Source organism: Oncorhynchus nerka, linkage group LG13, assembly GCF_034236695.1.
Source record: "Oncorhynchus nerka isolate Pitt River linkage group LG13, Oner_Uvic_2.0, whole genome shotgun sequence".
Lineage (NCBI taxonomy): Eukaryota > Metazoa > Chordata > Actinopteri > Salmoniformes > Salmonidae > Oncorhynchus > Oncorhynchus nerka.
In genome coordinates this window covers 94,931,369-95,003,457 of record NC_088408.1, presented here as the reverse complement: position 1 = coordinate 95,003,457, position 72,089 = coordinate 94,931,369, and positions in this window count along the sequence as shown.

The window sequence follows — 72,089 nt, the reverse complement described above, 5'->3', positions numbered from 1 at the left end:
CTACAGGTGACCAGTTGTGTCGTCTCCATCTCGCTACAGGTGACCAGTTGTGTCGTCTCCATGTCGCTACAGGTGACCAGTTGTGTCGTCTCCATCTCGCTACAGGTGACCAGTTGTGTCGTCTCCATCTCGCTACAGGTGACCAGTTGTGTCGTCTCCATCCCAATTCAGGTGACCAGTTGTGTCGTCTCCATCCCACTACAGGTGACCAGTTGTGTCATCTCCATCTCGCTACAGGTGACCAGTTGTGTCGTCTCCATGTCGCTACAGGTGACCAGTTGTGTCGTCTCCATCCCACTACAGGTGACCAGTTGTGTCGTCTCCATGTCGCTACAGGTGACCAGTTGTGTCGCTCTCCATGTCGCTACAGGTGACCAGTTGTGTCTCGTCTCCATGTCGCTACAGGTGACCAGTTGTGTCGTCTCCATGTCGCTACAGGTGACCAGTTGTGTCGTCTCCATGTCGCTACAGGTGACCAGTTGTGTCGTCTCCATGTCGCTACAGGTGACCAGTTGTGTCGTCTCCATCCCGCTACAGGTGACCAGTTGTGTCGTCTCCATGTCGCTACAGGTGACCAGTTGTGTCGTCTCCATGTCGCTACAGGTGACCAGTTGTGTCGTCTCCATGTCGCTACAGGTGACCAGTTGTGTCGTCTCCATGTCGCTACAGGTGACCAGTTGTGTCGTCTCCATGTCGCTACAGGTGACCAGTTGTGTCGTCTCCATCCCGCTACAGGTGACCAGTTGTGTCGTCTCCATCCCACTACAGGTGACCAGTTGTGTCGTCTCCATCCCGCTACAGGTGACCAGTTGTGTCGTCTCCATGTCGCTACAGGTGACCAGTTGTGTCGTCTCCATGTCGCTACAGGTGACCAGTTGTGTCGTCTCCATCCCACTACAGGTGACCAGTTGTGTCGTCTCCATGTCGCTACAGGTGACCAGTTGTGTCGTCTCCATCCCACTACAGGTGACCAGTTGTGTCGTCTCCATCTCGCTACAGGTGACCAGTTGTGTCGTCTCCATGTCGCTACAGGTGACCAGTTGTGTCGTCTCCATCCCTCTACAGGTGACCAGTTGTGTCGTCTCCATCCCGCTACAGGTGACCAGTTGTGTCGTCTCCATCCCACTACAGGTGACCCGTTGTGTCGTCTCCATCCCACTACAGGTGACCCGTTGTGTCGTCTCCATCCCACTACAGGTGACCCGTTGTGTCGTCTCCATGTCGCTACAGGTGACCAGTTGTGTCGTCTCCATGTCGCTACAGGTGACCAGTTGTGTCGTCTCCATCTCGCTACAGGTGACCAGTTGTGTCGTCTCCATCTCGCTACAGGTGACCAGTTGTGTCGTCTCCATCCCAATTCAGGTGACCAGTTGTGTCGTCTCCATCCCACTACAGGTGACCAGTTGTGTCATCTCCATCTCGCTACAGGTGACCAGTTGTGTCGTCTCCATGTCGCTACAGGTGACCAGTTGTGTCGTCTCCATCCCACTACAGGTGACCAGTTGTGTCGTCTCCATGTCGCTACAGGTGACCAGTTGTGTCGTCTCCATGTCACTACAGGTGACCAGTTGTGTCGTCTCCATGTCGCTACAGGTGACCAGTTGTGTCGTCTCCATGTCGCTACAGGTGACCAGTTGTGTCGTCTCCATCTAGCTACAGGTGACCAGTTGTGTCGTCTCCATGTCACTACAGGTGACCAGTTGTGTCGTCTCCATCCGACTACAGGTGACCAGTTGTGTCGCCTCCATCCCACTACAGGTGACCAGTTGTGTCGTCTCCATCCCCCTACAGGTGACCAGTTGTGTCGTCTCCATCCCACTACAGGTGACCAGTTGTGTCGTCTCCATCAGGTGACCCACTACAGGTGACCAGTTGTGTCGTCTCCATCCCCCTACAGGTGAACAGTTGTGTCGTCTCCATCCCACTACAGGTGACCAGTTGTGTAGTCTCCATCCCACTACAGGTGACCAGTTGTGTCGTCTCCATCCCGCTACAGGTGACCAGTTGTGTCGTCTCTCCATCCCTCTACAGGTGACCAGTTGTGTCGTCTCCATCCCCTACAGGTGACCAGTTGTGTCGTCTCCATCCCACTACAGGTGACCAGTTGTGTCGTCTCCATGTCGCTACAGGTGACCAGTTGTGTCGTCTCCATCCCCCTACAGGTGACCAGTTGTGTCGTCTCCATCCCTCTACAGGTGACCAGTTGTGTCGTCTCCATGTCGCTACAGGTGACCAGTTGTGTCGTCTCCATCCCACTACAGGTGACCAGTTGTGTCGTCTCCATGTCGCTACAGGTGACCCGTTGTGTCGTCTCCATGTCGCTACAGGTGACCAGTTGTGTCGTCTCCATGTCGCTACAGGTGACCAGTTGTGTCGTCTCCATGTCGCTACAGGTGACCAGTTGTGTCGTCTCCATGTCGCTACAGGTGACCAGTTGTGTCGTCTCCATCTAGCTACAGGTGACCAGTTGTGTCGTCTCCATGTCACTACAGGTGACCAGTTGTGTCGTCTCCATCCGACTACAGGTGACCAGTTGTGTCGCCTCCATCCCACTACAGGTGACCAGTTGTGTCGTCTCCATCCCCCTACAGGTGACCAGTTGTGTCGTCTCCATCCCACTACAGGTGACCAGTTGTGTCGTCTCCATCCCACTACAGGTGACCAGTTGTGTCGTCTCCATCCCCCTACAGGTGAACAGTTGTGTCGTCTCCATCCCACTACAGGTGACCAGTTGTGTAGTCTCCATCCCACTACAGGTGACCAGTTGTGTCGTCTCCATCCCGCTACAGGTGACCAGTTGTGTCGTCTCCATCCCTCTACAGGTGACCAGTTGTGTCGTCTCCATCCCCCTACAAGTGACCAGTTGTGTCGTCTCCATCCCACTACAGGTGACCAGTTGTGTCGTCTCCATGTCGCTACAGGTGACCAGTTGTGTCGTCTCCATCCCCCTACAGGTGACCAGTTGTGTCGTCTCCATCCCTCTACAGGTGACCAGTTGTGTCGTCTCCATGTCGCTACAGGTGACCAGTTGTGTCGTCTCCATCCCACTACAGGTGACCAGTTGTGTCGTCTCCATGTCGCTACAGGTGACCAGTTGTGTCGTCTCCATCCCACTACAGGTGACCAGTTGTGTCGTCTCCATCCCGCTACAGGTGACCAGTTGTGTCGTCTCCATGTCGCTACAGGTTACCAGTTGTGTCGTCTTCATCCCGCTACAGGTGACCAGTTGTGTCGTCTCCATGTCGCTACAGGTGACCAGTTGTGTCGTCTCCATCTCGCTACAGGTGACCAGTTGTGTCGTCTCCATCCCCCTACAGGTGACCAGTTGTGTCGTCTTCATCCCACTACAGGTGACCAGTTGTGTCGTCTCCATGTCGCTACAGGTGACCAGTTGTGTCGTCTCCATCCCCCTACAGGTGACCAGTTGTGTCGTCTCCATCCCTCTACAGGTGACCAGTTGTGTCGTCTCCATCCCGCTACAGGTGACCAGTTGTGTCGTCTCCATGTCGCTACAGGTGACCAGTTGTGTCGTCTCCATGTCGCTACAGGTGACCAGTTGTGTCGTCTCCATCCCGCTACAGGTGACCAGTTGTGTCGTCTCCATGTCGCTACAGGTGACCAGTTGTGTCGTCTCCATCCCACTACAGGTGACCAGTTGTGTCGTCTCCATCCCAAAACAGGTGACCAGTTGTGTCGTCTCCATCCCGCTACAGGTGACCAGTTGTGTCGTCTCCATCCCGCTACAGGTGACCAGTTGTGTCGTCTCCATCTCGCTACAGGTGACCAGTTGTGTCGTCTCCATCTCGCTACAGGTGACCAGTTGTGTCGTCTCCATCCCGCTACAGGTGACCAGTTGTGTCGTCTCCATCTCGCTACAGGTGACCAGTTGTGTCGTCTCCATCTCGCTACAGGTGACCAGTTGTGTCGTCTCCATGTCGCTACAGGTGACCAGTTGTGTCGTCTCCATCTCGCTACAGGTGACCAGTTGTGTCGTCTCCATGTCGCTACAGGTGACCAGTTGTGTCGTCTCCATCTCGCTACAGGTGACCCGTTGTGTCGTCTCCATCCCCCTACAGGTGACCCGTTGTGTCGTCTCCATCCCCCTACAGGTGACCCGTTGTGTCGTCTCCATCCCACTACAGGTGACCAGTTGTGTCGTCTCCATCTCGCTACAGGTGACCAGTTGTGTCGTCTCCATGTCGCTACAGGTGACCAGTTGTGTCGTCTCCATCCCTCTACAGGTGACCAGTTGTGTCGTCTCCATCCCGCTACAGGTGACCAGTTGTGTCGTCTCCATCCCACTACAGGTGACCAGTTGTGTCGTCTCCATCCCACTACAGGTGACCAGTTGTGTCGTCTCCATCCCACTACAGGTGACCAGTTGTGTCGTCTCCATGTCGCTACAGGTGACCAGTTGTGTCGTCTCCATGTCGCTACAGGTGACCAGTTGTGTCGTCTCCATGTCGCTACAGGTGACCAGTTGTGTCGTCTCCATCTAGCTACAGGTGACCAGTTGTGTCGTCTCCATGTCACTACAGGTGACCAGTTGTGTCGTCTCCATCCGAACTACAGGTGACCAGTTGTGTCGCCTCCATCCCACTACAGGTGACCAGTTGTGTCGTCTCCATCCCCCTACAGGTGACCAGTTGTGTCGTCTCCATCCCACTACAGGTGACCAGTTGTGTCGTCTCCATCCCACTACAGGTGACCAGTTGTGTCGTCTCCATCCCACTACAGGTGACCAGTTGTGTCGTCTCCATCCCCCTACAGGTGAACAGTTGTGTCGTCTCCATCCCACTACAGGTGACCAGTTGTGTAGTCTCCATCCCACTACAGGTGACCAGTTGTGTCGTCTCCATCCCGCTACAGGTGACCAGTTGTGTCGTCTCCATCCCTCTACAGGTGACCAGTTGTGTCGTCTCCATCCCCCTACAAGTGACCAGTTGTGTCGTCTCCATCCCACTACAGGTGACCAGTTGTGTCGTCTCCATGTCGCTACAGGTGACCAGTTGTGTCGTCTCCATCCCCCTACAGGTGACCAGTTGTGTCGTCTCCATCCCTCTACAGGTGACCAGTTGTGTCGTCTCCATGTCGCTACAGGTGACCAGTTGTGTCGTCTCCATCCCACTACAGGTGACCAGTTGTGTCGTCTCCATCCCGCTACAGGTGACCAGTTGTGTCGTCTCCATGTCGCTACAGGTGACCAGTTGTGTCGTCTTCATCCCGCTACAGGTGACCAGTTGTGTCGTCTCCATGTCGCTACAGGTGACCAGTTGTGTCGTCTCCATCTCGCTACAGGTGACCAGTTGTGTCGTCTCCATCCCCCTACAGGTGACCAGTTGTGTCGTCTTCATCCCACTACAGGTGACCAGTTGTGTCGTCTCCATGTCGCTACAGGTGACCAGTTGTGTCGTCTCCATCCCCCTACAGGTGACCAGTTGTGTCGTCTCCATCCCTCTACAGGTGACCAGTTGTGTCGTCTCCATCCCGCTACAGGTGACCAGTTGTGTCGTCTCCATCCCACTACAGGTGACCAGTTGTGTCGTCTCCATGTCGCTACAGGTGACCAGTTGTGTCGTCTCCATCCCGCTACAGGTGACCAGTTGTGTCGTCTCCATGTCGCTACAGGTGACCAGTTGTGTCGTCTCCATATCGCTACAGGTGACCAGTTGTGTCGTCTCCATCCCACTACAGGTGACCAGTTGTGTCGTCTCCATCCCGCTACAGGTGACCAGTTGTGTCGTCTCCATGTCGCTACAGGTGACCAGTTGTGTCGTCTCCATGTCGCTACAGGTGACCAGTTGTGTCGTCTCCATGTCGCTACAGGTGACCAGTTGTGTCGTCTCCATGTCGCTACAGGTGACAGGTGACCAGTTGTGTCGTCTCCATGTCGCTACAGGTGACCAGTTGTGTCGTCTCCATGTCGCTACAGGTGACCAGTTGTGTCGTCTCCATGTCGCTACAGGTGACCAGTTGTGTCGTCTCCATGTCGCTACAGGTGACCAGTTGTGTCGTCTCCATCCCACTACAGGTGACCAGTTGTGTCGTCTCCATCCCGCTACAGGTGACCAGTTGTGTCGTCTCCATGTCGCTACAGGTGACCAGTTGTGTCGTCTCCATGTCGCTACAGGTGACCAGTTGTGTCGTCTCCATGTCGCTACAGGTGACCAGTTGTGTCGTCTCCATGTCGCTACAGGTGACCAGTTGTGTCGTCTCCATGTCGCTACAGGTGACCAGTTGTGTCGTCTCCATCCCCCTACAGGTGACCAGTTGTGTCGTCTCCATCCCACTACAGGTGACCAGTTGTGTCGTCTCCATCCCGCTACAGGTGACCAGTTGTGTCGTCTCCATCCCGCTACAGGTGACCAGTTGTGTCGTCTCCATCTCGCTACAGGTGACCAGTTGTGTCGTCTCCATCTCGCTACAGGTGACCAGTTGTGTCGTCTCCATCTCGCTACAGGTGACCAGTTGTGTCGTCTCCATCTCGCTACAGGTGACCAGTTGTGTCGTCTCCATCTCGCTACAGGTGACCAGTTGTGTCGTCTCCATCTCGCTACAGGTGACCAGTTGTGTCGTCTCCATCTCGCTACAGGTGACCCGTTGTGTCGTCTCCATCCCCCTACAGGTGACCCGTTGTGTCGTCTCCATCCCCCTACAGGTGACCCGTTGTGTCGTCTCCATCCCCCTACAGGTGACCAGTTGTGTCGTCTCCATCCCACTACAGGTGACCAGTTGTGTCGTCTCCATCCCACTACAGGTGACCAGTTGTGTCGTCTCCATCCCACTACAGGTGACCAGTTGTGTCGTCTCCATCCCCCTACAGGTGACCCGTTGTGTCATCTCCATCCCACTACAGGTGACCAGTTGTGTCGTCTCCATCCCACTACAGGTGACCAGTTGTGTCGTCTCCATCCCACTACAGGTGACCAGTTGTGTCGTCTCCATCCCACTACAGGTGACCAGTTGTGTCGTCTCCATCCCACTACAGGTGACCAGTTGTGTCGTCTCCATGTCGCTACAGGTGACCAGTTGTGTCGTCTCCATCTCGCTACAGGTGACCAGTTGTGTCGTCTCCATGTCGCTACAGGTGACCAGTTGTGTCGTCTCCATGTCGCTACAGGTGACCAGTTGTGTCGTCTCCATCCCACTACAGGTGACCAGTTGTGTCGTCTCCATGTCGCTACAGGTGACCCGTTGTGCTGATTTCACATTCTATTACTCAGGTCTCTCATCTATCTATCCCCAGATGAAATTATGACACGGACAGCTGTACCCGGTGTAGAGGAGAGGAAGAGAGGTAAGGAGCTCAAAGCCAGTTGAGGGTAAAGACTGGCGATGAGGTCATAAAACGTAGCCAGAGAGTGTAGTTAGAACCGACACGAGCCTGTCAAGAATATCCTCTAATCCAGCACCATGACGACAAGCAGGGAAAGCAGTTCTCAACTGATCACGTACAGCGCATTCAGAAAGTATTCATAACCCCTGACTTCTTCCACATGTTGTTGTTGTTACCGCCTCAATTCAAAATGGATTCAATAGATTTCTCACCCATCTACACACAATATTCCATAATGACAAAGTGAAAAGATATTTTTTTAGAAACATTTTGCAAAAGTATTGAAAATGAAATACAGAAATATGACATTTACATAACTATCCCCCCCTTTGTTGTGACGCTCCAAATTGAGCTCAGGTTATCCTTTGATCATCCTCACGACAACTTGATTGAAGTCCACCTGTGGCCAATTCAATTGTTTGGATAAACACGCCTGTCCACACGGAGTGTGTCAAGAACTGCAGCACAGCTGGGTTTTTCACGCTCAACAGTTTCCCATGTGTATCAAAAAATGGTCCACCACCCAAAGGACATCCAGCCAACTTGACACAACTATGGGAAAAAGTTGGATTTAACATGGGCCAGCATTCCTGTAGAACGCTTTCGAAACCTTGTAGAGGGCATGCGCCGACGAATTGAGGCACTTCCGAGGGCAGTAGGGGTGCTACTGCATATTTGGAAGGAGTTGCTAATGTTTTGTACACTCAGTGTATGCCTGGGGTAGGGTATAAAACCATTTCTAAAGTGTTGAAAGTTTCTAACAGCACAGTGGTCTCCATCTTTGAGAAATAAAACCAAATATATGGAACTACCCAGCCTAGAGAGGAAGGACCTTGGTCAGGGAGGTGACCAAAAAAAAAAAAAAAAAAAAAAGGGACCACTCTGACAGAACTACAAAGTTCCTTGGCTGAGATGGGAGAATCTGCCAGAAGGACAACAGTCTCTACAGCATTTCACCAATCTGGGCTTTATGGTAGAGTGGCCAGACGGAAGCCGCTCCTGAGAAAAAGGACCATGACAGCATGCTGGGAGTTTGCAAAAAGCCACATGAAAGACAGAGCATAAGGCAAACGCTTCTGTCGTCTGATGGGACAAAAATTGGACCTCTTTTGGCCTGTATTCAAAGCGCTATGTCTGGAGAAAGCCAAGCACAGCTCATCACCCATCTAAAACAATCCCTACAGTGAAGCATGGTGGTGGCAGCATCATGCTATGGGGATTATTTTCAGCAGCAGGGCCTGGGAGACTGGTAAGGATAGAGGGAACAATGAATGGAACCAAATACAGGCAAATCCTTGAGAACCTGCTTCAGAGTGCAAATGACTATAGACTTGGGTGAAGATTTACATTCCTACAGGACAATGACCCCAAGCATTCAGCCAAAGCAACACTGGAATAGCTTGAGAACAAGAATGTGAAAGTCCTTGAGTGGCCCAGCCAAAGCCCAGACTTGAATCCAATTGAACATCTTTGGAAAGACTTGAAGATTGCTGTTCAATGCCACTCCTCATCTAACTTATGTTAGGGAAGATTCAGAATTTGTTGGTAACATATGTAAGATGTTTTATATTCATCAAATGGGTGTAAGTTACTTCTCATCAGAATGGTATTTTTGTATAATACTGTGGCGAGGTTGCAGTTATCTGTTCTATGTCAAAACTAAGTTGCATGGGCCACAGAGAGGGGAGAGGTCAAAGTGTCATCATGTGTAAACATATCTTTTACTCCCTACCTTTTTCTAGTGGGGAAAGGAGGGTGGCAGTGTCTGGAATCATTCTATGCTCCCTCTAATGTTGTTTCTATCTTTAACCTATAGCCTCATTCTCCTCTCCGTGAGTTTGTCCAGGAGTTTGTATTTAGAGTGGGTTGTATCTAAATGACAATTTGATATATGCCTGTTGATATGGAGGATTGGTTTATGGTTCTGGGGTTTGGGAAAGGAGACAAAGCTGAACGATGAATTATGTCTATGCTGTCTGACTATGTGTGATCTTTGCTATAAAGGATCCCATTTTGCCATTGTGTGGGAACTCTCAACTTTTCATTAGAGATACTGAACTGTTGAAAGTCAAAATGCTATAGAGCTTATAGAATTAAAAATGGACGTTGATAACTAACTCTGACTTGTGTGTGTGGTTTGCTCCCATGATTTGGTAAATAGAGGAAATTTCCACGACATTTGGCGACGAGGAGGGGATGTGAATCTTCACTCGGTGACCGTTCCTACTATCTAGGTAAATAAATAGTGCACGAGGGATCCCCTAAACTTGGGATCTCAGGGAGAACCACACTTCGGGAACGAAGCAGATGGACTAACCTTTGATCTAAGAGAAAGCGAGCCGAGTGGATACCACATCTCGAACTGAGTTTTTTTTTAAAGAAAAAGGTGAGCGAACCACACACAGATTTGAAGTCGAGTTTTTTAATTATGCCTGTTATGTATACTCTGGGCGTGAATTCCTTTGTAAGGAAGGCACCTTGGCGGCGTAAGCAGGGCCGAGTCAGAGGAGAGTAATCTGAGGGTTTTGTGGACTCAAAAGATACTCTGCACTGTCCGGTTGCCAGTGACCAAGAGCCCTCCTGACACTGAATTGATCACAGTGGGGATTTGGTGAGGTCTGCCGGGGTGAGGAGCCAGGGTGACTGTGTGTTCTAGGTGAAACACGGTACTTGGTGAAGCCCTATTGGAAGAAGGACCTCATTCTGTGCGTCTGTGTGATTTGTCTAAGTGACCCTCAGATGTGGTGAATTCCAATTATTTTAAATGTGCTAGCCAGGTATGCCCTGGGATTACTCTGTGTGAGTATGTAATAGTTAGTCGGACCGTTCTGTGTGAGCGGGGTAGGGTTTACTCTGTGTGGGCAAACCTTTTGATGTTCTGTGTGGACGTCAGAACAGTTCTATGTGAAAATCTGAACAATCCTGTGTGGATGATCCTGAATGTTCTGTGTGAGTACCTAAGATTTTTAAAGTTTTATATGGATTCTGTGAATTATTTGAAATGATGATAAATGGTATATGTGTATAAAGTAATGCGAAGAATGATTAGATATAATTTAAACCACCCATTCGTAGACGTACGTAGGTTTTGAGTTGATATCTTAAATGGATAATTTGATAAAGATGAAGTTTTTAAGCACTATTAAAATAATCTACAAAATCTGGGAAATTGAGCTCTAGAAACTGATTTAGAGTGTGTCCACTTTTGGTTATCTTACCCTAACGATGTAACTATAGAACGCATGTTGGATTATCTCCGTCTGGGTGAAACATGTTCAATTAAACTGCCTTTAAGGTCTGAACATGTTATAATTTTTCTTCCCAGTATGAGAGAAGTTTCGGGATTTATTGGATAAACTGTTTTCCATAAAGTTAAAGAGAATTCGAGGGATTCTCGACGTAAGTTATAATGTCGTACAAAGCCTAAGGTTTTCCATCAAACTAATTATCATTGGTGATTAATGTGATGTAGTAAAGTAATTGAAATACGTTGCATAAGTAAACATAATCTACTTTTATTCAAATGCGCAATATCTGTTTCCTAGTCATTAACTGTCCATTTTATTCTTTGATTGCTAATATATTCATTTGGAATTTGAGAATCATAGCTGGAGTATGAGAATCATAGCTGGAGTAACGTTTGTACTATTAAAATTGGGCTATTATTCTTCTGGGAATTACCGATAGTGACGTGTTTTGATTTTACTTTGTAAATGGGGTTTATATCCGGAGAATTTTTGTTTTTCGCAATAGCATTGGTGGTTCAGTGGTAGAATTCTCGCCTGCCACGCGGGAGGCCCAAGTTCCATTCCTAGTCATGGCGCTGGCTGAATTCAGAGTTTTTGATTGTAAATAATCTATTTGTATGTTTTGCCTGGAAAGTTATGGTCGCTAGTGTTTGTATAAGAGATAAATTGAACGTTTTCAATAGATTGTTTAGATTAAATTGATAGACTATTTCAACTTAAAATAATAACGAAGCGAATTCTGATGCAAGACGATGTCTGTTCACTAAATTATCTGCTGGAATAATGTATTGAGAATTGGGTCGTATTTAAATTACTGTATCAATAGAGAACACAGTTACCTAAGTTAAAGACATTCTGAATAATAGCGGGGAGAGAATAGCGATAGAAAGTGGTTACCAAAATGAAAGCATTCTTATAGATTGACTGACGCATGTTATAATTTTAGCGCAGCGTGTGTTATGTTTAAAGAAATAGGATACATTTCATAAGTGTGGAGAGCAAAGAGAAGAGGAAGTTATAAAGTTGGGTTTTAATCTTACGATAGAGGTAAGGGAAAACGTTGAAATGAGAGGGGTTATATTTTTGCCCACTGGGGGAAAAAGAAATAGGAAAGTTTAGTTGAAAGTATGGAAGAGAGTTAGTTGTTATGTTGGCTACTAATTGTCTGGGAAAGTTGCTGGAGGCAGGTAGATTGTTGTAGAATAACGTACATTTGCGTTATTAGTTTGAATATACAAGAACCTTACTCTAATTGTTTTGACCGTTGTTCAGGTACATTTTTTTCTGTATTTCTAGCAGCTGATTCGCTAGGTGGGCATCATAGATTTGTGGCGTTTATATTTACTGTTTTAGGCTATGAGAATTGGGAGACTGGATGTCTGAATCATAAAACATCGTACGGATAGATTCTGATGGTTATTGATTCTTGGTTTGATTGTTTAAGTAACACCAGTTAATTTGAGCAGGAAAGTTCATGTAGTCTAACGTTATGGTATGTTTCCATTATGTGGAACAATGTCAGGTCATTAAAGATGGTTGCTGGATTGAATAGTACGCCAACCTGTTGACAGAAGACTGAATGGGTATGAATGTTGAAAAGCAAGATTGGGCCAAAGACTAAACTAGTATGTTAAGTGGGGGAGTATCATAGATTTTAATTATGGATGTGCTATAGTAGTGAGTTCTTGTGTAGTTTGTTATTTGCATGAATTTATCAATGTATCATCTGCATACATTGGAACTTCAGACCCTGTACAGAATAAAGGAAAATCATTAATGGATGTGCTGAACAGTATTGACCTTTGTGGATATCAGTGGGGGACGAAAAAAATAAGTTTATTTGTATTTTTACGATGATGAGACAGCACCGACTTTTGAAGGATTTTAGATTTGTTTTAAAAAGTCAGGATTGGTTTTTACTACATTTATATTGACAGATTGAAATTATTAGGTTGCTGATTAAGAGCTTTTTTTAGGAGTTGATTTAACTTAATTAAACATTGTATCATACATATACATTGATTTGATTAAAACTTATGATTAATGATTTGAGGTACAGTGGAATTATCATTAGGTTTGGTTTATAGTTTCACGTTTGAGTTTTTGAATCGATGTAGTGTAAATTAATACTAAGTGTTTTTGTGTTTTCTCTGGGAAAATGGATATTTCACTGTCTCTCTCTGGAATGTTTCCAGGGACTATACTCTTGGGGAGAGTGAGTGAAGTGAGGCCATAAACTACCACATTGGAGGGGGCCGGGACGTTTTTTGTTGTAGTGCAAAGGTATTAAAGGGGCACTTTTATTTTATTTTCTGACTTTTCATTACACACGCAAATTCTTTTGATAAAGGAATGTTCTGGGAACATGGAAATACGAAAATGTTTGGAACTAGTTGATTATTGTTTGCAAATTGTTTTATATAGTGAAAAACACTGCTTTGAAGGGTTTTGTATGACCTATGACCTTCTGATGACTTTCCGTTGTGGCTTGATCACCCGCATTGGAAAGCCATTTGGATAATGAATGTATGGTCATTTGTAATACTGCTTTCAAAATAATTTGTGTAATTGGTAAATATGTTTCTTATCCATATGTGTAATTTGGACCAGTGTGAAGAGGGAGTAGGGCATTGCTTTTAACTAAGGGTATGCTGCTTTAAGTCTATTTTCCTATGACCATAGGGGTTAAATAATTTTTCTTTGTGGAGTTTTTTTTTCAGTTTAGTGATTTTAATTTGATTAGGATTAGCTGAAATGTTGTTTTACATTTCTTTTCAGTTTTGTTTTACATTACCCTCATACGGAGAGATGTGTGTAAAACATGGGGGAGGATTCAGTATTTTGAGGGTTTGAATTGAAGTTATACAACTTAAGTGATATGTGAATGAGTGTATTCTATTGTTGAGTGTATTGTATTGTTGAGTGTATTGTATTGTTGTGTTTGTTTTGTTCTATTCCCGAGAGATATAGGTCTAATTTCTTGATCCTGAGTTGACAGTGAGATGGGGAGTATAAACCAATTTGAAAGAATAGTTTCAATAGAATGTTTTGATATTCTCTGTGAAATATGTTTAGATATGTGTATTAAGAATAATTGGTAAAAGTAATCATTTATCATGTAGTTAATGAACTGAACTAAACTGTTGTTCTGATCTGTTCTTTCGAGGTTATCATGAAAAGTGACATCAGACGGTATCTTAATGCATGGAAGAGATCATTTGGACCGAATGGTGTGTGTACCTCAAAACCCCCTCTACCTGGCTGAAGAAGAGAGACAAAGGCATTGAAGGAGGCTTTCCAAACCACTTCTACCGAGAGAAAATAACCAAGCCAGAAATTGGTGTACAGTATCAGATCTAAGCTATCAACTGCTTTTCTTTCATGATTCTGTCATACTGTGATGAGTCCACTTGGAGTGATCATGGAGAAAGATCTGTTCTAACATTTTCTTATGATGCTGGTATGTTGGTTGACGAATGGACAAGACATGAGTGGTAAAGATGAGACATTGAAATTGGGACATTATCATGGGCCGTCCACTTTGAACTGTAAAGCTATCTGAAGAAAAACGAAGATGCCAGAAGATGCCGTGCCTGTGTAAGGGGGGGTTTAATCAAACTGTGCCATTAAAATTGTTTATACTTTTGTGGTATCAGGTTGATTGAAGAGGTCTACACCATGTAAATCAGGTCTACACCATGTAAATCAGGTCTACACCGTGTAAATCAGGTCTACACCGTGTAAATCAGGTCTACACCATGTAAATCAGGTCTACACCATGTAAATCAGGTCTACACCATGTAAATCAGGTCTACACCATGTAAATTGTAGTAATTTAGATTAAGAATGCATTGAGATACTGATCTGTATTATAATCATGATTAAAAAAGTTAGTAGTAGAATTATGGGATGATTATACTGTATGTAAATCTGCTAATATTGATGTGTGTTAAATTGAGGTTTTTACTTTTAAGTGATAATGACCCATTTGACTCACTGAGGAATGTTGGATAAATAGTTGGGTTGGTACTTATGATTTGGAATATGAATGATTTCAATGACCTATTCTCTATTCCTGAGTATATTTCTGAGCATGGGTACTTAGAGGGATGTCTGTCCTATGTGTTGTGAGGAGGCCTGTGTTTAGACACTGGTTCTCATGTAATTTAAAGAGCATTTATATGTTGTGTTTTTATTTTTCCTCAAATTGATTATTCTGTGTTATTAAACATGTGCAAGTTTGTCTTGTATAATAAAGGTTGTAAACTTAGTTTCAGAAGGGAGAAAGCTTACATATAAGCTAAGGTATTTGACATTGAGGGGATTTGAATTTTAAAATATTGAGTATGTAATTAATATTCTGATTCTTCAGAAGGGACTGAGTCCCTTGAGAGGGGAATGTTAGGGAAGATTCAGAATTTGTTGGTAACATATGTAAGATGTTTTTATATTCATCAAATGGGTGTAAGCTACTTCTCATCAGAATGGTATTTTTGTATAATACTGTGGCGAGGTTGCAGTTATCTGTTCCATGTCAAGACTAAGTTGCATGGGCCACAGAGAGGGGAGAGGTCAAAGTGTCATCATGTGTAAACATATCTTTTACTCCCTACCTTTTTCTAGTGGGGAAAGGAGGGTGGCAGTGTCTGGAATCATTCTATGCTCCCTCTAATGTTGTTTCTATCTTAACCTATAGCCTCATTCTCCTCTCCGTGAGTTTGTCCAGGAGTTTGTATTTAGAGTGGGTTGTATCTAAATGACAATTTGATATATGCCTGTTGATATGGAGGATTGGTTTATGGTTCTGGGGTTTGGGAAAGGAGACAAAGCTGAACGATGAATTATGTCTATGCTGTCTGACTATGTGTGATCTTTGCTATAAAGGATCCCATTTTGCCATTGTGTGGGAACTCTCAACTTTTCATTAGAGATACTGAACTGTTGAAAGTCAAAATGCTATAGAGCTGATATAATTAAAGATGGACGTTGATAACTAACTCTGACTTGTGTGTGTGGTTTGCTCCCATGATTTGGTAAATAGAGGAAATTTCCACGACACTTAACAGAGTTTAAGAAAATCTGCATGGATGAATGGGGGAAAAAATGACTAACTCCAAAACTGCTACAGACATACCCAAGACAACTCAAAGCTGTAATCGTCGTCAAAGGTGCCGGACTCGGGTGTGAATATTTTTGTATTTCAATAAATTTGTAACAATTTTCAAAAATCTATATGTTTTCACTGTCATTATGGGGTATTTGTGTGTAGATGGATGAAGAAAAAAAAATATATTGAATCCATTTTGAATACTTTCTGAAGGCACTGTCGGTAAATGTGCACAGAGAACCACATCTTGTTTGTGCGTTGGTCTTTTTTTACCTGGAGGCCCATGCAGCTTGGCTTTCTTCACTGAGAGAGAGAGAGAGAGAGAGAGAGAGAGAGAGAGAGAGACAGAGAGAGAGAGAGAGAGAGAGAGAGAGAGAGAGAGAGAGAGAGAGAGAGAGAGAGAGAGAGAGAGACAGAGACAGAGAGAGAGAGAGAGACAGAGAGAGAGAGACAGAGAGAGACAGAGAGAGACAGAGACAGAGAGAGACAGAGACAGAGAGACAGAGAGACAGAGAGACAGAGAGACAGAGAGAGAGAGAGAGACAGACAGAGACAGAGACAGAGACAGAGAGAGAGAGAGAGAGAGAGAGAGAGAGAGAGAGAGAGAGAGAGACAGAGAGAGAGAGAGAGACAGAGACAGAGACAGAGAGAGAGACAGAGACAGAGACAGAGACAGAGACAGAGAGAGAGAGAGAGAGAGAGAGAGACAGAGAGAGAGACAGAGAGAGAGAGAGAGAGAGAGAGAGAGAGAGAGAGAGAGAGAGAAGAGAAAGGTTAGTCCTGTTATCAACAGGGACATCAAATTTAAAAAACACAGTGACAGTGGTTTGTAGAGTGCAGAGAGAAAGGGAGACAGAGCAGGCGAAACAGACAGTAATGTGTGAGATTATTTATAGACTGCCACACACACACACTGGGGTGTTAAACAGGTGATTTGTCTGAAGCCGTTGCTCGGCACAGCTTGCCACGGTTCACGTCAGGTTGGCAGACTGACACTAAGGAAAGGCCCAGTGTCCTAGTGGGAACACCGCCAGCCAGTCCACCTGTAATAGTCTTCATCCCTGGAGACAGATACATTTCCCAGCTCAACCGGAGTTCTGAGTTCACTACAGCAGTATCACCATCCTCTTCTGGGACCAGAGAATAATGCCACAACGTAATGTACTTTCTATGCCTGTGTGATATGTGCTTGTCCCACCACTAACTAAGTCGCTCTGGACAAAAGCCTCCACTGAAATGACTCATATGTAGAACTTAAGAGGGACAGATGGCAGCGTCGGCAGATGTTGTATGTATCGAGAGTCTTAAGTGCTGATCTAGGATCCTCTCTGTCCCAAAATCATCGTGTTCATGCGTGGCTCACTTGGTAGAGCGCGGCAGTGTTGTGGGTTTGAGTCCCATGGCGGACCAGTACATGTATGTGCTCACTACTGCAAGTTGCTCTGGATAAGAGAGTCCACTAAATGACTAAAATGTATGTGCTCACTACTGCAAGTTGCTCTGGATAAGAGAGTCCACTACATTACTAAAATGTATGTGTTCACTACTGCAAGTTGCTCTGGATAAGAGAGTCCACTAAATGACTAAAATGTATGTGTTCACTACTGCAAGTTGCTCTGGATAAGAGAGTCCACTACATTACTAAAATGTATGTGCTCACTACTATAAGTTGCTCTGGATAAGAGAGTCCACTAAATGACTAAAATGTATGTGCTCACTACTATAAGTTGCTCTGGATAAGAGAGTCCACTACATTACTAAAATGTATGTGTTCACTACTGCAAGTTGCTCTGGATAAGAGAGTCCACTAAATGACTAAAATGTATGTGCTCACTACTATAAGTTGCTCTGGATAAGAGAGTCCACTAAATGACTAAAATGTATGTGCTCACTACTATAAGTTGCTCTGGATAAGAGAGTCCACTAAATGACTAAAATGTATGTGCTCACTACTATAAGTTGCTCTGGATAAGAGAGTCCACTAAATGACTAAAATGTATGTGCTCACTACTATAAGTTGCTCTGGATAAGAGAGTCCACTAAATGACTAAAATGTATGTGCTCACTACTATAAGTTGCTCTGGATAAGAGAGTCCACTAAATGACTAAAATGTATGTGTTCACTACTGCAAGTTGCTCTGGATAAGAGAGTCCACTAAATGACTAAAATGTATGTGCTCACTACTATAAGTTGCTCTGGATAAGAGAGTCCACTAAATGACTAAAATGTATGTGCTCACTACTATATGTTGCTCTGGATAAGAGAGTCCACTAAATGACTAAAATGTATGTGTTCACTACTATAAGTTGCTCTGGTTAAGAGAGTCCACTAAATGACTAAAATGTATGTGCTCACTACTGCAAGTTGCTCTGGATAAGAGAGTCCACTAAATGACTAAAATGTATGTGCTCACTACTATAAGTTGCTCTGGATAAGAGAGTCCACTAAATGACTAAAATGTATGTGTTCACTACTATAAGTTGCTCTGGATAAGAGAGTCCACTAAATGACTAAAATGTATGTGCTCACTACTATAAGTTGCTCTGGATAAGAGAGTCCACTAAATGACTAAAATGTATGTGCTCACTACTATAAGTTGCTCTGGATAAGAGAGTCCACTAAATGACTAAAATGTATGTGCTCACTACTATAAGTTGCTCTGGATAAGAGAGTCCACTAAATGACTAAAATGTATGTGCTCACTACTATAAGTTGCTCTGGATAAGAGAGTCCACTAAATGACTAAAATGTATGTGTTCACTACTGCAAGTTGCTCTGGATAAGAGAGTCCACTAAATGACTAAAATGTTTGTGTTCACTACTGCAAGTTGCTCTGGATAAGAGAGTCCACTAAATGACTAAAATGTATGTGCTCACTACTATAAGTTGCTCTGGATAAGAGAGTCCACTAAATGACTAAAATGTATGTGCTCACTACTATAAGTTGCTCTGGATAAGAGAGTCCACTAAATGACTAAAATGTATGTGCTCACTACTATAAGTTGCTCTGGATAAGAGAGTCCACTAAATGACTAAAATGTATGTGCTCACTACTATAAGTTGCTCTGGATAAGAGAGTCCACTAAATGACTAAAATGTATGTGCTCACTACTGCAAGTTGCTCTGGATAAGAGAGTCCACTACATTACTAAAATGTAAATATCAAATCACCTGCCGTCAGTGTGTGTGATTCCATGAGAGTGAGTGTGTGTGATTCCATGAGAGTGAGTGTGTGTGATTCCATGAGAGTGAGTGTGTGTGATTCCATGAGAGTGAGTGTGTGTGATTCCATGAGAGTGAGTGTGTGTGATTCCATGAGAGTGAGTGTGTGTGATTCCATGAGAGTGAGTGTGTGTGATTCCATGAGAGTGAGTGTGTGTGATTCCATGAGAGTGAGTGTGTGTGATTCCATGAGAGTGAGTGTGTGTGATTCCATGAGAGTGAGTGTGTGTGTTTCCATGAGAGTGAGTGTGTGTGATTCCATGAGAGTGAGTGATTCCATGAGAGTGAGTGTGTGTGATTCCATGAGAGTGAGTGTGTGTGATTCCATGAGAGTGAGTGTGTGTGATTCCTTGAGAGTGAGTGTGTGTGATTCCATGAGAGTGAGTGTGTGTGATTCCATGAGAGTGAGTGTGTGTGATTCCATGAGAGTGAGTGTGTGTGTTTCCATGAGAGTGAGTGTGTGTGGGGGAGCAGGAGTTTTCTGGTGGGATAATCCCTAGCCTAATGCTTTAAGCAGGGTTAGACAAGGTCTCTCCTATGTGTTTAGAGGATCAGAATAGAACACAGGGAACCCTCATAGATGCAGTAAGGTAACAGACCAGGTAAACCTCCCTTGACCCTAAGAAACACTACAGAACTCTGAAAGACTTGCAGGGACAAATCCTTTGCTTTCATTCACTCTTTATTGAACGATGATGTGAAAGTCATCTGACTTCGGGCCATATTGTTTTAGTCACACAGGGATGACTTTGGACAGAGAGGATCCTAGATGACTTCGTTAGAGACCATCTGCAGTAGCAATGACTTTGGCGCCTGTGTGTGCGCGTGTATGTGTATGTGTGTGTGTGTATGTGCGCGTGCGTGCGTGTGTGTGTGTTTTTTGGCTTTACTATCCTTGTGAAGTCCTCAGGATAGTAAAACAAGGAAAATTCAAACAAGTGGGGACATTTCGCCAGTCCCCACAAGGAAATGTACTATTAATGACTTAGGTTTACAATTATGGTTAGGGTTAGAATTAAGGTTAAGGTTAGGGGTCAGGGAAAATGGGATTTTGAATGGGAATCAATTGTTTGGTCCTCACAACTATAGTAAAACAAATGTGTGTGTGTGTGTGTGAGAGAGAGTGAGTGTGTGTGTGTGGGGAGGTCTGCATGGGGCACACGATCCTTTGAAGCACAGGGAGTTAATGAACTGTCATCTGAATCAAAGACAGCATTTAGCAGCCCTCTGAAGCCCGCTCATACACACAGTAATAGAATCTGCTCAGCGTATCTATCACCCACTCTTCATTCAGCACGACTGGACTGATCTGGACCAGAACAAAAGGGTGCACACACACACACTCACTGTAAGGGATCCACAAGGAGAGACATGGTGAAGACTAAAACAGTAGTAGCAGCTTTCAGAAAGTGCTTTTTATACAGACAGACATATACTGAAATACACCTCAGGTCTAGTCTGATGAACAGTTATACAGGTAGACACCTCAGGTCTAGTCTGATGAACAGTTATACAGGTAGACACCTCAGGTCTAGTCTGATGAACAGTTATACAGGTAGACACCTCAGGTCTAGTCTGATGAACAGTTATACTGAAATACACCTCAGGTCTAGTCTGATGAACAGTTATACAGGTAGACACCTCAGGTCTAGTCTGATGAACAGTTATACTGAAATACACCTCAGGTCGAGTCTGATGAACAGTTACACTGAAATACACCTCAGGTCTAGTCTGTTGAACAGTTATTTTGAAATACACCTCAGGTCTAGTCTGTTGAACAGTTATTTTGAAATACACCTCAGGTCTAGTCTGATGAACAGTTATACTGAAATACACCTCAGGTCTAGTCTGTTGAACCTCGGCAAGACGGAGCTGCTCTTCCTCCCGGGGAAGGACTGCCCGTTCCATGATCTCGCCATCACGGTTGACAACTCCATTGTGTCCTCCTCCCAGAGCGCTAAGAACCTTGGCGTGATCCTGGACAACACCCTGTCGTTCTCAACTAACATCAAGGCGGTGGCCCGTTCCTGTAGGTTCATGCTCTACAACATCCGCAGAGTACGACCCTGCCTCACACAGGAAGCGGCGCAGGTCCTAATCCAGGCACTTGTCATCTCCCGTCTGGATTACTGCAACTCGCTGTTGGCTGGGCTCCCTGCCTGTGCCATTAAACCCCTACAACTCATCCAGAACGCCGCAGCCCGTCTGGTGTTCAACCTTCCCAAGTTCTCTCACGTCACCCCGCTCCTCCGCTCCCTCCACTGGCTTCCAGTTGAAGCTCGCATCCGCTACAAGACCATGGTGCTTGCCTACGGAGCTGTGAGGGGAACGGCACCTCAGTACCTCCAGGCTCTGATCAGGCCCTACACCCAAACAAGGGCACTGCGTTCATCCACCTCTGGCCTGCTCGCCTCCCTACCACTGAGGAAGTACAGTTCCCGCTCAGCCCAGTCAAAACTGTTCGCTGCTCTGGCCCCCCAATGGTGGAACAAACTCCCTCACGACGCCAGGACAGCGGAGTCAATCACCACCTTCCGGAGACACCTGAAACCCCACCTCTTTAAGGAATACCTAGGATAGGATAAAGTAATCCCTCTCACCCCCCCTCCCCCTGAAAAGATTTAGATGCACTACTGTTCCACTGGAGGTCATAAGGTGAATGCACCAATTTGTAAGTCGCTCTGGATAAGAGCGTCTGCTAAATGACTTAAATGTAAATGTAAATGTAAATGTTGAACAGTTATACTGAAATACACCTCAGGTCTAGTCTGATGAACAGTTATACTGAAATACACCTCAGGTCTAGTCTGATGAACAGTTATACTGAAATACACCTCAGGTCTAGTCTGATGAACAGTTATACAGGTAGACACCTCAGGTCTAGTCTGATGAACAGTTATACAGGTAGACACCTCAGGTCTAGTCTGATGAACAGTTATACAGGTAGACACCTCAGGTCTAGTCTGATCAACAGTTATACTGAAATACACCTCAGGTCTAGTCTGATGAACAGTTATACTGAAATACACCTCAGGTCTAGTCTAATGAACAGTTATACTGAAATACACCTCAGGTCTAGTCTGTTGAACAGTTATTTTGAAATACACCTCAGGTCTAGTCTGATGAACAGTTATACTGAAATACACCTCAGGTCTAGTCTGATGAACAGTTATACTGAAATACACCTCAGGTCTAGTCTGATGAACAGTTATACTGAAATACACCTCAAGTCGAGTCTGATGAACAGTTATACAGGTAGACACCTCAGGTCTAGTCTGATGAACAGTTACACAGGTAGACACATCAGGTCTAGTCTGATGAACAGTTATACTGAAATACACCTCAGGTCTAGTCTGATGAACAGTTATACTGAAATACACCTCAGGTCTAGTCTGATGAACAGTTATACTGAAATACACCTCAGGTCTAGTCTCTTGAACAGTTATACTGAAATACACCTCAGGTCTAGTCTGATGAACAGTTATACTGAAATACACCTCAGGTCTAGTCTGATGAACAGTTATACTGAAATACACCTCAGGTCTAGTCTGATGAACAGTTATACTGAAATACACCTCAGGTCTAGGATGATGAACAGTTATACTGAAATACACCTCAGGTCTAGTCTGATGAACAGTTATACTGAAATACACCTCAGGTCTAGTCTGATGAACAGTTATACTGAAATACACCTCAGGTCTAGTCTGATGAACAGTTATACTGAAATACACCTCAGGTCAAGTCTGATGAACAGTTACACAGGTAGACACCTCAGGTCTAGTCTGATGAACAGTTATACAGGTAGACACCTCAGGTCTAGTCTGATGAACAGTGAAATATAGGTCTAGTCTGATGAACAGTTATACTGAAATACACCTCAGGTCTAGTCTAATGAACAGTTATACTGAAATACACCTCAGGTCTAGTCTGATGAACAGTTATACTGAAATACACCTCAGGTCAAGTCTGATGAACAGTTACACAGGTAGACACCTCAGGTCTAGTCTGATGAACAGTTATACAGGTAGACACCTCAGATCTAGTCTGATGAACAGTTATACTGAAATACACCTCAGGTCAAGTCTGATGAACAGTTACACAGGTAGACACCTCAGGTCTAGTCTGTTGAACAGTTATACTGAAATACACCTCAGGTCTAGTCTGATGAACAGTTATACTGAAATACACCTCAGGTCTAGTCTAATGAACAGTTATACTGAAATACACCTCAGGTCTAGTCTGTTGAACAGTTATTTTGAAATACACCTCAGGTCTAGTCTGATGAACAGTTATACTGAAATACACCTCAGGTCTAGTCTGATGAACAGTTATACTGAAATACACCTCAGGTCTAGTCTGATGAACAGTTATACTGAAATACACCTCAAGTCGAGTCTGATGAACAGTTATACAGGTAGACACCTCAGGTCTAGTCTGATGAACAGTTACACAGGTAGACACATCAGGTCTAGTCTGATGAACAGTTATACTGAAATACACCTCAGGTCTAGTCTGATGAACAGTTATACTGAAATACACCTCAGGTCTAGTCTGATGAACAGTTATACTGAAATACACCTCAGGTCTAGTCTCTTGAACAGTTATACTGAAATACACCTCAGGTCTAGTCTGATGAACAGTTATACTGAAATACACCTCAGGTCTAGTCTGATGAACAGTTATACTGAAATACACCTCAGGTCTAGTCTGATGAACAGTTATACTGAAATACACCTCAGGTCTAGGATGATGAACAGTTATACTGAAATACACCTCAGGTCTAGTCTGATGAACAGTTATACTGAAATACACCTCAGGTCTAGTCTGATGAACAGTTATACTGAAATAAACCTCAGGTCTAGTCTGATGAACAGTTATACTGAAATACACCTCAGGTCTAGTCTGATGAACAGTTATACTGAAATACACCTCAGGTCTAGTCTGATGAACAGTTATACTGAAATACACCTCAGGTCTAGTCTGATGAACAGTTATACTGAAATACACCTCAGGTCTAGTCTGATGAACAGTTATACTGAAATACACCTCAGGTCTAGTCTGATGAACAGTTATACTGAAATACACCTCAGGTCAAGTCTGATGAACAGTTACACAGGTAGACACCTCAGGTCTAGTCTGATGAACAGTTATACAGGTAGACACCTCAGGTCTAGTCTGATGAACAGTTATACTGAAATACACCTCAGGTCTAGTCTGATGAACAGTTATACTGAAATACACCTCAGGTCTAGTCTGATGAACAGTTATACAGGTAGACACCTCAGATCTAGTCTGATGAACAGTTATACTGAAATACACCTCAGGTCAAGTCTGATGAACAGTTACACAGGTAGACACCTCAGGTCTAGTCTGTTGAACAGTTATACTGAAATACACCTCAGGTCTAGTCTGATGAACAGTTATACTGAAATACACCTCAGGTATAGTCTGATGAACAGTTATACTGAAATACACCTCAGGTCTAGTCTGATGAACAGTTATACTGAAATACACCTCAGGTCTAGTCTCTTGAACAGTTATACTGAAATACACCTCAGGTCTAGTCTGATGAACAGTTATACTGAAATACACCTCAGGTCTAGTCTGATGAACAGTTATACAGGTAGACACCTCAGGTCTAGTCTGATGAACAGTTATACTGAAATACACCTCAGGTCTAGTCTGATGAACAGTTATACTGAAATACACCTCAGGTCTAGTCTGATGAACAGTTATACAGGTAGACACCTCAGGTCTAGTCTGATGAACAGTTATACTGAAATACACCTCAGGTCTAGTCTGATGAACAGTTACACAGGTAGACACCTCAGGTCTAGTCTGATGAACAGTTATACTGAAATACACCTCAGGTCAAGTCTGATGAACAGTTACACAGGTAGACACCTCAGGTCTAGTCTGTTGAACAGTTATACTGAAATACACCTCAGGTCTAGTCTGATGAACAGTTATACTGAAATACACCTCAGGTCTAGTCTCTTGAACAGTTATACTGAAATACACCTCAGGTCTAGTCTGATGAACAGTTATACTGAAATACACCTCAGGTCTAGTCTGATGAACAGTTATACAGGTAGACACCTCAGGTCTAGTCTGATGAACAGTTATACTGAAATACACCTCAGGTCTAGTCTGATGAACAGTTATACTGAAATACACCTCAGGTCTAGTCTGATGAACAGTTATACTGAAATACACCTCAGGTCTAGTCTGATGAACAGTTATACAGGTAGACACCTCAGATCTAGTCTGATGAACAGTTATACTGAAATACACCTCAGATCAAGTCTGATGAACAGTTATACTGAAATACACCTCAGGTCTAGTCTGTTGAACAGATATACTGAAATACACCTCAGGTCTAGTCTGATGAACAGTTATACAGGTAGACACCTCAGATCTAGTCTGATGAACAGTTATACTGAAATACACCTCAGGTCAAGTCTGATGAACAGTTATACTGAAATACACCTCAGGTCTAGTCTGTTGAACAGTTATACTGAAATACACCTCAGGTCTAGTCTGATGAACAGTTATACAGGTAGACACCTCAGGTCTAGTCTGATGAACAGTTATACTGAAATACACCTCAGGTCTAGTCTGATGAACAGTTATACAGGTAGACACCTCAGGTCTAGTCTGATGAACAGTTATACTGAAATACACCTCAGGTCTAGTCTGATGAACAGTTACACAGGTAGACACCTCAGGTCTAGTCTGATGAACAGTTATACTGAAATACACCTCAGGTCTAGTCTCTTGAACAGTTATACTGAAATACACCTCAGGTCTAGTCTGATGAACAGTTATACTGAAATACACCTCAGGTCTAGTCTGATGAACAGTTATACTGAAATACACCTCAGGTCTAGTCTGATGAACAGTTATACTGAAATACACCTCAGGTCTAGTCTGATGAACAGTTATACTGAAATACACCTCAGGTCAAGTCTGATGAACAGTTACACAGGTAGACACCTCAGGTCTAGTCTGATGAACAGTTATACAGGTAGACACCTCAGGTCTAGTCTGTTGAACAGTTATACTGAAATACACCTCAGGTCTAGTCTGATGAACAGTTATACTGAAATACACCTCAGGTCTAGTCTGTTGAACAGTTATACAGGTAGACACCTCAGGTCTAGTCTGATGAACAGTTATACTGAAATACACCTCAGGTCTAGTCTGATGAACAGTTATACAGGTAGACACCTCAGGTCTAGTCTGATGAACAGTTATACTGAAATACACCTCAGGTCTAGTCTGATGAACAGTTATACTGAAATACACCTCAGGTCTAGTCTCTTGAACAGTTATACTGAAATACACCTCAGGTCTAGTCTGATGAACAGTTATACAGGTAGACACCTCAGGTCTAGTCTGATGAACAGTTATACTGAAATACACCTCAGGTCTAGTCTGATGAACAGTTATACTGAAATACACCTCAGGTCTAGTCTGATGAACAGTTATACTGAAATACACCTCAGGTCTAGTCTGATGAACAGTTATACAGGTAGACACCTCAGATCTAGTCTGATGAAGTTATACTGAAATACACCTCAGGTCAAGTCTGATGAACAGTTATACTGAAATACACCTCAGGTCTAGTCTGTTGAACAGTTATACTGAAATACACCTCAGGTCTAGTCTGATGAACAGTTATACAGGTAGACACCTCAGGTCTAGTCTGATGAACAGTTATACTGAAATACACCTCAGGTCTAGTCTGATGAACAGTTATACAGGTAGACACCTCAGGTCTAGTCTGATGAACAGTTATACTGAAATACACCTCAGGTCTAGTCTGATGAACAGTTACACAGGTAGACACCTCAGGTCTAGTCTGATGAACAGTTATACTGAAATACACCTCAGGTCTAGTCTGATGAACAGTTATACTGAAATACACCTCAGGTCTAGTCTCTTGAACAGTTATACTGAAATACACCTCAGGTCTAGTCTGATGAACAGTTATACTGAAATACACCTCAGGTCTAGTCTGATGAACAGTTATACTGAAATACACCTCAGGTCTAGTCTGATGAACAGTTATACTGAAATACACCTCAGGTCTAGTCTGATGAACAGTTATACTGAAATACACCTCAGGTCTAGTCTGATGAACAGTTATACTGAAATACACCTCAGGTCTAGTCTGATGAACAGTTATACAGGTAGACACCTCAGGTCTAGTCTGATGAACAGTTATACTGAAATACACCTCAGGTCTAGTCTGATGAACAGTTATAATGAAATACACCTCAGGTCTAGTCTGATGAACAGTTATACAGGTAGACACCTCAGATCTAGTTTGATGAACAGTTATACTGAAATACACCTCAGGTCAAGTCTGATGAACAGTTATACTGAAATACACATCAGGTCTAGTCTGTTGAACAGTTATACAGGTAGACACCTCAGGTCTAGTCTGATGAACAGTTATACTGAAATACACCTCAGGTCTAGTCTGATGAACAGTTATACAAGTAGACACCTCAGGTCTAGTCTGATGAACAGTTATACTGAAATACACCTCAGGTCTAGTCTGATGAACAGTTATACTGAAATAAACCTCAGGTCTAGTCTCTTGAACAGTTATACTGAAATACACCTCAGGTCTAGTCTGATGAACAGTTATACTGAAATACACCTCAGGTCTAGTCTGATGAACAGTTATACTGAAATACACCTCAGGTCTAGTCTGATGAACAGTTATACTGAAATACACCTCAGGTCTAGTCTGATGAACAGTTATACTGAAATACACCTCAGGTCTAGTCTGATGAACAGTTATACAGGTAGACACCTCAGGTCTAGTCTGATGAACAGTTATACTGAAATACACCTCAGGTCTAGTCTGATGAACAGTTATACTGAAATACACCTCAGGTCTAGTCTGATGAACAGTTACACAGGTAGACACCTCAGGTCTAGTCTGATGAACAGTTATACTGAAATACATCTCAGGTCTAGTCTGATGAACAGTTATACTGAAATACACCTCAGGTCTAGTCTGTTGAACAGTTATACTGAAATACACCTCAGGTCTAGTCTGATGAACAGTTATACTGAAATACACCTCAGGTCTAGTCTGATGAACAGTTATACTGAAATACACCTCAGGTCTAGTCTGTTGAACAGTTATTTTGAAATACACCTCAGGTCTAGTCTGATGAACAGTTTTACTGAAATACACCTCGGTCTAGTCTGTTGAACAGTTATACTGAAATACACCTCAGGCCTAGTCTGATGAACAGTTATACAGGTAGACACCTCAGGTCTAGTCTGATGAACAGTTATACTGAAATACACCTCAGGTCTAGTCTGATGAACAGTTATACTGAAATACACCTCAGGTCTAGTCTGATGAACAGTTATACTGAAATACACCTCAGGTCTAGTCTCTTGAACAGTTATACTGAAATACACCTCAGGTCTAGTCTGATGAACAGTTATACTGAAATACACCTCAGGTCTAGTCTGATGAACAGTTATACAGGTAGACACCTCAGGTCTAGTCTGATGAACAGTTATACTGAAATACACCTCAGGTCTAGTCTGATGAACAGTTATACTGAAATACACCTCAGGTCTAGTCTGATGAACAGTTATACTGAAATACACCTCAGGTCTAGTCTGATGAACAGTTACACAGGTAGACACCTCAGGTCTAGTCTGATGAACAGTTATACTGAAATACATCTCAGGTCTAGTCTGATGAACAGTTATACTGAAATACACCTCAGGTCTAGTCTGTTGAACAGTTATACTGAAATACACCTCAGGTCTAGTCTGATGAACAGTTATACTGAAATACACCTCAGGTCTAGTCTCTTGAACAGTTATACTGAAATACACCTCAGGTCTAGTCTGATGAACAGTTATACTGAAATACACCTCAGGTCTAGTCTGATGAACAGTTATACAGGTAGACACCTCAGGTCTAGTCTGATGAACAGTTATACTGAAATACACCTCAGGTCTAGTCTGATGAACAGTTATACTGAAATACACCTCAGGTCTAGTCTGATGAACAGTTATACTGAAATACACCTCAGGTCTAGTCTGATGAACAGTTATACTGAAATACACCTCAGGTCTAGTCTGATGAACAGTTATACTGAAATACACCTCAGGTCTAGTCTGATGAACAGTTATACTGAAATACACCTCAGGTCTAGTCTGATGAACAGTTATACTGAAATACACCTCAGGTCTAGTCTGATGAACAGTTATACTGAAATACACCTCAGGTCTAGTCTGATGAACAGTTATACTGAAATACACCTCAGGTCTAGTCTGATGAACAGTTATACTGAAATACACCTCAGGTCTAGTCTGATGAACAGTTATACTGAAATACACCTCAGGTCTAGTCTGATGAACAGTTACACAGGTAGACACCTCAGGTCTAGTCTGATGAACAGTTATACTGAAATACATCTCAGGTCTAGTCTGATGAACAGTTATACTGAAATACACCTCAGGTCTAGTCTGTTGAACAGTTATACTGAAATACACCTCAGGTCTAGTCTGATGAACAGTTATACTGAAATACACCTCAGGTCTAGTCTGATGAACAGTTATACTGAAATACACCTCAGGTCTAGTCTGTTGAACAGTTATTTTGAAATACACCTCAGGTCTAGTCTGATGAACAGTTTTACTGAAATACACCTCGGTCTAGTCTGTTGAACAGTTATACTGAAATACACCTCAGGCCTAGTCTGATGAACAGTTATACAGGTAGACACCTCAGGTCTAGTCTGATGAACAGTTATACTGAAATACACCTCAGGTCTAGTCTGATGAACAGTTATACTGAAATACACCTCAGGTCTAGTCTCTTGAACAGTTATACTGAAATACACCTCAGGTCTAGTCTGATGAACAGTTATACTGAAATACACCTCAGGTCTAGTCTGATGAACAGTTATACAGGTAGACACCTCAGGTCTAGTCTGATGAACAGTTATACTGAAATACACCTCAGGTCTAGTCTGATGAACAGTTATACTGAAATACACCTCAGGTCTAGTCTGATGAACAGTTATACTGAAATACACCTCAGGTCTAGTCTGATGAACAGTTATACTGAAATACACCTCAGGTCTAGTCTGATGAACAGTTATACTGAAATACACCTCAGGTCTAGTCTGATGAACAGTTATACTGAAATACACCTCAGGTCTAGTCTGATGAACAGTTATACTGAAATACACCTCAGGTCTAGTCTGATGAACAGTTATACTGAAATACACCTCAGGTCTAGTCTGATGAACAGTTATACTGAAATACACCTCAGGTCTAGTCTGATGAACAGTTATACTGAAATACACCTCAGGTCTAGTCTGATGAACAGTTATACTGAAATACACCTCAGGTCAAGTCTGATGAACAGTTACACAGGTAGACACCTCAGGTCTAGTCTGATGAACAGTTATACAGGTAGACACCTCAGGTCTAGTCTGATGAACAGTTATACTGAAATACACCTCAGGTCTAGTCTGATGAACAGTTATACTGAAATACACCTCAGGTCTAGTCTGATGAACAGTTACACAGGTAGACACCTCAGGTCTAGTCTGATGAACAGTTATACTGAAATACATCTCAGGTCTAGTCTGATGAACAGTTATACTGAAATACACCTCAGGTCTAGTCTGTTGAACAGTTATACTGAAATACACCTCAGGTCTAGTCTGATGAACAGTTATACTGAAATACACCTCAGGTCTAGTCTGATGAACAGTTATACTGAAATACACCTCAGGTCTAGTCTGTTGAACAGTTATTTTGAAATACACCTCAGGTCTAGTCTGATGAACAGTTTTACTGAAATACACCTCGGTCTAGTCTGTTGAACAGTTATACTGAAATACACCTCAGGTCTAGTCTGATGAACAGTTATACAGGTAGACACCTCAGGTCTAGTCTGATGAACAGTTATACTGAAATACACCTCAGGTCTAGTCTCTTGAACAGTTATACTGAAATACACCTCAGGTCTAGTCTGATGAACAGTTATACTGAAATACACCTCAGGTCTAGTCTGATGAACAGTTATACAGGTAGACACCTCAGGTCTAGTCTGATGAACAGTTATACTGAAATACACCTCAGGTCTAGTCTGATGAACAGTTATACTGAAATACACCTCAGGTCTAGTCTGTTGAACAGTTATACTGAAATACACCTCAGGTCTAGTCTGATGAACAGTTATACAGGTAGACACCTCAGGTCTAGTCTGATGAACAGTTATACTGAAATACACCTCAGGTCTAGTCTGATGAACAGTTATACAGGTAGACACCTCAGGTCTAGTCTGATGAACAGTTATACTGAAATACACCTCAGGTCTAGTCTGATGAACAGTTATACTGAAATACACCTCAGGTCTAGTCTGATGAACAGTTATACTGAAATACACCTCAGGTCTAGTCTGATGAACAGTTATACTGAAATACACCTCAGGTCTAGTCTGATGAACAGTTATACTGAAATACACCTCAGGTCTAGTCTGATGAACAGTTATACTGAAATACACCTCAGGTCTAGTCTGATGAACAGTTATACTGAAATACACCTCAGGTCTAGTCTGATGAACAGTTATACTGAAATACACCTCAGGTCTAGTCTGATGAACAGTATACTGAAATACACCTCAGGTCTAGTCTGAAATACACCTCAGGTCTAGTCTGATGAACAGTTATACTGAAATACACCTCAGGTCTAGTCTGATGAACAGTTATACTGAAATACACCTCAGGTCTAGTCTGATGAACAGTTATACTGAAATACACCTCAGGTCTAGTCTGATGAACAGTTATACTGAAATACACCTCAGGTCTAGTCTGATGAACAGTTATACTGAAATACACCTCAGGTCAAGTCTGATGAACAGTTACACAGGTAGACACCTCAGGTCTAGTCTGATGAACAGTTATACAGGTAGACACCTCAGGTCTAGTCTGATGAACAGTTATACTGAAATACATCTCAGGTCTAGTCTGATGAACAGTTATACTGAAATACACCTCAGGTCTAGTCTGATGAACAGTTATACTGAAATACACCTCAGGTCTAGTCTGATGAACAGTTATACTGAAATACACCTCAGGTCTAGTCTGATGAACAGTTATACTGAAATACACCTCAGGTCTAGTCTGATGAACAGTTATACTGAAATACACCTCAGGTCAAGTCTGATGAACAGTTACACAGGTAGACACCTCAGGTCTAGTCTGATGAACAGTTATACAGGTAGACACCTCAGGTCTAGTCTGATGAACAGTTATACTGAAATACACCTCAGGTCTAGTCTGATGAACAGTTATACTGAAATACACCTCAGGTCTAGTCTGATGAACAGTTACACAGGTAGACACCTCAGGTCTAGTCTGATGAACAGTTATACTGAAATACATCTCAGGTCTAGTCTGATGAACAGTTATACTGAAATACACCTCAGGTCTAGTCTGATGAACAGTTATACTGAAATACACCTCAGGTCTAGTCTGATGAACAGTTATACTGAAATACACCTCAGGTCTAGTCTGATGAACAGTTATACTGAAATACACCTCAGGTCTAGTCTGATGAACAGTTATACTGAAATACACCTCAGGTCTAGTCTGTTGAACAGTTATTTTGAAATACACCTCAGGTCTAGTCTGATGAACAGTTTTACTGAAATACACCTCGGTCTAGTCTGTTGAACAGTTATACAGGTAGACACCTCAGGTCTAGTCTGATGAACAGTTATACTGAAATACACCTCAGGTCTAGTCTGATGAACAGTTATACTGAAATACACCTCAGGTCTAGTCTGATGAACAGTTATACAGGTAGACACCTCAGATCTAGTCTGATGAACAGTTATACTGAAATACACCTCAGGTCAAGTCTGATGAACAGTTATACTGAAATACACCTCAGGTCTAGTCTGTTGAACAGTTATACTGAAATACACCTCAGGTCTAGTCTGATGAACAGTTATACAGGTAGACACCTCAGGTCTAGTCTGATGAACAGTTATACTGAAATACACCTCAGGTCTAGTCTGATGAACAGTTATACAGGTAGACACCTCAGGTCTAGTCTGATGAACAGTTATACTGAAATACACCTCAGGTCTAGTCTGATGAACAGTTATACTGAAATACACCTCAGGTCTAGTCTGATGAACAGTTACACAGGTAGACACCTCAGGTCTAGTCTGATGAACAGTTATACTGAAATACATCTCAGGTCTAGTCTGATGAACAGTTATACTGAAATACACCTCAGGTCTAGTCTGTTGAACAGTTATACTGAAATACACCTCAGGTCTAGTCTGATGAACAGTTTTACTGAAATACACCTCGGTCTAGTCTGTTGAACAGTTATACTAAAATACACCTCAGGCCTAGTCTGATGAACAGTTATACAGGTAGACACCTCAGGTCTAGTCTGATGAACAGTTATACTGAAATACACCTCAGGTCTAGTCTGATGAACAGTTATACAGGTAGACACCTCAGATCTAGTCTGATGAACAGGTCAAGTCTGATGAACAGTTATACTGAAATACACCTCAGGTCTAGTCTGTTGAACAGTTATACTGAAATACACCTCAGGTCTAGTCTGATGAACAGTTATACAGGTAGACACCTCAGGTCTAGTCTGATGAACAGTTACACAGGTAGACACCTCAGGTCTAGTCTGATGAACAGTTACACAGGTAGACACCTCAGGTCTAGTCTGATGAACAGTTATACTGAAATACACCTCAGGTCTAGTCTGTTGAACAGTTATACTGAAATACACCTCAGGTCTAGTCTGATGAACAGTTATACAGGTAGACACCTCAGGTCTAGTCTGATGAACAGTTATACTGAAATACACCTCAGGTCTAGTCTGATGAACAGTTATACAGGTAGACACCTCAGGTCTAGTCTGATGAACAGTTATACTGAAATACACCTCAGGTCTAGTCTGATGAACAGTTATACTGAAATACACCTCAGGTCTAGTCTGATGAACAGTTATACTGAAATACACCTCAGGTCTAGTCTGATGAACAGTTATACTGAAATACACCTCAGGTCTAGTCTGATGAACAGTTATACTGAAATACACCTCAGGTCTAGTCTGATGAACAGTTATACTGAAATACACCTCAGGTCTAGTCTGATGAACAGTTATACTGAAATACACCTCAGGTCTAGTCTGATGAACAACAGTTATGATGAAATACACCTCAGGTCTAGTCTGATGAACAGTTATACTGAAATACACCTCAGGTCTAGTCTGATGAACAGTTATACTGAAATACACCTCAGGTCTAGTCTGATGAACAGTTATACTGAAATACACCTCAGGTCTAGTCTGATGAACAGTTATACTGAAATGAACACCTCAGGTCTAGTCTGATGAACAGTTATACTGAAATACACCTCAGGTCTAGTCTGATGAACAGTTATACTGAAATACACCTCAGGTCTAGTCTGATGAACAGTTATACTGAAATACACCTCAGGTCTAGTCTGATGAACAGTTATACTGAAATACACCTCAGGTCTAGTCTCTTGAACAGTTATACTGAAATACACCTCAGGTCTAGTCTGATGAACAGTTATACTGAAATACACCTCAGGTCTAGTCTGATGAACAGTTATACAGGTAGACACCTCAGGTCTAGACTGATGAACAGTTATACTGAAATACACCTCAGGTCTAGTCTCTGAACAGTCTAGTCTAGTCTGATGAACAGTTATACTGAAATACACCTCAGGTCTAGTCTGATGAACAGTTATACTGAAATACACCTCAGGTCTAGTCTGATGAACAGTTATACAGAAATACACCTCAGGTCTAGTCTGATGAACAGTTATACTGAAATACACCTCAGGTCTAGTCTGATGAACAGTTATACTGAAATACACCTCAGGTCTAGTCTGTTGAACAGTTATACTGAAATACACCTCAGGTCTAGTCTGATGAACAGTTATACAGGTAGACACCTCAGGTCTAGTCTGATGAACAGTTATACTGAAATACACCTCAGGTCTAGTCTGATGACCAGTTATACAGGTAGACACCTCAGGTCTAGTCTGATGAACAGTTACACAGGTAGACACCTCAGGTCTAGTCTGATGAACAGTTACACAGGTAGACACCTCAGGTCTAGTCTGATGAACAGTTATACTGAAATACACCTCAGGTCTAGTCTGATGAACAGTTATACTGAAATACACCTCAGGTCTAGTCTCTTGAACAGTTATACTGAAATACACCTCAGGTCTAGTCTGATGAACAGTTATACTGAAATACACCTCAGGTCTAGTCTGATGAACAGTTATACTGAAATACACCTCAGGTCTAGTCTGATGAACAGTTATACTGAAATACACCTCAGGTCTAGTCTGATGAACAGTTATACTGAAATACACCTCAGGTCTAGTCTGATGAACAGTTATACTGAAATACACCTCAGGTCTAGTCTGATGAACAGTTATACTGAAATACACCTCAGGTCTAGTCTGATGAACAGTTATACTGAAATACACCTCAGGTCAAGTCTGATGAACAGTTACACAGGTAGACACCTCAGGTCTAGTCTGATGAACAGTTATACAGGTAGACACCTCAGGTCTAGTCTGATGAACAGTTATACGGAAATACACCTCAGGTCTAGTCTGATGAACAGTTATACTGAAATACACCTCAGGTCTAGTCTGATGAACAGTTACACAGGTAGACACCTCAGGTCTAGTCTGATGAACAGTTATACTGAAATACACCTCAGGTCTAGTCTGATGAACAGTTATACAGGTAGACACCTCAGGTCTAGTCTGATGAACAGTTATACTGAAATACACCTCAGGTCTAGTCTGATGACCAGTTATACAGGTAGACACCTCAGGTCTAGTCTAGTCTGATGAACAGTTATACTGAAATACACCTCAGGTCTAGTCTGATGAACAGTTATACAGGAAAGACACCTCAGGTCTAGTCTGATGAACAGTTATACTGAAATACACCTCAGGTCTAGTCTGATGAACAGTTATACTGAAATACACCTCAGGTCTAGTCTGATGAACAGTTATACTGAAATACACCTCAGGTCTAGTCTGATGAACAGTTATACTGAAATACACCTCAGGTCTAGTCTGATGAACAGTTATACTGAAATACACCTCAGGTCTAGTCTGATGAACAGTTATACTGAAATACACCTCAGGTCTAGATGAACTGAAATGAACAGTTATACTAGTCTGATGACAGTTATACACCTCAGGTCTAGTCTGATGAACAGTTATACTGAAATACACCTCAGGTCTAGTCTGATGAACAGTTATACTGAAATACACCTCAGGTCTAGTCTGATGAACAGTTATACTGAAATACACCTCAGGTCAAGTCTGATGAACAGTTACACAGGTAGACACCTCAGGTCTAGTCTGATGAACAGTTATACAGGTAGACACCTCAGGTCTAGTCTGATGAACAGTTATACGGAAATACACCTCAGGTCTAGTCTGATGAACAGTTATACTGAAATACACCTCAGGTCTAGTCTGATGAACAGTTACACAGGTAGACACCTCAGGTCTAGTCTGATGAACAGTTATACTGAAATACACCTCAGGTCTAGTCTGTTGAACAGTTATACTGAAATACACCTCAGGTCTAGTCTGATGAACAGTTATACTGAAATACACCTCAGGTCTAGTCTGATGAACAGTTATACTGAAATACACCTCAGGTCTAGTCTGTTGAACAGTTATTTTGAAATACACACCTCAGGTCTAGTCTGATGAACAGTTATACTGAAATACACCTGAACAGTTATACTGTCTAGTCTGTTGAACAGTTATACTGAAATACACCTCAGGTCTAGTCTGATGAACAGTTATACTGAAATACACCTCAGGTCTAGTCTGATGAACAGTTATACTGAAATACACCTCAGGTCTAGTCTGTTGAACAGTTATTTTGAAATACACCTCAGGTCTAGTCTGATGAACAGTTATACTGAAATACACCTCGGTCTAGTCTGTTGAACAGTTATACTGAAATACACCTCAGGTCTAGTCTGATGAACAGTTATACAGGTAGACACCTCAGGTCTAGTCTGATGAACAGTTATACTGAAATACACCTCAGGTCTAGTCTGATGAACAGTTATACTGAAATACACCTCAGGTCTAGTCTGATGAACAGTTATACTGAAATACACCTCAGGTCTAGTCTGATGAACAGTTATACTGAAATACACCTCAGGTCTAGTCTGATGAACAGTTATACTGAAATACACCTCAGGTCTAGTCTGATGAACAGTTATACTGAAATACACCTCAGGTCTAGTCTGATGAACAGTTATACTGAAATACACCTCAGGTCTAGTCTGATGAACAGTTATACAGGTAGACACCTCAGATCTAGTCTGATGAACAGTTATACTGAAATACACCTCAGGTCAAGTCTGTTGAACAGTTATACTGAAATACACCTCAGGTCTAGTCTGATGAACAGTTATACAGGTAGACACCTCAGGTCTAGTCTGATGAACAGTTATACTGAAATACACCTCAGGTCTAGTCTGATGAACAGTTATACAGGTAGACACCTCAGGTCTAGTCTGATGAACAGTTATACTGAAATACACCTCAGGTCTAGTCTGATGAACAGTTATACTGAAATACACCTCAGGTCTAGTCTCTTGAACAGTTATACTGAAATACACCTCAGGTCTAGTCTGATGAACAGTTATACTGAAATACACCTCAGGTCTAGTCTCTTGAACAGTTATACTGAAATACACCTCAGGTCTAGTCTGATGAACAGTTATACTGAAATACACCTCAGGTCTAGTCTGATGAACAGTTATACTGAAATACACCTCAGGTCTAGTCTGATGAACAGTTATACTGAAATACACCTCAGGTCTAGTCTGATGAACAGTTATACTGAAATACACCTCAGGTCTAGTCTGATGAACAGTTATACAGGTAGACACCTCAGGTCTAGTCTGATGAACAGTTATACTGAAATACACCTCAGGTCTAGTCTGATGAACAGTTATACAGGTAGACACCTCAGGTCTAGTCTGATGAACAGTTATACTGAAATACACCTCAGGTCTAGTCTGATGAACAGTTATACTGAAATACACCTCAGGTCTAGTCTCTTGAACAGTTATACTGAAATACACCTCAGGTCTAGTCTGATGAACAGTTATACTGAAATACACCTCAGGTCTAGTCTGATGAACAGTTATACTGAAATACACCTCAGGTCTAGTCTGATGAACAGTTATACTGAAATACACCTCAGGTCTAGTCTGATGAACAGTTATACTGAAATACACCTCAGGTCTAGTCAGTTATATGAACAGTTATACTGAAATACACCTCAGGTCTAGTCTGATGAACAGTTATACTGAAATACACCTCAGGTCTAGTCTGATGAACAGTTATACTGAAATACACCTCAGGTCTAGTCTGATGAACAGTTATACTGAAATACACCTCAGGTCTAGTCTGATGAACAGTTATACTGAAATACACCTCAGGTCTAGTCTGATGAACAGTTATACTGAAATACACCTCAGGTCTAGTCTGATGAACAGTTATACTGAAATACACCTCAGGTCTAGTCTGATGAACAGTTATACTGAAATACACCTCAGGTCTAGTCTGATGAACAGTTACACAGGTAGACACCTCAGGTCTAGTCTGATGAACAGTTACACAGGTAGACACCTCAGGTCTAGTCTGATGAACAGTTATACTGAAATACACCTCAGGTCTAGTCTGATGAACAGTTATACTGAAATACACCTCAGGTCAAGTCTGATGAACAGTTACACAGGTAGACACCTCAGGTCTAGTCTGATGAACAGTTATACAGGTAGACACCTCAGGTCTAGTCTGATGAACAGTTATACTGAAATACACCTCAGGTCTAGTCTGATGAACAGTTATACTGAAATACACCTCAGGTCTAGTCTGATGAACAGTTATACTGAAATACACCTCAGGTCAAGTCTGATGAACAGTTACACAGGTAGACACCTCAGGTCTAGTCTGATGAACAGTTATACAGGTAGACACCTCAGGTCTAGTCTGATGAACAGTTATACTGAAATACACCTCAGGTCTAGTCTGATGAACAGTTATACTGAAATACACCTCAGGTCTAGTCTGATGAACAGTTATACTGAAATACACCTCAGGTCTAGTCTGATGAACAGTTATACTGAAATACACCTCAGGTCTAGTCTGATGAACAGTTATACTGAAATACACCTCAGGTCTGAACAGGTCTAGTCTGATGAACAGTTATACTGAAATACACCTCAGGTCTAGTCTGTTGAACAGTTATACTGAAATACACCTCAGGTCTAGTCTGATGAACAGTTATACTGAAATACACCTCAGGTCTAGTCTGATGAACAGTTATACTGAAATACACCTCAGGTCTAGTCTGATGAACAGTTATACAGGTAGACACCTCAGGTCTAGTCTGATGAACAGTTATACTGAAATACACCTCAGGTCTAGTCTGATGAACAGTTATACTGAAATACACAGTTATACAGGTCTAGTCTAGTCTGATGAACAGTTATACTGAAATACACCTCAGGTCTAGTCTGATGAACAGTTATACTGAAATACACCTCAGGTCTAGTCTGATGAACAGTTATACAGGTAGACACCTCAGGTCTAGTCTGATGAACAGTTATACTGAAATACACCTCAGGTCTAGTCTGATGAACAGTTATACTGAAATACACCTCAGGTCTAGTCTGTTGAACAGTTATACTGAAATACACCTCAGGTCTAGTCTGATGAACAGTTATACTGAAATACACCTCAGGTCTAGTCTGATGAACAGTTATACTGAACAGAAATACACCTCAGGTCTAGTCTGATGAACAGTTATACTGAAATACACCTCAGGTCTAGTCTGATGAACAGTTATACTGAAATACACCTCAGGTCTAGTCTGATGAACAGTTATACTGAAATACACCTCAGGTCTAGTCTGATGAACAGTTATACTGAAATACACCTCAGGTCTAGTCTAGTCTGATGAACAGTTATACTGAAATACACCTCAGGTCTAGTCTGATGAACAGTTATACAGGTAGACACCTCAGATCTAGTCTGATGAACAGTTATACTGAAATACACCTCAGGTCAAGTCTGATGAACAGTTATACTGAAATACACCTCAGGTCTAGTCTGTTGAACAGTTATACTGAAATACACCTCAGGTCTAGTCTGATGAACAGTTATACAGGTAGACACCTCAGGTCTAGTCTGATGAACAGTTATACTGAAATACACCTCAGGTCTAGTCTGATGAACAGTTATACAGGTAGACACCTCAGGTCTAGTCTGATGAACAGTTATACTGAAATACACCTCAGGTCTAGTCTGATGAACAGTTATACTGAAATACACCTCAGGTCTAGTCTCTTGAACAGTTATACTGAAATACACCTCAGGTCTAGTCTGATGAACAGTTATACTGAAATACACCTCAGGTCTAGTCTGATGAACAGTTATACTGAAATACACCTCAGGTCTAGTCTGATGAACAGTTATACTGAAATACACCTCAGGTCTAGTCTGATGAACAGTTATACTGAAATACACCTCAGGTCTAGTCTGATGAACAGTTATACTGAAATACACCTCAGGTCTAGTCTGATGAACAGTTATACTGAAATACACCTCAGGTCTAGTCTGATGAACAGTTATACTGAAATACACCTCAGGTCTAGTCTGATGAACAGTTATACTGAAATACACATCAGGTCTAGTCTGATGAACAGTTATACTGAGTTATACTGTTATAATACACCTCAGGTCTAGTCTGATGAACAGTTATACTGAAATACACCTCAGGTCTAGTCTGATGAACAGTTATACAGGTAGACACCTCAGGTCTAGTCTGATGAACAGTTATACTGAAATACACCTCAGGTCTAGTCTGATGAACAGTTATACTGAAATACACCTCAGGTCTAGTCTGTTGAACAGTTATACTGAAATACACCTCAGGTCTAGTCTGATGAACAGTTATACTGAAATACAGCTCAGGTCTAGTCTGATGAACAGTTATACTGAAATACACCTCAGGTCTAGTCTGATGAACAGTTATACTGAAATACACCTCAGGTCTAGTCTGATGAACAGTTATACTGAAATACACCTCAGGTCTAGTCTGATGAACAGTTATACTGAAATACACCTCAGGTCTAGTCTGATGAACAGTTATACTGAAATACACCTCAGGTCTAGTCTGATGAACAGTTATACTGAAATACACCTCAGGTCTAGTCTGATGAACAGTTATACAGGTAGACACCTCAGATCTAGTCTGATGAACATTTATACTGAAATACACCTCAGGTCTAGTCTGATGAACAGTTATACTGAAATACACCTCAGGTCTAGTCTGATGAACAGTTATACTGAAATACACCTCAGGTCTAGTCTGATGAACAGTTATACTGAAATACACCTCAGGTCTAGTCTGATGAACAGTTATACTGAAATACACATCAGGTCTAGTCTGATGAACAGTTATACTGAAATACACCTCAGGTCTAGTCTGATGAACAGTTATACTGAAATACACCTCAGGTCAAGTCTGATGAACAGTTACACAGGTAGACACCTCAGGTCTAGTCTGATGAACAGTTATACAGGTAGACACCTCAGGTCTAGTCTGATGAACAGTTATACTGAAATACACCTCAGGTCTAGTCTGATGAACAGTTATACTGAAATACACCTCAGGTCTAGTCTGATGAACAGTTACACAGGTAGACACCTCAGGTCTAGTCTGATGAACAGTTATACTGAAATACATCTCAGGTCTAGTCTGATGAACAGTTATACTGAAATACACCTCAGGTCTAGTCTGTTGAACAGTTATACTGAAATACATCTCAGGTCTAGTCTGATGAACAGTTATACTGAAATACACCTCAGGTCTAGTCTCTTGAACAGTTATACTGAAATACACCTCAGGTCTAGTCTGATGAACAGTTATACAGGTAGACACCTCAGGTCTAGTCTGATGAACAGTTATACTGAAATACACCTCAGGTCTAGTCTGATGAACAGTTATACTGAAATACACCTCAGGTCTAGTCTGTTGAACAGTTATACTGAAATACACCTCAGGTCTAGTCTGATGAACAGTTATACTGAAATACACATCAGGTCTAGTCTCTTGAACAGTTATACTGAAATACACCTCAGGTCTAGTCTGATGAACAGTTATACTGAAATACACCTCAGGTCTAGTCTGATGAACAGTTATACAGGTAGACACCTCAGATCTAGTCTGATGAACAGTTATACTGAAATACACCTCAGGTCAAGTCTGATGAACAGTTATACTGAAATACACCTCAGGTCTAGTCTGTTGAACAGTTATACTGAAATACACCTCAGGTCTAGTCTGATGAACAGTTATACAGGTAGACACCTCAGGTCTAGTCTGATGAACAGTTATACTGAAATACACCTCAGGTCTAGTCTGATGAACAGTTATACAGGTAGACACCTCAGGTCTAGTCTGATGAACAGTTATACTGAAATACACCTCAGGTCTAGTCTGATGAACAGTTATACTGAAATACACCTCAGGTCTAGTCTGAAGAACAGTTATACTGAAATACACCTCAGGTCTAGTCTGATGAACAGTTATACTGAAATACACATCAGGTCTAGTCTGATGAACAGTTATACTGAAATACACATAAGGTCTAGTCTGATGAACAGTTATACTGAAATACACCTCAGGTCTAGTCTGATGAACAGTTATACTGAAATACACCTCAGGTCAAGTCTGATGAACAGTTACACAGGTAGACACCTCAGGTCTAGTCTGATGAACAGTTATACAGGTAGACCCCTCAGGTCTAGTCTGATGAACAGTTATACTGAAATACACCTCAGGTCTAGTCTGATGAACAGTTATACTGAAATACACCTCAGGTCTAGTCTGATGAACAGTTACACAGGTAGACACCTCAGGTCTAGTCTGATGAACAGTTATACTGAAATACATCTCAGGTCTAGTCTGATGAACAGTTATACTGAAATACACCTCAGGTCTAGTCTGTTGAACAGTTATACTGAAATACATCTCAGGTCTAGTCTGATGAACAGTTATACTGAAATACACCTCAGGTCTAGTCTGTTGAACAGTTATACTGAAATACACCTCAGGTCTAGTCTGATGAACAGTTATACAGGTAGACACCTCAGGTCTAGTCTGATGAACAGTTATACAGGTAGACACCTCAGGTCTAGTCTGATGAACAGTTATACTGAAATACACCTCAGGTCTAGTCTGATGAACAGTTATACAGGTAGACACCTCAGGTCTAGTCTGATGAACAGTTATACTGAAATACACCTCAGGTCTAGTCTGATGAACAGTTATACTGAAATACACCTCAGGTCTAGTCTGATGAACAGTTATACTGAAATACACCTCAGGTCTAGTCTGATGAACAGTTATACTGAAATACACATCAGGTCTAGTCTGATGAACAGTTATACTGAAATACACCTCAGGTCTAGTCTGATGAACAGTTATACTGAAATACACATCAGGTCTAGTCTGATGAACAGTTATACTGAAATACACCTCAGGTCTAGTCTGATGAACAGTTACACAGGTAGACACCTCAGGTCTAGTCTGATGAACAGTTATACAGGTAGACACCTCAGGTCTAGTCTGATGAACAGTTATACTGAAATACACCTCAGGTCTAGTCTGATGAACAGTTATACTGAAATACACCTCAGGTCTAGTCTGATGAACAGTTACACAGGTAGACACCTCAGGTCTAGTCTGATGAACAGTTATACTGAAATACATCTCAGGTCTAGTCTGATGAACAGTTATACTGAAATACACCTCAGGTCTAGTCTGTTGAACAGTTATACTGAAATACATCTCAGGTCTAGTCTGATGAACAGTTATACTGAAATACACCTCAGGTCTAGTCTGTTGAACAGTTATACTGAAATACACCTCAGGTCTAGTCTGATGAACAGTTATACAGGTAGACACCTCAGGTCTAGTCTGATGAACAGTTATACTGAAATACACCTCAGGTCTAGTCTGATGAACAGTTATACTGAAATACACCTCAGGTCTAGTCTGTTGAACAGTTATACTGAAATACACCTCAGGTCTAGTCTGATGAACAGTTATACTGAAATACACCTCAGGTCTAGTCTGATGAACAGTTATACTGAAATACACCTCAGGTCTAGTCTGATGAACAGTTATACTGAAATACACCTCAGGTCTAGTCTGATGAACAGTTATACTGAAATACACCTCAGGTCTAGTCTGATGAACAGTTATACTGAAATACACCTCAGGTCTAGTCTCTTGAACAGTTATACTGAAATACACCTCAGGTCTAGTCTGATGAACAGTTATACTGAAATACACCTCAGGTCTAGTCTGATGAACAGTTATACAGGTAGACACCTCAGATCTAGTCTGATGAACAGTTATACTGAAATACACCTCAGATCTAGTCTGATGAACAGTTATACTGAAATACACCTCAGGTCTAGTCTGATGAACAGTTATACTGAAATACACCTCAGGTCTAGTCTGTTGAACAGTTATTTTGAAATACACCTCAGGTCTAGTCTGATGAACAGTTATACTGAAATACACCTCGGTCTAGTCTGTTGAACAGTTATACTGAAATACACCTCAGGTCTAGTCTGATGAACAGTTATACAGGTAGACACCTCAGGTCTAGTCTGATGAACAGTTATACAGGTAGACACCTCAGGTCTAGTCTGATGAACAGTTATACTGAAATACACCTCAGGTCTAGTCTCTTGAACAGTTATACTGAAATACACCTCAGGTCTAGTCTGATGAACAGTTATACTGAAATACACCTCAGGTCTAGTCTGATGAACAGTTATACTGAAATACACCTCAGGTCTAGTCTGATGAACAGTTATACTGAAATACACCTCAGGTCTAGTCTGATGAACAGTTATACTGAAATACACCTCAGGTCTAGTCTGATGAACAGTTATACTGAAATACACCTCAGGTCTAGTCTGATGAACAGTTATACTGAAATACACCTCAGGTCTAGTCTGATGAACAGTTATACTGAAATACACCTCAGGTCTAGTCTGATGAACAGTTATACTGAAATACACCTCAGGTCTAGTCTGATGAACAGTTATACTGAAATACACCTCAGGTCTAGTCTGATGAACAGTTATACTGAAATACACCTCAGGTCAAGTCTGATGAACAGTTACACAGGTAGACACCTCAGGTCTAGTCTGATGAACAGTTATACTGAAATACACCTCAGGTCTAGTCTGATGAACAGTTATACTGAAATACACCTCAGGTCTAGTCTCTTGAACAGTTATACTGAAATACACCTCAGGTCTAGTCTGATGAACAGTTATACAGGTAGACACCTCAGGTCTAGTCTGATGAACAGTTATTTTGAAATACACCTCAGGTCTAGTCTGATGAACAGTTATACTGAAATACACCTCGGTCTAGTCTGTTGAACAGTTATACTGAAATACACCTCAGGTCTAGTCTGATGAACAGTTATACAGGTAGACACCTCAGGTCTAGTCTGATGAACAGTTATACAGGTAGACACCTCAGGTCTAGTCTGATGAACAGTTATACTGAAATACACCTCAGGTCTAGTCTCTTGAACAGTTATACTGAAATACACCTCAGGTCTAGTCTGATGAACAGTTATACTGAAATACACCTCAGGTCTAGTCTGATGAACAGTTATACTGAAATACACCTCAGGTCTAGTCTGATGAACAGTTATACTGAAATACACCTCAGGTCTAGTCTGATGAACAGTTATACTGAAATACACCTCAGGTCTAGTCTGATGAACAGTTATACTGAAATACACCTCAGGTCTAGTCTGATGAACAGTTATACTGAAATACACCTCAGGTCTAGTCTGATGAACAGTTATACTGAAATACACCTCAGGTCTAGTCTGATGAACAGTTATACTGAAATACACCTCAGGTCTAGTCTGTTGAACAGTTATTTTGAAATACACCTCAGGTCTAGTCTGATGAACAGTTATACTGAAATACACCTCGGTCTAGTCTGTTGAACAGTTATACTGAAATACACCTCAGGTCTAGTCTGATGAACAGTTATACAGGTAGACACCTCAGGTCTAGTCTGATGAACAGTTATACTGAAATACACCTCAGGTCTAGTCTGATGAACAGTTATACTGAAATACACCTCAGGTCTAGTCTCTTGAACAGTTATACTGAAATACACCTCAGGTCTAGTCTGATGAACAGTTATACAGGTAGACACCTCAGGTCTAGTCTGATGAACAGTTATACTGAAATAAACCTCAGGTCTAGTCTGATGAACAGTTATACTGAAATACACCTCAGGTCTAGTCTGATGAACAGTTATACTGAAATACACCTCAGGTCTAGTCTGTTGAACAGTTATTTTGAAATACACCTCAGGTCTAGTCTGATGAACAGTTATACTGAAATACACCTCGGTCTAGTCTGTTGAACAGTTATACTGAAATACACCTCAGGTCTAGTCTGATGAACAGTTATACAGGTAGACACCTCAGGTCTAGTCTGATGAACAGTTATACTGAAATACACCTCAGGTCTAGTCTCTTGAACAGTTATACTGAAATACACCTCAGGTCTAGTCTGATGAACAGTTATACTGAAATACACCTCAGGTCTAGTCTGATGAACAGTTATACTGAAATACACCTCAGGTCTAGTCTGATGAACAGTTATACTGAAATACACCTCAGGTCTAGTCTGATGAACAGTTATACAGGTAGACACCTCAGGTCTAGTCTGATGAACAGTTATACTGAAATACACCTCAGGTCTAGTCTGATGAACAGTTATACTGAAATACACCTCAGGTCAAGTCTGATGAACAGTTACACAGGTAGACACCTCAGGTCTAGTCTGATGAACAGTTACACAGGTAGACACCTCGGGTCTAGTCTGATGAACAGTTATACTGAAATACACCTCAGGTCTAGTCTGATGAACAGTTATACTGAAATACACCTCAGGTCTAGTCTGATGAACAGTTATACTGAAATACACCTCAGGTCTAGTCTGATGAACAGTTATACTGAAATACACCTCAGGTCTAGTCTGTTGAACAGTTATTTTGAAATACACCTCAGGTCTAGTCTGATGAACAGTTATACTGAAATACACCTCGGTCTAGTCTGTTGAACAGTTATACTGAAATACACCTCAGGTCTAGTCTGATGAACAGTATATACACCTCAGGTCTAGGATGAACAGTTATACTGAAATACACCTCAGGTCTAGTCTGATGAACAGTTATACTGAAATACAGTTATACTGAAATCAGGTCTAGTCTGATGAACAGTTATACTGAAATACACCTCAGGTCTAGTCTGATGAACAGTTATACTGAAAACACAGGTCTAGTCTGATGAACAGTCTAGTCTAGATGAACAGTTATACTGAAATACACCTCAGGTCTAGTCTGATGAACAGTTATACTGAAATACACCTCAGGTCTAGTCTGATGAACAGTTATACTGAAATACACCTCAGGTCTAGTCTGATGAACAGTTATACTGAAATACACCTCAGGTCTAGTCTGATGAACAGTTATACAGTTATAGAAATACACCTCAGGTCTAGTCTGATGAACAGTTATACTGAAATACACCTCAGGTCTAGTCTGATGAACAGTTATACAGGTAGACACCTCAGGTCTAGTCTGATGAACAGTTATACTGAAATACACCTCAGGTCTAGTCTGATGAACAGTTATACTGAAATACACCTCAGTTATCTGAAATACCTCAGGTCTAGTCTCTTGAACAGTTATACTGAAATACACCTCAGGTCTAGTCTGATGAACAGTTATACTGAAATACACCTCAGGTCTAGTCTGATGAACAGTTGTACTGAAATACACTTCAGGTCTAGTCTGATGAACAGTTATACTGAAATACACCTCAGGTCTAGTCTGATGAACAGTTATACTGAAATACACCTCAGGTCTAGTCTGATGAACAGTTATACTGAAATACACCTCAGGTCTAGTCTGATGAACAGTTATACTGAAATACACCTCAGGTCTAGTCTGATGAACAGTTATACTGAAATACACATCAGGTCTAGTCTGATGAACAGTTATACTGAAATACACCTCAGGTCTAGTCTGATGAACAGTTATACTGAAATACACCTCAGGTCAAGTCTGATGAACAGTTACACAGGTAGACACCTCAGGTCTAGTCTGATGAACAGTTACACAGGTAGACACCTCAGGTCTAGTCTGATGAACAGTTATACTGAAATACACCTCAGGTCTAGTCTGTTGAACAGTTATACTGAAATACACCTCAGGTCTAGTCTGATGAACAGTTATACTGAAATACACCTCAGGTCTAGTCTGATGAACAGTTATACTGAAATACACCTCAGGTCTAGTCTGTTGAACAGTTATTTTGAAATACACCTCAGGTCTAGTCTGATGAACAGTTATACTGAAATACACCTCGGTCTAGTCTGTTGAACAGTTATACTGAAATACACCTCAGGTCTAGTCTGATGAACAGTTATACAGGTAGACACCTCAGGTCTAGTCTGATGAACAGTTATACTGAAATACACCTCAGGTCTAGTCTGATGAACAGTTATACTGAAATACACCTCATGTCTAGTCTCTTGAACAGTTATACTGAAATACACCTCAGGTCTAGTCTGATGAACAGTTATACAGGTAGACACCTCAGGTCTAGTCTGATGAACAGTTATACTGAAATACACCTCAGGTCTAGTCTGATGAACAGTTATACTGAAATACACCTCAGGTCTAGTCTGATGAACAGTTATACTGAAATACACCTCAGGTCTAGTCTGATGAACAGTTATACTGAAATACACCTCAGGTCTAGTCTGTTGAACAGTTATTTTGAAATACACCTCAGGTCTAGTCTGATGAACAGTTATACTGAAATACACCTCAGGTCTAGTCTGATGAACAGTTATACTGAAATACACCTCAGATCTAGTCTGATGAACAGTTATACTGAAATACACCTCAGGTCAAGTCTGATGAACAGTTATACTGAAATACACCTCAGGTCTAGTCTGATGAACAGTTATACTGAAATACACCTCAGGTCTAGTCTGATGAACAGTTATACTGAAATACACCTCAGGTCTAGTCTGATGAACAGTTATACTGAAATACACCTCAGGTCTAGTCTGATGAACAGTTATACTGAAATACACCTCAGGTCTAGTCTGATGAACAGTTATACTGAAATACACCTCAGGTCTAGTCTCTTGAACAGTTATACTGAAATACACCTCAGGTCTAGTCTGATGAACAGTTATACTGAAATACACCTCAGGTCTAGTCTGATGAACAGTTATACAGGTAGACACCTCAGATCTAGTCTGATGAACAGTTATACTGAAATACACCTCAGGTCAAGTCTGATGAACAGTTATACTGAAATACACCTCAGGTCTAGTCTGTTGAACAGTTATACTGAAATACACCTCAGGTCTAGTCTGATGAACAGTTATACAGGTAGACACCTCAGGTCTAGTCTGATGAACAGTTATACTGAAATACACCTCAGGTCTAGTCTGTTGAACAGTTATACTGAAATACACCTCAGGTCTAGTCTGATGAACAGTTACACAGGTAGACACCTCAGGTCTGTATATAGCTGCTGTATGTCTCACGGAGTGACTGGACGTGAACGCCCAGGCGGCTGTATCATTACTGACCTGTTACAGCCACTTAATACTGGCAGCTGGGGCCCTTCCCTCATCTACACACACACACCTCTGTTTTTAGAAAGGTGAAATATGGTATGTGTGTGTGTGTGTGTGTGTGTGTGTGTGTGTGTGTGTGAGAGAGAGAGAGAGCCATTGACAAACATCCTCCTGTCATACTGTGTACTAGGATCATATGTTCATGTCTCCCTCTAGTCTGACACTCCCAGCCTCTCAGTCTACCAGTCAGATACAGACGCAGGATCCTAATTTGATCATCCTGTTACAGGATAACTTTCCTGCAATGCAGGACATTTTTAACTTGTAGTGAGTGTACTTGAGGTTTAAAGAGGCTTCTGAAGCTAGTAATTTCCACTTTGATGTTTTCCTTACAATAAATGTATCACCCTTACACAAATCTCCATTAATGATAATCTACATAATAATTCACATTTCCTGTTGTTTAAGGATTATTTTCCTGCTGTAGAAAACTGGCTCAAATTAAGATCCTATATTTGTAGGACTCTAATAGTTATCATAATCTCCATACTTAATGCCTGTTCTGCCCCACCAAATCATACTTAATGCCTGTTCTGCCCCACCAAATCATACTTAATGCCTGTTCTGCCACACCACATCATACTTAATGCCTGTTCTGCCACACCACATCATACTTAATGCCTGTTCTGCCCCACCACATCATACTTAATGCCTGTTCTGCCCCACCACATTACACTTAAAGCCTGTGCTACCCCATCATACTTAAAGCCTGTGCTACCCCATCATACTTAAAGCCTGTGCTACCCCATCATACTTGAAGCCTGTGCTACCCCATCATACTTAATGCCTGTTCTACACCACCACATCAGACTTAATGCCTGTTCTACCACATCATACTTAATGGCTGTTCTCCACCACCATATCATACTTAATGCCTGTTCTACCACACCATACTTAATGCCTGTTCTACCACATCATACTTAATGCCTGTTCTACCACATCATACTTAATGCCTGTTCTACCCCACCACATCATATGTAATGCCTGTTCTACCCCACCACATCATATGTAATGCCTGTTCTACCACACTACTGGTACAATCAATAGTACACAAGTATAAACACCACGGGACCACGCAGCCGTCATACCACTCAGGAAGGAGACGCATTCTGTCTCCTAGAGATGAACGTACTTTGGTGCGAAAAGTGCAAATTAATCCCAGAACAACAGCAAAAGACATTGTGAAGATGCTGGAGGAAACATTTACAAACGTATCTATATCCAAAGTAAAAACGAGTCCTATATCGATATAACCTGAAAGACCACTCAGCAAGGAAGAAGACACTGCTCCAAAACTGCCATGAAAGAGCCAGACTACGGTTTACAACTGCACATGGGGACAAAGACCATACTTTTTGGTCTGATGAAACAACAATATAACTGTTTGGCCATAATGACCATCGTTATGTTTGGAGGAAAAAGGGGGCGGCTTGCATGCCGAAGAACACCATCCCAACTGTGAAGCACGGGGGTGGAGGCATCATGTTGTGGGGGTGCTTTGCTGCAGGAATGACTGGTGCACCTCACAAAATAGATGGCATCATGAGGTAGGAAAAATCTGTGGATATATTGAAGCAACATCTCAAGACATCAGTCGGTAAGTTAAAGCTTGGTCGCAAATGGGTATTCCAAATGGACAGTGACCCCAAGCATACTTCCAAAGTTGTTGCAAAATGGCTTAAGGACAACACAGTCAAGGTATTGGAGTGGCCATCATAAAGCCCAGACTTCAATCCCATACACAATTTGTGGGCATAACTGAAAAAGCTTGTGCGAGCAAGGAGGCCTACAAACCTGATTCAGTTACACCAGCTCTGTCAGGAGGAATGGGACAAAATTCACCCAACTTATTGTGGGGAGCTTGTGGAAGGCTACCCGAAACATTTGACCCAACTTGAACAATTTAAAAGCAATGCTACCAAATACTAATTGAGTGTATGTAAACTTCTGACCCACTGGGAATGTGATGAAAGAAATAAAAGCTGAAATAAATCACTCTCTACTATTATTCTGACATTTCACATTCTTAAAATAAAGTGGTGATCCTAACTGACCTAAGACAGGGGCATTTTTACTCTGATTAAATGTCAGGAATTGTGAAAGACTGAGTTTAAATGTATTTGGCTAAGGTGTATGTAAACATCCGACTACAACTGTACTTAATGACTGCATCGTTAGACAGACTGAACTCCAAGCTGTGTCACTGGTAACCCGTGGCAACAGCCCAATTAAGACAGGCTCCAGAGGGACCGAGATGCAGTCAGACCTTCTGAGGGAGGAACCTCAGAGGGAGAGGGGGGGGGGGTATAGACAGTGACACAGAGTCACTCTTCTTACTCTCAAAGTGTGCACTGATTCACTTCCCTTCATGGATTTGACAGAAAATAACTGGTATAGAAATGTGGTGGGAACGCCCTCTAGGTAGCATATTGCACCAACAGCAATATAATAGTTTTATATTTATAGGGAGAAGTGAACATCGACACGTCAGGAGAATGTAGAGATTATTGGGACGCAGGAGAGAGGCCGACCGTGTCATAATGTCGTTTGGCCTGCTGGACAATGGCTGCTCTAAAAAATGACAGACTTTTGAGAGGATATAATGATGTAACATTTAATCTCACATACGACCACTGTGTGTGTACGTAGCAATACTCTGCTCTGTGACAACTTACTGTGGGTCAAATCCATCTGCGTGTGTAGCAAGGCAAACTCCACGACCCATCATTCCCTCTCTATCAAAACACTGTGTATTCCAAATCCAATCCTTGGCAAGATTGGTCTCTATTTAAAGCCCTCCAACAGACAATGAGAAGAGAGGGCGAGGACAACAGGGGGCGGAGAGAGAGCGAGGAGAGAACAGGGGCCAGAGAGAGCGAGGAGAGAACAGGGGGCAGAGAGAGAGAGAGAGGACAACAGGGGGCAGAGAGAGAGAGAGAGGACAACAGGGGGCGGGAGAGAGAGAGAGAGAGGACAACAGGGGGCGGAGAGAGAGAGAGAGAGGACAACAGGGGCGGAGAGAGAGAGTGAGAGGACAACAGGGGCGGAGAGAGCGAGAGAGAGGACAACAGGGGGCAGAGAGAGAGGACAACAGGGGGCAGAGAGAGTGAGGACAACAGGGGTGCAGAGAGAGCGAGGACAACAGGGGGCAGAGAGCGAGAGGACAACAGGGGGCATAGAGCGAGAGGACAACAGGGGGCAGAGAGCGAGAGGACAACAGGGGGCAGAGAGCGAGAGGACAACAGGGGGCAGAGAGAGAGAGGACAACAGGGGCGGAGAGAGAGAGGACAACAGGGGGCAGAGAGAGAGAGGACAACAGGGGGCAGAGAGAGAGAGGACAACAGGGGCAGAGAGAGCGAGGACAACAGGGGGCAGAGAGAGCGAGGACAACAGGGGGCAGAGAGAGAGGACAACAGGGGGCAGAGAGCGAGAGGACAACAGGGGGCGGAGAGAGAGGACAACAGAGGGCGGAGAGAGAGAGGACAACAGGGGGCAGAGAGAGAGAGGACAACAGGGGGCAGAGAGCGAGAGGACAACAGGGGGCAGAGAGAGAGAGGACAACAGGGGCGGAGAGAGAGAGGACAACAGGGGCAGAGAGAAGGACAACAGGGGGCAGAGAGAGAAGGACAACAGGGGGCAGAGAGAGAAGGACAACAGGGGCAGAGAGAGAGGGGGCAGAGAGAGAGAGGACAACAGGGGTGCGGAGAACGAGAGGACAACATGGGGCAGAGAGCGAGAGGACAACAGGGGGCAGAGAGCGAGAGGACAACAGGGGGCAGAGAGCGAGAGGACAACAGGGGGCAGAGAGCGAGAGGACAACAGGGGGCAGAGAGCGAGAGGACAACAGGGGGCAGAGAGCGAGAGGACAACAGGGGGCAGAGAGCGAGAGGACAACAGGGGGCAGAGAGAGAAGGACAACAGGGGCGGAGAGAGAGAGAGGACAACAGGGGGCAGAGAGAGAGAGAGGACAACAGGGGGCAGAGAGAGAAGGACAACAGGGGGCAGAGAGAGAAGGACAACAGGGGTGCGGAGAGCGAGAGGACAACAGGGGGCAGAGAGCGAGAGGACAACAGGGGTGCGGAGAGAGAGCGAGAGGACAACAGGGGCAGAGAGCGAGAGGACAACAGGGGGCAGAGAGCGAGAGGACAACAGGGGGCAGAGAGCGAGAGGACAACAGGGGCAGAGAGCGAGAGGACAACAGGGGGCAGAGAGCGAGAGGACAACAGGGGGCAGAGAGAGAGGACAACAGGGGGCAGAGAGAGAGAGGACAACAGGGGGCGGAGAGAGAGAGGACAACAGGGGGCAGAGAGTGAGAATGAGGTGAGAACAAGGGGTGGAGAGAGAGAGGACAACAGGGGGCGGAGAGAGAGAGGACAACAGGGGGCAGAGAGCGAGATGACAACAGGGGTGCGGAGAGAGAGCGAGAGGACAACAGGGGTCGGAGAGAGAGAGAGAGGACAACAGGGGTGCGGAGAGAGAGCGAGAGGACAACAGGGGGCAGAGAGAGAGAGAGGACAACAGGGGCAGAGAGCGAGAGGACAACAGGGGGCAGAGAGAGAGGACAACAGGGGGCAGAGAGAGAGGACAACAGGGGCGGAGAGAGAGAGGACAACAGGGGCGGAGAGAGAGAGGACAACAGGGGCGGAGAGAGAGAGGACAACAGGGGGCAGAGAGAGAGAGGACAACAGGGGGCAGAGAGAGAGAGGACAACAGGGGGCAGAGAGAGAGAGGACAACAGGGGGCAGAGAGAGAGAGGACAACATGGGGCAGAGAGAGAGGACAACATGGGGCAGAGAGAGAGAGGACAACAGGGCGAGAGAGAGAGAAGGACAACAGGGGCAGAGAGAGAGAGGACAACAGGGGGCAGAGAGAGAGAACGTGGTGAGAATAGGGGCGGTGAGAGAGGACAACAGGGGGAGGAGAGAGAGAGGACAACAGGGGGGGGAGAGAGAGGAGAACAACAGGGGGCGAAGAGAGAGAGGACAACAGGGGGCAGAGAGAGAGAGGACAACATGGGGCAGAGAGAGAGAGAGGACAACAGGGGGCAGAGAGAGAGAGAGGACAACAGGGGCAGAGAGAGAGAGAGGACAACAGGGGGGAGAGAGAGAGAGAGGACAACAGGGGGCAGAGAGAGAAGGACAACAGGGGGCAGAGAGAGAGAGGACAACAGGGGGCAGAGAGCGAGAGGACAACAGGGGCGGAGAGAGAGAGAGGACAACAGGGGGCAGAGAGAGAGAGAGGACAACAGGGGGCAGAGAGAGAGGACAACATGGGGCAGAGAGAGAAGGACAACAGGGGTGCGGAGAGAGAGCGAGAGGACAACAGGGGGCAGAGAGAGAAGGACAACAGGGGGCAGCAGAGAAGGACAACAGGGGGCAGAGAGAGAAGGACAACAGGGGTGCGGAGAGAGAGCGAGAGGACAACAGGGGGTAGAGAGCGAGAGGACAACAGGGGGCAGAGAGAGAAGGACAACAGGGGGCAGAGAGAGAGCGAGAGGACAACAGGGGGCAGAGAGAGAGCGAGAGGACAGGACAACAGGGGGCAGAGAGAGAGCGAGAGGACAACAGGGGGCAGAGAGAGAGCGAGAGGACAACAGGGGCAGAGAGAGAGCGAGAGGACAACAGGGGGCAGAGAGGGAGAGGACAACAGGGGGCAGAGAGCGAGAGGACAACAGGGGTGCGGAGAGAGAGCGAGAGGACAACAGGGGTGCGGAGAGAGAGCGAGAGGACAACAGGGGTGCGAGAGAGAGAGCGAGAGGACAACAGGGGTGCGGAGAGAGAGAGAGGACAACAGGGGTGCGGAGAGAGAGCGAGAGGACAACAGGGGGCAGAGAGAGAGGACAACAGGGGGCAGAGAGAGAGAGAGGACAACAGGGGGCAGAGAGAGAGCGAGAGGACAACAGGGGGCAGAGAGCGAGAGGACAACAGGGGGCAGAGAGAGAGAGGACAACAGGGGGCAGAGAGAGAGAGGACAACAGGGGGCAGAGAGTGAGAACGAGGTGAGAACAGGGGTGGAGAGAGAGGACAACAGGGGGTGGAGAGAGAGAGGACAACAGGGGTCGAAGAGAGAGAGGACAACAGGGGTCGAAGAGAGAGAGAGGACAACAGGGGGCGAAGAGAGAGAGAGGACCACAGGGGGCGAAGAGAGAGAGAGGACAACAGGTGGCGAAGAGAGAGAGAGGACAACAGGTGGCGAAGAGAGAGAGAGGACAACAGGTGGCGAAGAGAGAGAGAGGACAACAGGTGGCGAAGAGAGAGAGGACAACAGGTGGCGAAGAGAGAGAGAGGACAACAGGGGGGGGGAGAGAGAGAGGACAACAGGGGGCGGAGAGAGAGAGGACAACAGGGGGCGAAGAGAGAGAGGACAACAGGGGGCCGAGAGAGAGAGGACAACATGGGGCAGAGAGAGAGAGGACAACAGGGGGCAGAGAGAGAAGGACAACAGGGGGCAGAGAGAGAGAGGACAACAGGGGGCCGAGAGAGAGAGGACAACAGGGGGCCGAGAGAGAGAGAGAGGACAACATGGGGCAGAGAGAGAGAGGACAACATGGGGCAGAGAGAGAGAGAGAGGACAACAGGGGGCAGAGAGAGAGAGAGGACAACAGGGGGCAGAGAGAGAGAGAGAGGACAACAGGTGGCGAAGAGAGAGAGAGGACAACAGGTGGCGAAGAGAGAGAGAGGACAACAGGGGGGGGAGAGAGAGAGAGGACAACAGGGGGCGGAGAGAGAGAGGACAACAGGGGCGGAGAGAAAGAGGACAACAGGGGGAGGAGAGATAGAGGACAACAGGGGGCGGAGAGAGAGAGGACAACAGGGGGAGGAGAGAGAGAGGACAACAGGGGGTGGAGAGAGCGAGGACAACAAGGGTCAGAGAGAGAGGACAACAAGGGTCAGAGAGAGAGGACAACAGGGGTGGAGAGAGAGAGGACAACAGGGGTGGAGAGAGAGAGGACAACAGGGGGTGGGGAGAGAGAACGAGGTGAGAACAGGGGGTGGAGAGAGAGAACGAGGTGAGAACAGGGGGCGGAGAGAGAGAACGAGAGGGGGGAGTGAGAACAGGGGGGGGCGGAGAGAGAGAACGAGGTGAGAACAGGGGCGGAGAGAGAGAACGAGGTGAGAACAGGGGGCAGAGAGAGAGCGAGGACAACAAGGGTCAGAGAGAGAGGACAACAAGGGTCAGAGAGAGAGGACAACAGGGGTGGAGAGCGAGATGACAACAGGGGTGCGGAGAGAGAGCGAGAGGACAACAGGGGTGCGGAGAGAGAGCGAGAGGACAACAGGGGTGCGGAGAGAGAGCGAGAGGACAACAGGGGGCAGAGAGAGAGGACAACAGGGGGCAGAGAGAGAGAGGACAATAGGGGGCAGAGAGAGAGGACAACAGGGGGCAGAGAGAGAGAGAGGACAACAGGGGCAGAGAGAGAGGACAACAGGGGGCAGAGAGAGAAGGACAACAGGGGTGCGGAGAGAGAGAGAGAGGACAACAGGGGACGGAGAGAGAGAGGACAACAGGGGGCAGAGAGAGAGAGAGGACAACAGGGGGCAGAGATAGAGGACAACAGGGGGCAGAGAGAGAAGGACAACAGGGGTGCGGAGAGAGAGCGAGAGGACAACAGGGGGCAGAGAGAGAAGGACAACAGGGGGCAGAGAGAGAAGGACAACAGGGGGTGCGGCGAGAGAGCGAGAGGACAACAGGGGGTAGAGAGCGAGAGGACAACAGGGGGCAGAGAGAGAAGGACAACAGGGGGGCAGAGAGAGAAGGACAACAGGGGGCAGAGAGCGAGAGGACAACAGGGTGCGGAGAGAGAGCGAGAGGACAACAGGGGGCAGAGAGCGAGAGGACAACAGGGGTGCGGAGAGAGAGCGAGAGGACAACAGGGGTAGAGAGCGAGAGGACAACAGGGGTGCGTAGAGAGAGCGAGAGGACAACAGGGGGCAGAGAGAGAGAGGACAACAGGGGTGCGGAGAGAGAGCGAGAGGACAACAGGGGGCAGAGAGAGAGAGAGGACAACAGGGGGCAGAGAGAGAGAGGACAACAGGGGGCAGAGAGAGAGAGAGGACAACAGGGGCAGAGAGAGAGCGAGAGGACAACAGGGGGCAGAGAGCGAGAGGACAACAGGGGGCAGAGAGAGGGAGGACAACAGGGGGCAGAGAGAGAGAGAGGACAACAGGGGGCAGAGAGTGAGAACGAGGTGAGAACAGGGGGTGGAGAGAGAGAGGACAACAGGGGGTGGAGAGAGAGAGGACAACAGGGGTCGAAAGAGAGAGAGAGGACAACAGGGGGCGAAGAGAGAGAGAGGACCACAGGGGGCGAAGAGAGAGAGAGGACAACAGGTGGCGAAGAGAGAGAGAGGACAACAGGTGGCGAAGAGAGAGAGAGGACAACAGGGGGAGGAGAGAGGACAACAGGGGCGGAGAGAGAGAGGACAACAGGGGCGAAGAGAGAGAGGACAACAGGGGGCCGAGAGAGAGAGGACAACATGGGGCAGAGAGAGAGAGGACAACAGGGGCAGAGAGAGAAGGACAACAGGGGGCAGAGAGAGAGAACGAGGTGAGAACAGGGGGCGGAGAGAGAGGACAACAGGGGGAGGAGAGAGAGAGGACAACAGGGGTGGAGAGAGAGAGGACAACAGGGGTGGAGAGAGAGAGGACAACAGGGGCAGAGAGAGAGAGGACAACAGGGGGCAGGAGAGAGAGAGGACAACAGGGGGCCGAGAGAGAGAGGACAACAGGGGGCCGAGAGAGAGAGAGGACAACATGGGGCAGAGAGAGAGAGGACAACAGGGGGCAGAGAGAGAGAGAGGACAACAGGGGGAGAAGAGAGAGAGGACAACAGGGGTTAGAGAGAGAGAACGAGGTGAGAACAGAGGGGCAGAGAGAGAGAGAGGACAACAAGGGTCAGAGAGAGAGAGGACAACAGGGGGTGGAGAGAGAGAACGAGGTGAGAACAGGGGTGGAGAGAGGGGGTGGAGAGAGAGAGGACAACAGGGGGCAGAGAGAGAGAACGAGGTGAGAACAGGGGGGAGAGAGAGAGGACAACAGAGGGTGGAGAGAGAGAGGACAACAGGGGGCAGAGAGAGAGAGACAACAGGGGGCAGGGGGAGAGAGAGAGAACAGGGGGTGGAGAGAGAGAACGAGGTGAGAACAGGGGTGGAGAGAGAGAGGACAACAGGGGTGGAGAGAGAGAGGACAACAGGGGAGGAGAGAGAGAGAGGACAACAGGGGGAGAGAGAGAGAGGACAACAGAGGGGGAGGGGGGAGAGAGAGAGGACAACAGGGGGGGAGAAGGAGGACAACAGGGGGCGGAGAGAGAGAGGACAACAGGGGGAGAGAGAGAGAGAGGACAACAGGGGGCGGAGAGAGAGAGGACAACAGGGGGCGGAGAGAGAGAGGACAACAGGGGGAGGAGAGAGAGGACAACAGGGGAGGGAGGACAACAGGGGGAGAGAGAGAGAGGACAACAGGGGGAGAGAGAGAGAGAGAGAGAGGACAACAGGAGGAGAGAGAGAGAGGACAACAGGGGGTGGAGAGAGGAGGACAACAGGGGGGAGAGAGAGAGAGGACAACAGGGGGGGAGAGAGAGAGGACAACAGGGGGAGAGAGAGAGAGGACAACAGGGGGGGAGGACAACAGGGGAGAGAGAGGACAACAGGGGGTGAGAGAGACAACAGGGAGAGAGAGGTGAGAACAGGGGGCGGAGAGAGAGAACGAGGTGAGAACAGGGGGCGGAGAGAGAGAACGAGGTGAGAACAGGGGCGGAGAGAGAGAACGAGGTGAGAACAGGGGGTGGAGAGAGCGAGGACAACAGGGGGTGGAGAGAGAGAGGACAACAAGGGTCAGAGAGAGAGGACAACAAGGGTCAGAGAGAGAGGACAACAAGGGTCAGAGAGAGAGGAAAACAGGGGGTGGAGAGAGATAGGACAACAGGGGGCAGAGAGAGAGAGAGGACAACAGGGGGCAGAGAGAGAGAGGACAACAGGGGGGCAGAGAGCGAGAGGACAACAGGGGGCAGAGAGAGAAGAGAACAGGGGTGGAGAGAGAGAACGAGGTGAGAACAGGGGGTGGAGAGAGAGAGGACAACAGGGGGTGGAGAGAGAGAGGACAACAGGGGTGAGAGAGAGAGGACAACAGGGGACAGAGAGAGGACAACAGGGGACAGAGAGAGAGGACAACAGGGGGCAGAGAGAGAGGACAACAGGGGCAGAGAGAGGACAACAGGGGCAGAGAGAGAGGACAACAGGGGGCAGAGAGAGGACAACAGGGGGCAGAGAGAGAGGACAACAGGGGGCAGAGAGAGGACAACAGGGGGCAGAGAGAGAGAGAACGAGGTGAGAACAGGGGTGGAGAGAGAGAGGACAACAGCGGGTGGAGAGAGAGAGGACAACAGGGGTGGAGAGAGAGAGGACAACAGGGGCGAGAGAGAGAGGACAACAGGGGGCAGAGAGAGAGGACAACAGGGGGCAGAGAGAGAGGACAACAGGGGCAGAGAGAGAGGACAACAGGGGGCGAAGAGAGAGAGAGGACAACACGGGAAGGAGAGAGAGAGAGGACAACAGGGGGAGGAGAGAGAGAGAGAGGACAACAGGGGGCGAAGAGAGAGAGGACAACAGGGGGCGGAGAGAGAGGGGACAACAGGGGCAGAGAGAGAGGGGACAACAGGGGCGGAGAGAGAGAGGACAACAGGGGCGGAGAGAGAGAGGACAACAGGGGGCGAGAGAGAGAGAGGACAACAGGGGAGGAGAGAGAGAGGACAACAGGGGGGAGGAGAGAGAGAGGACAACAGGGGGAGGAGAGAGAGAGAGGACAACAGGGGGAGGAGAGAGAGAGGACAACAGGGGAGGAGAGAGAGAGAGGACAACAGGGGGTGGAGAGAGAGGACAACAGGGAGGAGAGAGGGAGGACAACAGGGGGAGGGAGAGAGAGAGAGGACAACAGGGGGAGAGAGAGAGAGACAACAGGGGGAGGGAGAGAGAGAGGACAACAGGGGGCGAAGAGAGAGAGAGGACAACAGGGGGGCGAAGAGAGAGAGAGGACAACAGGGGAAGGAGAGAGAGAGAGGACAACAGGGGAGAGAGAGAGAGAGAGAGGACAACAGGGGGCAGAGAGAGAGGACAACAGGGGGCAGAGAGAGAAGGACAACAGGGGGGCGGAGAGAGAGAGGACAACAGGGGCAGAGAGCGAGAGGACAACAGGGGGCAGAGAGAGAAGAGAACAGGGGTGGAGAGAGAGAACGAGGTGAGAACAGGGGTGGAGAGAGAGAGGACAACAGGGGTGGAGAGAGAGAGGACAACAGGGGCGGAGAGAGAGAGGACAACAGGGGGCAGAGAGAGAGGACAACAGGGGCAGAGAGAGAGGACAACAGGGGCAGAGAGAGAGGACAACAGGGGGCAGAGAGAGAGGACAACAGGGGCGAGAGAGAGAGAGGACAACAGGGAAGGAGAGAGAGAGGACAACAGGGGGAGGAGAGAGAGAGAGGACAACAGGGGCGAAGAGAGAGAGGACAACAGGGGCGGAGAGAGAGAGAGGACAACAGGGGCGGAGAGAGAGGACAACAGGGGCGGAGAGAGAGAGGACAACAGGGGGCAGAGAGAGAGAGGACAACAGGGGCGGAGAGAGAGAGGACAACAGGGGGAGGAGAGAGAGAGGACAACAGGGGGAGGAGAGAGAGGACAACAGGGGAGGAGAGAGAGAGGACAACAGGGGGAGGAGAGAGAGAGGACAACAGGGGGAGGAGAGAGAGAGGACAACAGGGGTGGAGAGAGAGGACAACAGGGGGCAGAGAGAGAGAGGACAACAGGGGGAGGAGAGAGGGAGGACAACAGGGGGAGGGAGAGAGAGAGAGGACAACAGGGGGGAGGAGAGAGAGGACAACAGGGGAGGGAGAGAGAGAGGACAACAGGGGGTGGAGAGAGAGAACGAGGTGAGAACAGGGGGCGGAGAGAGAGAACGAGGTGAGAACGGGGCGGAGAGAGAGAACGAGGTGAGAACAGGGGTGGAGAGAGCGAGGACAACAGGGGGTGGAGAGAGAGGACAACAAGGGTCAGAGAGAGAGAGGACAACAAGGGTCAGAGAGAGAGGACAACAAGGGTCAGAGAGAGAGGACAACAGGGGGCAGAGAGAGAGAGGACAACAGGGGGCGGAGAGAGAGAGGACAACAGGGGGAGGAGAGAGAGAGGACAACAGGGGGCAGAGAGAGAGAGGACAACAGTGGGAGGAGAGAGAGAGGACAACAGGGGGTGGAGAGAGAGAGGACAACAGGGGGCAGAGAGAGAGAGGTCACAGGGGGCAGAGAGAGAGGACAACAGGGGAGGAGAGAGAGAGGACAACAGGGGGTGGAGAGAGAGAGGACAACAGGGGTGGAGAGAGAGAGGACAACAGGGGGCGGAGAGAGAGAGGACAACAGGGGGAGAGAGAGAGGACAACAGGGGGCAGAGAGAGAGAGAGGACAACAGGGGCGGAGAGAGAGAGGACAACAGGGGGAGGAGAGAGAGAGAGGACAACAAGGGTCAGAGAGAGAGGACAACAGGGGGAGGAGAGAGAGAGGACAACAAGGGTCAGAGAGAGAGAGGACAACAGGGGGAGGAGAGAGAGAGGACAACAAGGGTCAGAGAGAGAGAGGACAACAGGGGAGAGAGAGAGAGGACAACAGGTGGAGGAGAGAGAGAGGACAACAGGTGGAGAGAGAGAGAGGACAACAGGGGTGGAGAGAGCGAGGACAACAAGGGTCAGAGAGAGAGGACAACAGGGGGTGGAGAGAGAGGACAACAGGGGGTGGAGAGAGCGAGGACAACAGGGGGAGGGAGAGAGAGGACAACAAGGGTCAGAGAGAGCGAGTAGAGAACAGGGGGTGGAGAGAGAGAACGAGGTGAGAACAGGGGGCGGAGAGAGAGAACGAGGTGAGAACAGGGGCGGAGAGAGAGAACGAGGTGAGAACAGGGGGCGGAGAGAGAGGACAACAGGGGGGCGAAGAGAGAGAAGAGAACAGGGGGCAGAGAGAGAAGAGAACAGGGGGCAGAGAGAGAAGAGAACAGGGGGCAGAGAGAGAAGAGAACAGGGGGCAGAGAGAGAAGAGAACAGGGGGCAGAGAGAGAAGAGAACAGGGGGCAGAGAGAGAAGAGAACAGGGGCAGAGAAAAGAGAACAGGGGCAGAGAGAGAAGAGAGAAGAGAACAGGGGGGCAGAGAGAGAAAGAGAACAGGGGGCAGAGAGAGAAGAGAACAGGGGGCAGAGAGAGAAGAGAACAGGGGGCAGAGAGAGAAGAGAACAGGGGGCAGAGAGAGAGAGAGGAGAGCAAGGAGAGCGGGAAGCAGAGCCAGGCAGTGGTCACCAGAGGGCAGAGAGAACACCCTGTCAGATTATCATGACGTCACAATCCTCTTTAATATCCTGAATTTCCCATCATCAGGCTCCTGCCCACCTCTTTAGTGTCACTCTGTCATTTGTATGTAATGTCATGTCAAACTCCTACAAATGGGTTGGGGGACTATTACACGTGTTGCATGGACCTTTCCAAAGCAGGCTTTAGCTCAGTGGGCTAATAACACAGCTGTGATGCACGGACAACCCCAGTTTAAAACCTAGACAGTCAAAGGGGAAGTCAGCACTTTGCAGCAACTGGAAGGGACGTCAGCACCATGGACAGCTCTGTAGATATTGGAAGGGACGTCAGCACCATAGACAGCTATGTAGATATTGGAAGGGACGTCAGCACCATGGACAGCTCTGTAGATATTGGAAGGGACGTCAGCACCATGGACAGCTCTGTAGATATTGGAAGGGACGTCAGCACCATGGACAGCTCTGTAGATATTGAACTGTTGGGACTAGTGTTGTTACGATACCATAATTTTGACTTCGACACCAATACCAGGTTAAGCATCTCAACACTTGATCCAAAAACGATATACCACAGTAAAAAAAAAAAAAATCATATTAACCAAAGTCCCAGAACATAATCCAGTCAGATCAGAGCAGTAGCTGACTTTATCTAAATCGGTGGACATCTTTTGAGTTCAATATCATTTGATTTTACACAACCGTTTTTTTCAGACAGGACATGTACTGCATGGCTGTATGCATTAGTGAATCAGTTATACAGTCATACAATTCATTTCACTTTGTTTTTACCAAACTACAGTACAAAATAATGGTCATCATTCATTTGACTGGTAAATGGTTACTGTAAATCAAGATGTAAGCTACTGTCTATTCACAACACAGGTGAATACATATTCAATAGGACGCATGCATCGAGTTAATGAACATGTGTCGGGTACCGCAGCTCTGCCATAGCGAGGCTAATTGGTGCTGTGAGGTCATCGTGACAACGACAACAACGTCTTCTTGTGACAAATCAAGGAGCCAATAGCGATTCTCACTGAAAAAGTAGTTGGCAACACTGCTCGGCCCGTCGGAGCCCTATTCACACACACACACACACACACACACACACACGACACAAACAACACACACGACACAAACAACACACACGACACACACACACGACACACACACACGACACACACAGGTCGCTGAGGCAATAGATCATCTTTGGAAGAGACGTGGGAGAGAGAGAGACTGATGAAGTGAATTAAGTTTTGGTGGCAATCAGCTTTGAAATCAGCATATTTTGTGTTATGTTATGCATATTATCACAAACAAAAGTGCCAGTAAATTGATGTTAGCTAGCAAATAATGTTAGCCTACAAATCTGGAAGCTACCGGTATCTTCTTGGAGTGTAAAAAGTGTTCTAGCCTGTAGAGACATTGTTTTTGCGAACAGTAATTAACAGTTTCAACATTTCTACATGCCGTGTCACATCATTCAGGTGTGTTAACTTCTGTGCAGCATGAGTGTAGAGCTAACATGATACAGTCCAGACTCCTAGTGTAGAGCTAACATGATACAGTCCAGACTCCTAGTGTAGAGCTAACATGATACAGTCCAGACTCTCAGTGAGGAGCTAACATGATACAGTCCAGACTCCTAGTGTAGAGCTAACATGATACAGTCCAGACTCCTAGTGTAGAGCTAACATGATACAGTCCAGACTAAGTGGGGAGCTAACATGATACAGTCCAGACTCCCAGTGAGGAGCTAACATGATACAGTCCAGACTCCTAGTGTAGAGCTAACATGATACAGTCCAGACTAAGTGGGGAGCTAACATGATACAGTCCAGACTCCCAGTGAGGAGCTAACATGATACAGTCCAGACTCCCAGTGAGGAGCTAACATGATACAGTCCAGACTCCTAGTGTAGAGCTAACATGATACAGTCCAGACTAAGTGGGGAGCTAACATGATACAGTCCAGACTAAGTGAGGAGCTAACATGATACAGTCCAGACTCCTAGTGTAGAGCTAACATGATACAGTCCAGACTCTCAGTGAGGAGCTAACATGATACAGTCCAGACTCCTAGTGTAGAGCTAACATGATACAGTCCAGACTAAGTGGGGAGCTAACATGATACAGTCCAGACTAAGTGAGGAGCTAACATGATACAGTCCAGACTCTCAGTGAGGAGCTAACATGATACAGTCCAGACTCCTAGTGTAGAGCTAACATGATACAGTCCAGACTCCTAGTGTAGAGCTAACATGATACAGTCCAGATTCCCAGTGAGGAGCTAACATGATACAGTCCAGACTCTCAGTGAGGAGCTAACATGATACAGTCCAGACTCCCAGTACAGGCTAAGTGGGGAGCTAACATGATACAGTCCAGACTAAGTGAGGAGCTAACATGATACAGTCCAGACTCCTAGTGTAGAGCTAACATGATACAGTCCAGACTAAGTGGGGAGCTAACATGATACAGTCCAGACTCTCAGTGAGGAGCTAACATGATACAGTCCAGACTCCTAGTGTAGAGCTAACATGATACAGTCCAGACTCCTAGTGTAGAGCTAACATGATACAGTCCAGATTCCCAGTGAGGAGCTAACATGATACAGTCCAGACTCTCAGTGAGGAGCTAACATGATACAGTCCAGACTCATGATACAGTCCAGACTCTCAGTGAGGAGCTAACATGATACAGTCCAGACTCCTAGTGTAGAGCTAACATGATACAGTCCAGACTCCTAGTGTAGAGCTAACATGATACAGTCCAGATTCCCAGTGAGGAGCTAACATGATACAGTCCAGACTCTCAGTGAGGAGCTAACATGATACAGTCCAGACTCCCAGTACAGGCTAAGTGGGGAGCTAACATGATACAGTCCAGACTAAGTGAGGAGCTAACATGATACAGTCCAGACTCCTAGTGTAGAGCTAACATGATACAGTCCAGACTAAGTGAGGAGCTAACATGATACAGTCCAGACTCTCAGTGAGGAGCTAACATGATACAGTCCAGACTCCTAGTGTAGAGCTAACATGATACAGTCCAGACTCCTAGTGTAGAGCTAACATGATACAGTCCAGATTCCCAGTGAGGAGCTAACATGATACAGTCCAGACTCCTAGTGTAGAGCTAACATGATACAGTCCAGACTCCCAGTGAGGAGCTAACATGATACAGTCCAGACTCCTAGTGTAGAGCTAACATGATACAGTCCAGACTCCTAGTGTAGAGCTAACATGATACAGTCCAGACTCCTAGTGTAGAGCTAACATGATACAGTCCAGACTCTCAGTGAGGAGCTAACATGATACAGTCCAGACTCCTAGTGTAGAGCTAACATGATACAGTCCAGACTCCTAGTGTAGAGCTAACATGATACAGTCCAGACTAAGTGGGGAGCTAACATGATACAGTCCAGACTCCCAGTGAGGAGCTAACATGATACAGTCCAGACTCCTAGTGTAGAGCTAACATGATACAGTCCAGACTAAGTGGGGAGCTAACATGATACAGTCCAGACTCCCAGTGAGGAGCTAACATGATACAGTCCAGACTCCTAGTGTAGAGCTAACATGATACAGTCCAGACTAAGTGGGGAGCTAACATGATACAGTCCAGACTCCCAGTGAGGAGCTAACATGATACAGTCCAGACTCCCAGTGAGGAGCTAACATGATACAGTCCAGACTCCTAGTGTAGAGCTAACATGATACAGTCCAGACTAAGTGGGGAGCTAACATGATAAAGTCCAGACTAAGTGAGGAGCTAACATGATACAGTCCAGACTCCTAGTGTAGAGCTAACATGATACAGTCCAGACTCTCAGTGAGGAGCTAACATGATACAGTCCAGACTCCTAGTGTAGAGCTAACATGATACAGTCCAGACTAAGTGGGGAGCTAACATGATACAGTCCAGACTAAGTGAGGAGCTAACATGATACAGTCCAGACTCTCAGTGAGGAGCTAACATGATACAGTCCAGACTCCTAGTGTAGAGCTAACATGATACAGTCCAGACTCCTAGTGTAGAGCTAACATGATACAGTCCAGATTCCCAGTGAGGAGCTAACATGATACAGTCCAGACTCTCAGTGAGGAGCTAACATGATACAGTCCAGACTCCCAGTACAGGCTAAGTGGGGAGCTAACATGATACAGTCCAGACTAAGTGAGGAGCTAACATGATACAGTCCAGACTCCTAGTGTAGAGCTAACATGATACAGTCCAGACTAAGTGAGGAGCTAACATGATACAGTCCAGACTCTCAGTGAGGAGCTAACATGATACAGTCCAGACTCCTAGTGTAGAGCTAACATGATACAGTCCAGACTCCTAGTGTAGAGCTAACATGATACAGTCCAGATTCCCAGTGAGGAGCTAACATGATACAGTCCAGACTCCTAGTGTAGAGCTAACATGATACAGTCCAGACTCCCAGTGAGGAGCTAACATGATACAGTCCAGACTCCTAGTGTAGAGCTAACATGATACAGTCCAGACTCCCAGTGAGGAGCTAACATGATACAGTCCAGACTCCCAGTACAGGCTAAGTGGGGAGCTAACATGATACAGTCCAGACTAAGTGAGGAGCTAACATGATACAGTCCAGACTAAGTGAGGAGTTAACATGATACAGTCCAGACTAAGTGAGGAGCTAACATGATACAGTCCAGACTAAGTGAGGAGCTAACATGATACAGTCCAGACTCCCAGTGCAGACTAAGTGAGGAGCTAACATGATACAGTCCAGACTCCCAGTGCAGACTAAGTGAGGAGCTAACATGATACAGTCCAGACTAAGTGAGGAGCTAACATGATACAGTCCAGACTTCCAGTGAGGAGCTAACATGATACAGTCCAGACTCCTAGTGTAGAGCTAACATGATACAGTCCAGACTCCTAGTGTAGAGCTAACATGATACAGTCCAGATTCCCAGTGAGGAGCTAACATGATACAGTCCAGACTCTCAGTGAGGAGCTAACATGATACAGTCCAGACTCCCAGTACAGGCTAAGTGGGGAGCTAACATGATACAGTCCAGACTCCTAGTACAGGCTAAGTGGGGAGCTAACATGATACAGTCCAGACTAAGTGAGGAGCTAACATGATACAGTCCAGACTCCTAGTGAGGAGCTAACATGATACAGTCCAGACTAAGTGAGGAGCTAACATGATACAGTCCAGACTAAGTGAGGAGCTAACATGATACAGTCCAGACTAAGTGAGGAGCTAACATGATACAGTCCAGACTAAGTGGGGAGCTAACATGATACAGTCCAGACTCCTAGTGTAGAGCTAACATGATACAGTCCAGACTCCCAGTACAGGCTAAGTGGGGAGCTAACATGATACAGTCCAGACTAAGTGAGGAGCTAACATGATACAGTCCAGACTAAGTGAGGAGCTAACATGATACAGTCCAGACTAAGTGAGGAGCTAACATGATACAGTCCAGACTAAGTGAGGAGCTAACATGATACAGTCCAGACTCCTAGTGTAGAGCTAACATGATACAGTCCAGACTAAGTGAGGAGCTAACATGATACAGTCCAGACTAAGTGAGGAGCTAACATGATACAGTCCAGACTCCTAGTGTAGAGCTAACATGATACAGTCCAGACTCCCAGTGAGGAGCTAACATGATACAGTCCAGACTCCCAGTGCAGGCTAAGTGGGGAGCTAACATGATACAGTCCAGACTAAGTGAGGAGCTAACATGATACAGTCCAGACTCCTAGTGTAGAGCTAACATGATACAGTCCAGACTAAGTGAGGAGCTAACATGATACAGTCCAGACTCCTAGTGTAGAGCTAACATGATATACAGTCCAGACTCCCAGTGAGGAGCTAACATGATACAGTCCAGACTCCCAGTACAGGCTAAGTGGAGAGCTAACATGATACAGTCCAGACTCCCAGTGCAGGCTAAGTGAGGAGCTAACATGATACAGTCCAGACTAAGTGGGGAGCTAACATGATACAGTCCAGACTCCCAGTGAGGAGCTAACATGATACAGTCCAGACTCCCAGTGAGGAGCTAACATGATACAGTCCAGACTAAGTGAGGAGCTAACATGATACAGTCCAGACTCCCAGTGAGGAGCTAACATGATACAGTCCAGACTCCCAGTGTAGAGCTAACATGATACAGTCCAGACTCCTAGTGTAGAGCTAACATGATACAGTCCAGACTAAGTGAGGAGCTAACAGAAATACAGTCCAGACTAAGTGAGGAGCTAACATGATACAGTCCAGACTAAGTGAGGAGCTAACATGATACAGTCCAGACTCCCAGTGCAGACTAAGTGAGGAGCTAACATGATACAGTCCAGACTCCCAGTGCAGACTAAGTGAGGAGCTAACATGATACAGTCCAGACTCCTAGTGTAGAGCTAACATGATATACAGTCCAGACTCCCAGTGAGGAGCTAACATGATACAGTCCAGACTCCCAGTACAGGCTAAGTGGAGAGCTAACATGATACAGTCCAGACTCCCAGTGCAGGCTAAGTGAGGAGCTAACATGATACAGTCCAGACTAAGTGGGGAGCTAACATGATACAGTCCAGACTCCCAGTGAGGAGCTAACATGATACAGTCCAGACTCCCAGTGAGGAGCTAACATGATACAGTCCAGACTAAGTGAGGAGCTAACATGATACAGTCCAGACTCCCAGTGAGGAGCTAACATGATACAGTCCAGACTCCCAGTGTAGAGCTAACATGATACAGTCCAGACTCCTAGTGTAGAGCTAACATGATACAGTCCAGACTAAGTGAGGAGCTAACATGATACAGTCCAGACTAAGTGAGGAGCTAACATGATACAGTCCAGACTCCCAGTGCAGACTAAGTGAGGAGCTAACATGATACAGTCCAGACTCCCAGTGCAGACTAAGTGAGGAGCTAACATGATACAGTCCAGACTCCCAGTACAGGCTAAGTATAGCAGGCACAGTGCTCTAGTGCTATAAGGGGGACATCGACTGCAACGATATAATTAATCAGTGAAAGACACATTTGACAGTGGTAAAGTCACAAAAATTATTGTAACAAACTGTTTTTCATGTTTAGTATCAAAAAATTAACAAAGTTTCGGTATACCGTGCAAAACTAGTTGGGACTGGTGATCTGAGGTCAGTTTCGTATTTTCTCCAGTAATGGTTAAGGTTCGGGTATAGATGGGAAAGCTGATCCTAGATCTGTACCAAGGAGTTTTGGAACTGGTAGAAGGTCTGAGCTAACAGGAACATTTGGAGAGAGAAAAAGTCTCTCCTTCCCATGGCAAAATAAGTAGAATTGCAGGAAATTTACTTTAAAACTCAAAAATGTTCTCTCGGCCATCAACAGGAGGGCTACTAAAATGTTTTGCCTGCGAGGTGGGGAGGCCCCACTTCTAAATCTTGCCTAAGGTCACCAAAAAGCTAGGCGCAGCCCCAAGAGTCAGTCAGGAAGACAAAAGGTGACAAGGGAAGACAGGAAGTACACCAGGACCCTGTCCCACGTAATGACTGACACACACACACACACACACACACACACACACACATACACACACACACCAGATGGCCAGAGGATTATTCCCTCTAGCTCCTCCCCTCAGTCCGGCCTCTGATTCTGTACTAGTATCAGTCCAACCAGACCTCCACTATCCCCCTCCATTATATCCCTCTAACCAGTCCTCCACTATCCCCCTCTAACCAGACCTCCACTATCCCCCTCCATTATATCTCTCTAACCAGACCTCCACTATCCCCCCCTCCAGACCTATCCCTCCATTATATCCCTCTAACCAGTCCTCCACTATCCCCCTCCATTATATCTCTTGAACCAGACCTCCACTATCCCCCTCCACTATATCTCTCTAACCAGACCTCCACTATCCCCTCCACTATATCTCTCCAACCAGACCTCCACTATCCCCTCCATTATATCTCTCCAACCAGACCTCCACTAATCCCCCTCCAACCAGACCTCCACTGTCCCCCTCCATTATATCTCTCTAACCAGACCTCCACTATCCCCCTCCACTATCCCCCTCTAACCAGACCTCCACTATCCCCTCCATTATATCTCTTTAACCAGACCTCCACTATCCCCCTATCCCCCTCCATTATATCTCTCTAACCAGACCTCCACTATCCCCCTCTAACCAGACCTCCACTATCCCCCTCCATTATATCTCTAACCAGACCTCCATTATATCTCTCCAACCAGACCTCCACTATCCCCCTCCATTATATCTCTCTAACCAGACCTCCATTATATCTCTCTAACCAGACCTCCATTATATCTCTCTAACCAGACCTCCACTGTCCCCCTCCATTATATCTCTCTAACCAGACCTCCACTATCCCCCTCCATTATATCTCTCTAACCAGACCTCCACTATCGCCCTCCATTATATCTCTCTAACCAGACCTCCACTATCCCCCCTCCATTATATCTCTCTAACCAGACCTCCACTATCCCCCTCCATTATATCTCTCTAACCAGACCTCCACTATCGCCCTCCATTATATCTCTCTTACCAGACCTCCACTATCCCCCTCCATTATATTTCTCTAACCAGACCTCCACTATCCCCCTCCATTATATCTCTCTAACCAGACCTCCACTATCCCCCTCCATTATATCTCTCTAACCAGACCTCCATTATATCTCTCTAACCAGACCTCCATTATATCTCTCTAACCAGACCTCCATTATATCTCTCTAACCAGACCTCCACTATCCACCTCCATTATATCTCTCTAACCAGACCTCCATTATATCTCTCTAACCAGACCTCCATTATATCTCTCTAACCAGACCTCCATTATATCTCTCTAACCAGACCTCCATTATATCTCTCTAACCAGACCTCCACTATCCACCTCCATTATATCTCTCTAACC